A 72,089-nucleotide genomic window follows, 5' to 3' on the forward strand; every position below is an offset into this window, starting at 1 on the left:
GCGAGTCCATACTTGTAGCGTCATGTTCAAGTTTGTTCACTTTGCTCGTGAAAGGATGTTATTAAACTGGAAAGAGTGCAGAAGAAATTTACGAAGAATGTTGCCAAGACTCAATGGTCTGAGTTATAGTGAGAGGTTGAATAAGCTAGGAGTTTTTACTTTAGAATGTATGAGGCTGAGGGGGATCTGATAGTAGTGTATAAGGTCACGGGAGGCATGGATAGAGTCTTTTTTCCCCAGGATTGGACAGTCACGGACTAGAGGGCATAAATTTAAGGTCAGAGGGGAAAGAGTAAAAGGGAACTTGAGGGGCAATTTCTTTTACACACAGGGTGGTATGCATATGGGATGAGCTGACAGCAGAAGTAGTTGAGGCGGGTACATTCACAAAATTTAAAATACATTTGGACAAATACAGAGGTAGGAAAGGATTAGAAGGATACAGGGAAATGGGGTTAGTGTGAATGGACATTTTGTGCGGAATGGACCAGTTTGGGCTGAATGGCCTGTCTCCGTGCGGTAAGACTATATGGGTCTAACAACCATTGTTCTCCTACTGAATGTTATGTTGTTCTTTCCCAATTCACTGGAGTGAACTTGACCCTCTAACCTCTGGGCTTCCATGATGTTTGACCAGAATGTTCACACATTCCACATTGAATGCAGACGCCGTGTAAAATATAACATATTAATGTCACTATTCCTCCAAAGCTGCTTCAGAGCAAGGTTAGTAATTAGTCTTTCCGATCACACAATAGATAATAAACAATAGGTGCTGGAGTAGGCCATTCTGCCCTTCGAGCCTGCACCACCATTCAATATGATCATGGCTGATCATCCTTAATCAGTATCACACAACACCAAATCCGAAATAATCTGCTCTCTAGTTTGGTTCACAACATACTCTCCAACCTACCTGATATACACTCAAGGAATTTATTTTTCACAACATTAGCAGTCACTTAGTTAACTCAGTTTCGATGCAACTTGATACCACCCATTATTACTGCAGGATCCACGAGTATTTGTTACTCGTTCACAGGATGAGGGCTTAGCTCGATAACCAGCATTTACTGGCCATACCAGACGGCAGTTAAGAGTCAACAGCGTTGGCTTGGATCTGGAGTGACATACAGGCCAGACCAGATAAGAACAGCCGTTTCCTTCCCTAAAGGACATTAGTGAACCAGATGAGTTTTTCCAACAATCAGGAATGGATTCCTGATCATCATAAACCCTTGATCCCAGATACATATTGAATTCAAATTCCACAATCTGCCATGGCAGGATTTGAAACCATGTCCCCAGAACATTACCTGGATCTCTGGGTTAAGAGCCCAGCGATAATATCAGTATTGATAGCTTCCCTTTGAGTATAGTTGCATATATAATTTCCAGAGCATATGATGCAAAATATTTGCGTGACAGTTTTGGTTCAGATATATAACACAACAAGTTTGTTTCTCCTTGCTATTTGTAAGACCCACCCAAACTCATTCTGTGGAATCTGAGGGACAGAGCCTGTGTCGTTATTAGTGATAGACTTGGATAAGACATTTGGGGAGGCTCACCTCGATGCTGAGATGATCTGAAGACAGGTCCAGCAATATAGGACAAGCATCAATATCCATTCCGCTCTGTCAGGATAAGTGTCTCCGTATATTCTCACTGCTCCCTCACACTCACTGTATGTCTCTTATAACACCTACCCTCGACCAAGACTCACACTCCAAAAATGCTCAAGCACGACCACTCTCACTGTTGAATTCAGCACCTTCCCTCCCCCACATTTCCTGTCCCTGATGCAATAGCCCCACACACTAATAGCACTACATGGATACAACACTATGGACAGACTCCCTCCGGCTCCATGTCACACCTCACCTAGTCCAGCACTAACAGAAGGGCCATCCACTCCCACCCTCACTCATTCCCTCCCTTTCTCCCATTCCAGGAGAACCAGCCTGGAATAGGACAGAACGGGCCAAGCCGGGTGGGGGAGTGCCCGATATCCGTTCCCTCATACCCCTACCCTGATATGTGGGAGGAACCTGGAGAGAGCTGGAGAGGACCAGTAGGCCTTGGGTGGAGATTCGGAAACATCCACGTCCCACCAACCGAATAAGGAGCAGTGTTTAGTAAAGAGCAATTCTCAATTCAAACCTACTGTCAGTTCCAACCTCATCTCTCTCACTTGCAGATGAACAGATGCCCCATTGCACAGAGATGCAGGTATTGAAATACACAGACGTATTGGTAAATACCCCAATATACTAACATGCACAATGCATACAAGGAGATAAGCATGCACACACGGAGAAGCACACAAAGACATAAACAGTCACACACAAATGGACACAAACACAGACAGAAACACACAGGCTGATATAAAGACAGACAGACTTAGTCACACAAATAGAAAAGTAACAAGTCCATGGACAAACATACACTTAAGTACACATTAAGACACAGACATGAGTGCCATTAAGACACAAATAAATTAGTTTCTGATTTATAAGGAGATCAAGGATTCTGGGAGAAGGTAAGAGAATGATGTTGAGGAACATTATAGAAATGACTTTAAGGTATATCAGACTCGATAGGCCAAATGGTCTAATTCTGCTCCTTTTTTAATGCTCGTGTGGTGTTATGCTATTTGGTATTCTCTTCCTGAGACAGCAGCAGCAGCATATTTGATTGGAACCAGTCAGTGGTAATGTGGGAAAAGATTGGATGGCAGAATGGTAAATGTCTATTCCTAGTTATTGTACCACTATATCTGAAAAGGGGCAGTGATTTGATATCAGGTTGACACAGTTTTAAAAAAAATGTATCCCACAATGAAAGAAGGATGTCCCTTTCCGTTTACTGTTGTGCGATCTGTGGTGTCCTCATCCTCAGGGAGCAGTGAAGACTCGGTAAATTCAGGTATTTTAGTTTGAGCTTGACTGATCTTTGCTGGACAGGAGAGTCAAAGTTTATTGGGAACAGACAGGAGACGGATGGTCAGACACACTCGGATCAGCCATGACCATTCTGAATGGTGCCGCTAAACGGCCAACTGCTGCACCTTTCCAATGTGTTGTTCCCTCAATCCACGCTCCCGGCCGTTACAGAGATATACTGCTGTCCCTACCCCATGTGTTGTTCCCTCAATCCACCACTCGATGCAGTTACAGACATATACTGCTGTCCCTACCCCATGTGTTGTTCCCTCAATCCACCACTGAGTGCGATTACAGACTATTCCATTCAGCCTGACTGGATCGTTACAATTAGACGGGAGGAGACCATTCTGCCCCTCCAAAGAATTACACAGGAATATAGGATGAAGTAATTCAGCTCGTTGAGTACATTACACAGCCCAGGACGAGGCCATTCAACCCGCCTGAACTGCTGCACAGGAACAGAGATGCTGTCACTAACAGGAAGTAGATAGTAGTGATATATGATCTTTTTAAACAAAACTGTAACTAGTTTTGACTCAGCGATCACTGTAGGGTCATCAATGATCAATAATCTATGTAAAATATCTCGATGAAGGGACTGAATGGATCAAAGCTGAACTACCTCGTACACCAAAATGATCATTCAATAGATCTTCAAATGGAGGGAGTGAATCTGCATTTTGATGTAGACAGGGAAGGTTAGTGAGCGTACCCTCAGCAGAAATAATATATTGTGAGTTGTCTATTGCAGTCGGGAACAATTTAAATGGAGAGAGATTGCAGAACTCTGTGATGCAGATGTTTTTCATAATCTTGGTACATGAATCATATGAAGTCTGTCTGCAGATGCAGCAAGTGATTCAGAAGGTAAGTAGAATGATGCTGTTTGTGGCAACGGGTATTGGGTTTAATTAGGAATATTTCACTGTATCTGTACAGGGCATTGCTGAGACCACATCAGATACATTGGGTGCAGTTCTGATCCTCTAAACTAAAAAAAACGGATACAATTCCTTTCAAAGATGTTTAAAGATGCTTTCCTTTACTCATTCCTGAAATGAAGGTCTTTTGTTATCAGGGATTATCTGTTTAGATCTTAGATGAAAAATCTTACTGAACCATGATTTTCAGAGAAGTCTTTCAGCTGGCTACATATTTTCTCTTGTTAAGAAGACGAAAGCTAGATAATACCCTTTTGAATGAGATGCATTGGTATTAACACAAATATTATGAAGATACCGACCCATTTTAAAAAATTACTCAGATGCATATAAGCATCTCATCAAATCATAAAACGGGCACATTATTTTCTTTTGCTAATTAAAGGCACTGTGCACCAACAACAGCAATGATGCTGCATACAGCATACAGTCTATTATCATCCATTCCAGAGAATGTACATGGAGAGTGCACATGGTCCAGTTTGGTGTTCAGTTGATATTCTTGAATTTTTCCGCACAGAGACGGAGAAAAATATTACTTGCTTCAGAAGCCGCACCCAATTGGTCTCTCTCTCTCTCTCTCTCTTACTTTGTTCTGCCTGAAAACAAGGTGTAAGAGCACAAAAATCCTGAGTCATCTTTACCACTCGCGGAGGATTCCTGATGAGGATTCATAGGAATCTCTGTACAGCTCAAAACAAAGGGAATTCAGTCAAATCCAACTGTTCTGGGAAGAAATCCGCTTTCCCAGACATTTGTGTGAGCAGAATAAGTTCGAAGTCAGAAACATGTTTGGGACACTCTATCATTTTACCATTTGTTCACAGTTCAACTTTCTGTGTCTCTGATTTTTCCAGAAAATTACCCAGTCCGATACCTATATCATTGGACACAACACTCAACTGGTTACATTTAAAATTTGCTTTCACCAATAGAGGAGTGGGAAAAGACATGAGTGACCCTCCAACATTCGTCAGAACACGAACAAGAGATTCACAAAGGGTTGTTAAGGTGTGAATTCCCTTCCACAGAAGATTGTGATGCCTGGATATTTCCATTTGTTCAGAATTATCTATGTAAGACATTTGAAAGACAAATGAATGTAGGGAAATGGTACACTGATAGAAAAGTGCTACTGAGACCTTAATCAGATCATAGTGCATGGTAGAGCCATGACAAAGTGTCTGATGACCCACTCTTGCTCCACAGTCCCGGGTTACTATGGTGCATTCAGCCTCTCACAGCTCCTGCAAGGTGCAGATGGGGGCCACTTGCTCCAAATACCTGGTCCACAGTAACACAGGATCTCAAATAATCCCTCACAACTGTCACGCACAGATTGGAAAATGTTATTTGGAAATCCAGGTTGGTTTTGAAAGACGCCACTGGTCTGTTTACAGAGTGCTCCCTCACTGCAACTTGGGCTTCATTTATTGGTCTTGGTCTAGACCAGGATTCGTTATGAATAAAGCTCCATACCTCACTCACAAAAATGCTTTGCTAGCTCTGATTACAACATACAATAACAGTACATCCAGGAAAATTACAGATGTTTACTTTGAAATTACAGAAAATGAAAACATAAGGAACAGGAATAGGTAATTCGGACGATCAAGTCATTGTATACGATCATGGCTGATCTACTGTTAGCATTAACTCCTCCTTAATGCCCAGTTCTTCACAGTCCTCAGCTCTCTGACAGGTCAACGATTCATGTACTACCTCTATAAATACTTTCAGCGATGTAGCTCCCCTAACTCTCGAGTCCAGATAATTCCTGACATTGAGTACCCTCTGTGAGAGGAAAACACTCTGCACATACACCGTCACCTATTGATTTGAACAAGAGGTGAACACAGGGGCTCAAGAAAGAGTGAATGGCCTTGATATCAAGGCAGTAGTTGACTGAGGATGTCATCGGGACCACCTAGTTTTTTGAGCTTAATGAGAATCAGGTCTAACCTCCTCACTGGTTGGGGTCTTTCAGAGCACAAAGGAAGATGTTTGTGGTCAGTGGCCGACAATCCTCTCAGTCCCGGGACATCTCTTCAGGAGATCCTCAGATTAACTTTCTCAGCACAAACATCTTCAGCTCCTTCGTCATCGTCTATGTGCCCCCATTCCCGGCGCCCCCCATCTATCCCAAGATCAGAAGCGGAGTGATCACTGAAGATCACATAATATTCAGAACATTTTGTCCCCACTCAGCTCCTGAACCGGTCTGTGTCCATATTCAGCAAGACCCAAACAACATTCACGTTCATGCTGTTAAAGTGCCAGTAACTTTCATGTAACAGAAAGGCCAGGCACTGCACATTTCCACAATTAAAAGAGGAGCTCATTCAGCACCTCAAGCTGGTTACATCCGGATATGTGGAAACTATTCAGCCCATCGAAATGACTGATCAAGAAGAGGGACAGCCCATTCAATCCTCCTGCCTGTTCCACAGGAAGAGGAGGCATCTGGTCAGCACATTGAACTGTTAAACAGGAACAGGCAGAGTCCAGTAAGACCCCTAAACCTGTTCTATGGAACCAGGAGGAGACCATTCACCCCTCGAGACACTTACACAGGAATAGGAGGGTGTCATTGATGCTCCAACCTGGAAAACGAACGGAGCAGAGACTGCACTCATAGACTGCTCACAATGTTCCTCGTGGCTCCATTGCCTGTGGAACAAATGATTCTTTAACGTTTTTTGCCGGCAGTGAGGAAGGAAGCCAAATGTTTTGTGCCAAGCCTCAATGAGGCATCTTCCATCTCCAGGAAGACAGACCCATGTTCTCTGTGGGGATCAGAAGCTGGTGGGAATGGTTATCTGTTTTAGAATGAAGGTATTGTGGCTCCTGTCGCGATGGTGGATAACGTGAAGTATGATCACACACCAAATGCACTGTGTAAATGTTGGAAGAGTTTAGTTAAAGACTGGTTCTCTCTCTCTCAATCGAAATGGGGAGTAGCGTGGAGTGAGAGGAACGTTCTCAGAGTCTGTTAAGTCTTCCACAGTGTGGACCCACCAGTGCTTCAGGGTGGAGGAAATGCTGAAGGCCATCCTGCACTTGGGACAGCTGAAAGGCCTCTCCCCCAAGTGTGGGAAGGCCTTCAGCAATTCCTCCCTGCTGAAGCACTGGCGGGTCCACACTGGGAAGAGGCCCTTCAGCTACCTGAGTGCTGGAAGGCCTTCAACAATTCCTCCAACCTGCTGACCAACTGATGGGTCCAATCATGTAAACCAAGTTTAAAAAAACATGGACTTTATCACCGTATTAGTTCTGTTTATTGAACACAAAATACGGGGACAAAATGATTTTCCGTCCGTACTAAACTATGGGAAGTACGAAGAAATAAGATACACTCGTGATATTGAGCTACATAAATTGAAATGTGCATTAGAAAACCACGGAAGTGGTGTGCAATCTTTTTCAATCATTATTTGGCCCACAGCTGAGATGCTGATTTCCCCTCTGTCATTGATCCACCTCATTGAGATTCTCTGGCGCATTATCTCAGTATTGAGGGGGTTCTCAGTTCCTGCTGCTGTTCACCCAGTCTATTTAAATTAAATCACCTTCTCACTGTAGAAAAATAAAAAAATCACTTGGCCTTTTGGACTCTGTTTAACTGTCAGCAACTCAGCTCTGTGATATTATTGGCGATAAATGCTCTGGGACCACAGCCAGTATCCGCACAGTGCTCAAACGGTATGACAATAGATAAAGGCCTTGCAGTCCGTGAGAATTTCTAAATAAAACTTCCATTTTCTGTTCGTTCCTGTCTATCTCCCCTCATGCTGTCTTCTGATCTATCCAACTCACCCTCGTTTAACATCCCTGTTTCCAAATTGTGCTGTTGTACAGCTTGATGTTTTGGCCATTTTGGAGAAATGGATAGAGCAGGGACAGGACTGATCGTTGTAGGGTCCGGGGTTTAGATGCTACATTGAAAAAAAGGAAAGTACTAACAGTGGGGAGGGGGTGGTGGTTGGGGTGGGGGAGGTTAGCGTGGCATTGAAAATCAAAGACAGCATTACGTTGGTATAAAGGATGCTTGATAAGGACTCGTCTAGTGAGGTCGTATGGTAAGAGGTTAGAAACAAAAACGGAGAGGTCACTCTGCTGAAAGTTCTCTATTGCCATCTGAAATGTTCCAGAGATGTAGAGGAAAGGATTAAAAAGATGATACTGAATAGGAGCGAAAATAACAGAGCATTTGTTATGGAAGAATTTAACTTTCCAAATATTGATTCGAAATGGTACAGTAGAAATACTTTATATGGGTCAGTGTTTGTCCAATGTGTGCAGAATGGTTTCCTGACACATTATGTTGATAGGCCAACAAGGGCCGAGGCCAAATTGGCTTTGGTACTGAGTAATGAACCAGACCAGGTGTTAGATTTGGAGGTAGGTGAACACTTTGCTGATAGTGACTACAATTCAGTTATGTTTACCTTAGCGATGGAAAGGGACAGGTGTATACTGCAGGACAAGAGTTATAGCTGGGGGAAAGGTAATTATGATGCGATTAGGAAAGGTTTTAGGATGCATAGGATGGGGAAGGAAACTGCAGAGGATAGGTACAATTTAAGTGTGGAGCTTTTTCAAACAACAGCTACTGTGTGACCTTGATAATTTTATACCTGCCAGGAAAGGAGAAAATGGTTGAGTGAGGCTGCTGTGGTTTACTGAAGCAGTTGAATCTCTTGTCAAGAGGAAGAAGGTGGCTTATGTAAAGATGAAACATGAAGGCTCAGTTCAGATGCTTGAGAGTTACAAGTTAGCCTGGAAGGACTTTTTAAAAAAGCTAAGAATAGCCAGGATAGAGCATGACAAGTCTTTGGCAAGTAGGATCGTGGAAAACCCTCAAGCTTTCTATCAGCATGTCACGAATAAAAGAATCACCAAATGAAGATTAGTGACAATCAAACACAGTAGTGTTAAGTTGTGTGTGGAGTCTGAGGAGATAGGACAGGCTGTAAATTAATATTTGAATCAGGATTCACATTGGAAAAAGAAAATGCTGTCAAGGCCAATACTGAGAAACAGGCTATTAGTCTAGACGGGATTGAAGTTCGTAACGTCGAGATGTTAGCAGTTCTGGAGAGTGTGAAAATAGATATGTCCCCTGGGCCAGATGGGATTTATCCTAGGATTCTCTGAGAAGTTAGGGAGGAGTTTACGCAACCAACTGTTCGGATTTTTACATCGCCATTGTCTACAGGAAGAGTGCCAGAAGACTGGAGGACAGCAAATGTTGTCCCTTTGTTCAAGAAATGGAGAAGAGACAACCCTGGTAATTATATACCTGTCTTACTTTGGTTGTGGGTAAAGTGTTGGAAAGGATTATAAGAGATAGGATTTACTATCATCTGGAAAGGAAACATTTGATTCGGAATAGTCAACAAGGTTTTGTGAAGGGTATGTCATGCCTCACAAATCTTACCGAGTTCATTGAGAAGGTGACCAAACAGGTGGATAAGAGTAAAGTGAGGTATGTGAATTTCAGTGAAGCGTTTGATAAGGTCCCCCATGGTCGGCTATTGAAGAAAATATGGAGAGTGTGGTGTTTGAAAAGCAGAACAGATGAGGTAGCATCCAAGATGCATGCAAGTTGATGTTTCTCTTGTAAGCCCTTCATCGAGAATCAGTTTTATGGTCTGCAGCATCTGCAGTCTTCATTTTCTCCTCGCTCCTCGGATGTTGCCTGACCTGCTGTGCGTTTCCAGCGCCACACTCTCGACCCTGATCTCAAACATCTGCAGTCCTTACTATCTCCCAGAAAATATGGAGACGTGGAATTGTGGGTGATTTAGCGTTTGGATCACAAATCGGCTAGCTGAAAGCAGTCAGAAGGTGGTAGTTGATGGGGAATGTTCATCCTGGATTTCAGTCACTAGTGGTATACTGCAAGGATCTGCTTTAGAGTGACTGTTGTTTGTCCTTTTGAAAATGACCTAAATGAGGGTATAGAAGGATGAGTTAGTAAATTTACGGTTGTCAGTAAGGTCGGTGGATCTGTCGGCAGTGCTGAAGGATGTTGTGGGTACTGAGCTGTAATGTTCTATGTGCATGGACCTACAATGAGCTAAATAGCTTCCTTCTGTCATGTAACGATTCTGAGGTACTCTGGTCCACAATAAAAGCTTCAGGTGCCGGAGAGACAAGCTGGTCCAGTAAAGGACACACACTGCACAGTCATCCATCATCTCTTCCTGTTCTCTGATATACAGCGGCCTCAAAATATCAGTCCAAACAAAATAGATTGATTCAAATTCACGCAGTCAGGAGAACGTTAACTGGAGGGGATTACCGTCAGAGGATTCAATGAATAATAAGATTTCAGAATAACAATAAAAAGCAATATCACAGCAGCATAATAATTGGCAGCAGAGTAAAACCTGCAGTTCCAAATATGTCCAAGTACAGCATTGTGTTCAGTTTTGGTCACCTTGCTGTAGGAAGGATGGTATTAAACTTAAACTTTACAAGGATGTTGCCAGGACTCAAGGGTCTGAGTCATAGGGAGAGGTTGGATAAGCTGGAACATTCCTCTTTAGAGCGCAGGAGACTGAGGGGAGTGAAATGCGTCGAGAGTCTAGTCATGGCCCACATCAGTTCCAGTCTCCCAGCCTGCCTCGATCCCCTACAATTTTCCTACCAGTGGAATGGGTCCATAGCGGGTGCCATATCCCTGGAACATGTGGACAACAAGGGCACCCACATCAGATTCCTGATCATTGACTATAGGTTCACCTTCAACACCATTATTCCTTCAGACTGATCACAAAACTCCCTGACCTTAGTCTTGGCTCTGCCCTCTGAAATTGGATCCTCAGCTTTCTGACCCACAGTACACAATCAGTGAAAATAGGTAAGTGTTTCTCTTCCATGATAACATTCAACACTGAAATCCCAAAGGATGTGTCCTCAGCCCCCTACTATACCCCTGTACACCCACGACTGTGTTGCAAAATTTTGAACGAATGCCATCTACATGTTCACTGATGACACCATCATAGTAAAACAGGTATTTAATGATAACAAGTCAAAATACAGAACGGAAATAGAGGACTTGGTGAAGCCCTGCACTGAGACCATCCTCTCTTTCAACGTCGGCAGAACTAACCAACTGATCAATGACTTCAGAAAGAAATGAGGAGAACATGCCCCCATCTGCATCAATGGAACTGAAGTTGAAAGAGTGGAAAGCATTAAGTTGCTTGGAGTGAAGATAAACGACCTCCCATGTAGATGTGATAGCCGAGATGGCACAACAACGCCTCTTCTTTCTCTGGCTGCTCAGGACATTTGACATGTCCACAAGGACCCTCACCAATGTCTACAAATGCACCACTGACAGCAAACTATCTGGGTGCATAATGACCTGGTGTGGCCACAGACCTGCCCAGGACAGTAAGTGAAATGACAGAAGGTTGTGTGCACAGCCCATGCCATCACGGAAACCAACGTCCCATCCATTGTCTCCATTGACACAGCTCACTGCCGTAGAAAGGCTGACAACATTATCAAAGACCCATCGAACCCTGGATCTCCTGCAATCTCTTCCATCATGGAGACAATACAGAATCTTGAACACACAAACCAGCGGCTCATGAACAGCATCTTCCCAGCCCATTATTAAACTGAGGAATGGATTCTCTAACTTCAAATAATGCTGATCTTGCTCACATTGATGTTGCCTATAGCATACCCTTTCTGGTGTAGCCTGTATGTCTCAGTCTAAGTTTTTCCTTTACCCTATGATCTGTATGTCCTTGCTTATTATAGGAGCGAGATTCCCCAGCGAGGGTCAAAGACTCTGGAGGCAGACAGGACACAGGCACGGAATGGACATTAATTCAAGCAAAACCTGGTTAATGCTGGGAGAATAACAAAGGATCTTCCTCAAATCTGGCTTTGACATGAGAAGACAATCGTTTCCTTAATCTTTAGCTCAGATCAGATGGCAAATCAATGACACACTTCGAGTTTACAGTAAAAAGACAGTATTTTTATACGTTCTGTGTTGCAATGATCATACACAACTTTGTCAGTGTACACTCCACTCCCCTTCTGCAGAACCAATCTTGTAAAACAACTTATCATTGTTGGACACTCCCAGGGACAGCCCAAGTTTCTTATTTGTTTCGGATGTTTAACGATTGTTGTTATCTCTAGGCCTTGGGATCTTTCTATAATGCATTCCAAAGTTCGGGGCTCTGCTCTTTTCAGTCATATACCTCATTGTTTATCTTGAAGGATTGCATGAATTCTATTCTCCAATGGGCAGGCTATCTCTTATCAAATTCCGTGATCACATTTTACAGTAAAAAGCTGATTCTGATACAAAATACGTAATATTATTATTTCCACGGTTAACCTTTTTCTTCGCAAATTCGACAAGACAAGCCAGGCATCTCTTTAAGGTTTTATTATTATGTTGAAATCTGTGTCCATGATTATTTACCAAATATTTAACTAGAACTTATTACTATTGTAAACAGTTTCAAAGGCAAAGTTAGCTTCTGAAAGATAACTTGAGATGCTATTTTTGTGGATGAAAATAATCCTTACTGAGATCAGAATAAGTTACTTTTTGTAGTGATTCTTCAAAGTTTTTGTGCTACAATTTCATTTTTTCATCTGTGTTCTGTTACAAATCATCATTTTTTTTTTAAAAAAGAACCTTCTTTACCACTATATTGGCATGTTTCAGAATCTTGCGAATCAGATTATCCTTTCTTTTGCTTTGGAATAATTCCCTTTTAAAAGGCCCTTTTTTCACTGATGCTGAAGCAATCTATTTTAATTTCTGTCTATTTTGTGGCTCTTCAGAAACAGACAGCTGAAGTAGACTTTTAATTTTCGGCCACTCCATGTCTCTAAAAAAAGGCAGCTCCAACTCTCACTATGATCTGCCAGAACTGTGTATAAACAAAGAGTTTCACTCTACTTAGATACATGCGACAATGGATCCTATCAAATCAAATAAAACCAAATCACATGATCGAGAGAGAGAAATTGTCACAAGGTCAATACACCCCGATGAAACCTCTGCAGCCTGCCACATTCAGCCAAAAATCGTGATAGTCGATTAAACAACTAACTGTTAGAGAGGGCTCCACAATTATCCCCATTCTATCAATGGATCAGCTCTGCACATCAGTGTAAAAAACAAGGAAATAGTATCTGTACCATCCTCAGCCAGGGGTGTTGAGTCAATGATTCAATTCACCGTCATCATGATGCCCACAGGATCACAGATCAGTCTTCAACCAATTCAATTCGCTGCACGTGCCATGAAGAAAAAGCTGAACACAGTAGAGAGGCAAATGCAATGAGTCCTGACCCCATTCCTGCAATAGGACTGAAGACTTGTGCTGTACAACAAGCCGTGCCCCTGGGGAAGCGGTTTCCTTCCAGCTACAACTCTGACATCTCCCTAGCAATGTGGAAAATTACTCAGTGTCGGGGAATAATTACAATCTGGACAATTACAACCCTCTCAGTCTCATCATGATAGTCAAATTGGGAGTTCGTTTTGATAGAGCTGTCAAGCAGCACAGACATAAACTTGCTCAGTGTGGTTTCCGATCGGTCCCCATGTGGAGATGGTGTGTTTTGGAAAAGTCACTGGATGAATAATCCAGACCAGGCTAATGCTCTGGCAGCTGGTGGAAATTAAAAACAATTAATAAAATATCGAGATCTCAAATCTGGTGTCAGTAACAATGGCCTTGATGTCAATGTCGATTGTAAACACCAATTTCCTTCCCCAATGTACTTTCAGGAAGTGAATCTCCCGTGCTTTCCTGGTCTGGCCTAAAAGTGACTCCAGACACACAGACATGTGATGCACTCTTCAATGGTCTCTGAAAAGGCCAAGCAAGACACTCTATCGTATCAAACTGCTCTAAAGTCTAAAAGGATAAAACCTGACAGAACATCCAGCCCCCAACCTCGGTATGGAAAAGGGAACGGGAAAGACAGTCATGTTGAGCCAGCAGAGACGTCGTTCCAAACATCTGCGAACTTGTGACAACATTTACAGAGCTTTCCCACAAACCGCACAGAAACATCGGGAATGTAATAGGCCATTGAGCCTGCCCCATTCTAGTTAATGTCTGAACATCTCCTGAATGCACTTTCCCCACACACTTTACACACCCCGTAATGTGATTAACCTTGTGAAGCTATAAAATAGGAACTGCGGTCGTCCCCTTGGTCTGTCGAGTTTACTATCCAATTCAATATAATGATGGCTGACCCTTTATTTCTACACCATACTCCTGCTCTCTCCCCCATCCTTTGGTGTCTAGACATCCTTATTAGTCTTTAGTGCCTTGTCTTCCACAGCCTTATATGAGAGAGAATTCCCAGGTTCACCAGTCTCTGAGTGCAGACATTTATTCGTATCTAAATGCAATGTGACCCATCTGTATTTAATACTGTGGCCTCTTGTTTTAGACTTCCCGGCCAGGGGAATTATCATCACTGCTTCCAATCGACCTCACCCTGTCAGTGTTTTATATATCTCACTGAGATCTCCACTCATTTTCCTAAACCCCATGCGATACAGGCTCAGTCGCCCCAAACTCTGCTCCACAAAAAGTCTGTCATCCCAGAGATCAGTCTGGTCATCCTTCGCTGCACTCCCTCAATGTCAGGTTTGTCCTTTATTAGGTATGGAGACCAAACCTGCACACAACACTGCACAATGTTCAAGTTGAGGTCTCACCAAGGGCCTGTACAGCTGCACTGAGACACCCTTACCCCTGGACTCCAGTCCCTCTGAAATGATGGTCAACACCCATTTATCTTCCTGACTGCTTTCTGCTCCTGCAATATTGCTTTCAGTGACTGGTGTACAGGGAGATCCCAGATCCTTTTCAATGTTACAGCTCCCCACTTGGTGGGTCTGTGTAAACTGGTTTGTGTGCCAATGTATTCCCTGTATTGGCTTCTGTCTTCAGAACTCACTGCTCTGCATGGAACTCAGATGTCTGTCTAAACAATAACAGAAGAAAAGTACAGTTCCCTTCATAGATCGACATTTCTCAACCACTCCCTTTTCCAATGGTTGGCTGGAATTTTAGTGTTTCACAACAAAGTAGACAACATCACATCTATCCACACTGCTCTTCATCTGCCACATATTTAATCATTCACTCCGTTTGTTTCAATCTCCTTTAAGTTTTATTCACATCCTCCTCACTTTCAAAATCCTAGTTCCGTCAGCAGACTTGGAAACTTTGCATTTGATTCCCTCAACGAGATGTTTGAGATGTATTGTGAATATCTGGTGCCCCATCACCAATCATTACGATGCCTCATGAGCCTTCCAAACTGAAAACCATCCATTTATTCCTCCTCATTGTTTCCTGTCAACACTCCCATTTTAACACCATGTTCATATATTACCCCCTATCCCATGTGCTTTTACTTTGCACACTAGGCTTGGGACTCTATTAAAATTCTTGCTGAAAATCCAAGTTCAATGCCTCTATTGTATTTTCTTTAATTAATCTACCAGTGAGTTTCTCAAATGTTTCCCATTTCATCAAGCTGTGTTGTTTTTTTTTCTATGCCCATTATTTTCAGTTCCAATAATTTCTCCAAATTAGTTTATTTACTAGTTTCATTCCACATCATTTCCTCCTCAGACTCATGTTTTCTCCTATTGCTGGGAAGGCTTTGTTTATGTATTTTTCTGTGAAGGCAGAAGTGAAGTAGCTGTGTCATGTTTCTCTGTTCTCCATTCTCCATTCCCTGGTTTTACTCTGTAAGGAATCTGAAACTTTGACTAAAAAGAACAGCTGTTGTCTATTCACCCTGTCCATGCCCCTTGTAATCTTAAACCTGAATTAGTTACCCACTCAACTTCCTCTGCTCCTAAATAAATAATTCAAGCTTACCCAGCCTCTCTCCACAGCTCACATGGTCCATCCCAGGGAACATCCTGGTGAATCTCTTCTGCACCTCATCCAGTACAATCACATCCTTCCTGTAACGCAGCTCCTAGAACTGCACACAATATTTCATTTGGCCTTACCAAAGTGCTATGTAGAACTCGGATAATCTTTGGGTCAATGAATAAAGGCTTTATCTACAGTCATGCTGAACTCATCAATTATCATATCCAGTCACATTCAGGGATGTGTGGAGAAGCACGCTCTGAGCTTCCTAGTGTGATGCCATTCTTTGTTTCCTCCCCTGTCTGGTTCCTTCTTCCAAAGTGTATCACCTCATATTTATCAGGGTTACATTCCATTTGCCATTGTTCTGTCCATCTGACCATTCTATCTGTATATTCCTGTATCATAAGACCTCCCTCCTCACTGCCAACCACCCGGCCAATCTTTGTGTCAAACACAAACTTACTTATCACACTCCCCCTACCCACTTCACATTCACATCACTTATGAATACCACAAATAATACGGAACACAGCACTGATCTCTACCGGGTACACCGGGGAAATTGGGCTCCAGTCACATAAACAGCCTTCTACCATGAAGTTGAGTTTGGATACAACTTGCCAAGTCACTAATAGGCCCGACATGTTCCCTGGTTGTTCTGTTACACTTGATATACGTGAAGAATATCTGGGGATTCTCCTTAATCTTGCCCTGCCAACAGGCTTCCATGCCCCTGTGTTAGTCAGTCCCCTCCAAGGGAAGTATTTCCGCCTTATTATGGTCTTAAATGGCATATCCCTTATCCTGTCATCATTTGCCTTAAATATAGAGGAGACAGCTAGAGAAACATCCTGTTTATTTCCACCTCATCACATGAATCATAGATTTTTGAAATTTCACTGTGATCACCTCTCATTCTTTGAAACTGGAGAGGTCGCAGGACAAATCTCCCCATCAGAAAATCTTGTCATCTCAGGAATTAATCTGGAGAATGTCCATTGCACGTCCTCTGTGATCAGTGTAATCTTTCTTAGATTAGGTCACCGACACTGCACTCAATACCTCAGGTACACTCTCACCAACACTCTATGCAACTGCTTCATGATGTCTTTACCTCTATATTCCAATCCCTTTAAACAAACTCCAACCTAACTTTAACTTTCCAATTACATGTATTGCTCCAAATACCATTCACACTAATTGCATTTACAAACTCACTCTGTGAGTTATCGAGGCATAGAGATGTACAGCATGGAAACAGACCTTTCAGTCCAACCCGTCCATGTCTAGCAGATATCCCAACCCAATCTATTCCCACCTGCCCGCATCCGACCCATATCCCTCCAAACCCTTCCAATTCATGTAACCATCCAAATGTCTTTTAAATTAGATTAGATTAGATTAGATTACTTACAGTGTGGAAACAGGCCCTTCGGCCCAACAAGTCCACACTGCCCCACCGAAGCATAACCCACCCATACCCCTACATCTATATCTACCCCTTACCTAACACTACGGGCAATTTAGCGTGGCCAATTCACCTGTCCTGCACATCATTCGACTGTGGGAGGAAACCGGAGCACCCGGAGGAAACCCACGCAGACAGGGGGATGCTGCAATTGTACCAGCCTCCACCACATTATCTGGCAGCTCGTTCCATACACGTACCACCGTATGTGTGAAAAAGTTGCCCCTTAGGTCTCTTTCACGTTTTGATTTCTAAAAGTGTAGAAACAAGTCCACAGCGACCCACCAAAGCGCAAACCACCCAGATCCTTCCCCCTGCACCTAACAGTACAGGCAATTTAGCATAGCCAATTCACCTAGCCTGCACAAGTTTGGATTGTGGGAGGAAACCCATGCAGACATAGGGAGAATGTGCAAAGTCCACACAGCCTGAGGCGGGAATTGAACCTGAGTCTCATGGCATTGGGAGGTAGCATTGCTAACCACTGTGCCACCCAACATCCTTCACTTCTCAGCCTAAACCTATGCCCTTTAGTTCTGGACTCCCCGACACCAGGGAAAAGACTTTCTCTATTTATCCTCTCCATGCCCTTCACAATTTTGTACATCTCGAGAAGGTCACCCCTCAGCCTCCAACGCTCAAGGGAAAACAGCCCCAGCCTGTACAACCTCTCCTTATACCTCAAATTCTCCCACTCTGTCAACATCCTTGTAAATCTTTCCTGAACCCTTTCAATTTTCACAACATATTTCCGATAGGAAGGAGACCTGAATTCCATGCAATATTCCACCAGTGGCCTAACCAGTGTCCCGTACAACCGCAACATGACCTCCCAACTCCAATACTCAATACTCTGACCAATAAAGGAAAGCAAACCAAACACCACCTTAACAATCCTACCTACCGGCGACTCCACTTTCAAGGACCAATGAACGTGCACTCCAAGGTCTCTTTGTTCAGCAACACACCCATTGCCATTAAATGTCGAAGTCCTGCTAAAATTTGCTTTCCCAAAATGCAGCACCTCGCATTTATTTCAAATAAACTCCACCTGCCACTTCTCAGCCCATTGGCCCATCTGATCAAGATCCTGTTGTACTCTGAGGTAAACCTCTTCGCTGTCCACTACACCTCCAATTTTGTAGTCATCTGCAAACTTACTAACAATACCTCTTACGCTCACATCCAAATCATTTACGTAAATGATAAAAAATTGAGGAACCAGCACTGATCCTTGTGGTACTCCACTGGTCACAGGCCTCCAGTCTAAAAAACAACCCTCCACCTCCACCCTCTGTCTTCAACCTTTGAGCCAGTTCTGTATCCAAGTGGCTAGTTGTCCCTGTGTTCCGTGAGATCTAAACTTGCTAACCAGTCTTCCATGGAGAATCTTGTCGAACGCGTTACTGAAGTCCATATAGAACACATCTACTGCTCTGCCCTCTTCGTTACTTCTTCAAAAAACTCAATCAAGATCGTGAGATATGATTTCCCACGGTTAAAGCTATGTTGACTATCCCTAATCAGTCCTTGTCTTTCCAACTCCATGTGCATCCTGTCCTTCAGGATTCCCTTCAGCAACTTGCTCACCACTGACGTCAGGATCACTGGCCTATAGTTCCATGGTTTGTCTGTACCACCCTTCTTAAACAGTGGCACCACGTTTGCCAAACTCCAGTCTTCTGGCACCTCTCCTGTGACTATCAACGGTACAAATGTCTCAGCAAGAAGCCCAGCAATCACTTCTCTGGCTTCCCACAGAGATCTATGGTACACCTGTTCGGGTCCTGGGGATTTATCCACTTTTACACGTTTCAAGACATCCAGCACTTCCTCCTCTGGAATATGGACATTTTTCAACGTGTAACCATCTATTTCCTGACATTCTATACCTTCCATATCCGTTTCCACAGTAAATACTGATACAAAATACTCGTTTAGTATCTCCCCCATTTCCTGCAGCTCCATACAAGGGCTGCCTTGCTGATCTTTGAAGGGTTCTATTCTCTCCCTAGTTATGATTTTGTCCTTAATGTATTTGTAAAAACCCTTTGCAGTCTCCATAATTCTACTTGCTAAAGCTATCTCATGTCCCCTTTTTGCCCTCCTGATTTCCCTCTTAAGTATACCTTTACTGCCTTTATACTCTTTGAAGGATTCACTCGATCTATCCTGTCTATACCTGACACATGCTTCCTTCTTTTTATGAATCAAACCGTTTAGTTAGTCAGCAATCCCTATACTACCAGCCTTTCTTTTCATCCCAACAGGAATATACTTGCTTTGGATTCTTGTTATCTCGTTTCTGAAGGCTTCCCATTTTCCAGCCGTCCATTTACCTGTGAACATCTGCCCCCAATCAGGTTTTGAAAGTTCTTGCCAAATACTGTCAAAATTGGCCTTTCTCCAATTTATAACGTCAACTTTAAGATCTGGTCTATCCATTTCCATAATTATTTAAGATCTAATGGTATTATGGTAGCTGGCCCCAAAGTGCACCTCCACTGACACCTCAGTCACCTGCCCTGCCTTATTTCCCCAGAGTGGGTCAAGTTTTGCACCTTCTCTAGTAGGTTAATCCACATACTGAATCAGAAAATTTTCTTGTACACACTGAATAACTTCCTCTCCATCTAGACTCTTAACGCTCCGGCAGTCCCAGTCTATGTTTGGAAAGTTAAAATCTCCTACCATAATCACCCTACTTTCTTACAGATAGTTGAGATCTTCTCACAAGTTTGTTTCTCAATTTCCCTCTGACTATTAGGTAGTCTATAATACAATCCCAATAAGGCGATCATCCCGTTCTTATTTCTCGGTTCTACCCAAATAACTTCCCTCGATGTATTTCCAGGAATATCCTCCCTCAGTACCCCTGTAATGCTATCCCTAATCAAAAACTCCATTCCCCCTCCTGTCCTGCCTTCCTTTCTATCTTTCCTGTAGAATTTGTAACCTGGAACATTATCTGCCAGTCCTGCCGATCCCTGAGCCATGTTTCTGTAACTGCTATGATATCCCAGTCCCATATTCCTAACCATGCCCTGCGTTCATCTGCCTTCCCGATTCGGCCCCTTTGCATTGAAATAAATGCAGTTTACTTTATTAGTCCTACCTTGTCCCTGCCGGTCCTGACTGTTTGACTCGTTTCTGATCTCAGTTTACCAATCTCAGATTGATCTATTTCCTCACTATCTCCCTGCCCCCAGCTCCCCCCCCCCCCCCCCCCCCCGTCCAAACTAGTTTAAAACCTCCCGAGCAGCTGTGGCAAATCTTCCTGCCAGTATATTCGCCCCCTTCCAATTTAGGTGCAATCCGTCCTTCTGGTACAGGTTCCTTCTACCCCCAAAGAGATTCCAGTGATCCAAAAACGTGAATACTTCTCCCATACACCAGCTCCAAAGCCATGTATTCATCTGCTTTATCCCTCTATTCCTGTCCTCACTAGCTCATAGCGCCGGGAGTAATACAGATATTATTACTCTCAAGATCCTCTTTTATAAATTTCTGCCTATCACCCTGCAATCTCCGTCCTTAATCTCAAACGTTTTCCCTTCTTATGTCGTTGGTTCCAATTTGGACAATGACCTCTTGCTGGCCCCTCTCCCCATGAGAACATTCTGCATCCTTTCTGAGATATCCTTGATCCTGGCAGCAGGGAAGCAACACACTAATCTGCTTATTTCTCTGCTGGCCACAGAACCGTCTGTCTGTACCTCAGACTAGCGAGTCCCCTAAGACAATTGACTTCGTGGAATCCGGCGTATCCCCTGTTGCATTAGAGCCAGTCTCCATACCACAAACTTGCCTGTTTGTGCAACGTTCCCGTGTGAATCCATCACCCGCTACATTTTCCAAAATAGCATATTTGCTTAAAATGGGGAGAGCCACAGAAGACTCCTGCACTAGCTACTTAACTCTCTTGCCTTTTTTGGAGTTAACCCATCTATGTAACTCTATCTGAGACTGTCCCCCTTCCTATAACTGCCATCCATCACATACTGTTGCTGTTACCAATTCTGTATTGTCTTAAACTGTCTCTCCAACCAATCTATTCGATCTGATAGGACTCACAAGCAGAAGCATTTATTGCAGATATAATCTACAGTAACCTTTAAATCCGATAAATGCACTCCGATATCCAGCGATACATGAATTCAAACAGCAAAGGCAGTAACTCTGCAGGTACGCTGTCCTGTCAGTTTCTTCCCCTCACCATGTGCTTCCTTTGTCCGTTCTTTTCCCTGTTAAAACTTGCATAAAGGCTTCTGATCATTCAAATACACCATATCCCCTATACCACTACACCCCTCCTACACCCTTACAATTCTGCCATTTATATTCACACCAACAAATTCAATCCAACAGGCTCGTTGGCATAGAGACCACTGTCACACAGTTACTGTACTGCCCTTGCCATAAGTACATTCAGCGTCCTGACTGTAACCATATTGACATTCCCATCACTGTTTGGTGCCTACAAAAGAATTCCTGCTAATGGTTGCTGCTGCTTGGTTATTCTCAGCTCCACTTTTGATATTCAGATCTACATGACTGTCTCATTAATGCATTAACCTCATCCTTCCTTAGCAACTTGTTGGTTTGTTGCCTAGTCCGCATATTGGGATTAGATTGGGTTGGGATATCTGCTCAGCATGGATGGGTTGGACCGAAGGGTCGGTTTCCATGCTGCACATCTCTCTGACTCTATAACTCGATCCCAACAACCCTTCGTATTCCCTTCCCAGCGATGATCATTCTGCAGCTACATCTCCGTAACGACAGTTCCATCATATCTGTTCCCTGTCATTCCATCTGCCTTATTGTGAATACAGGGAGACATTCCTCAGTAGTGGGGGGTTGAACAGATGGGTAGAGGTTACAGAGATAGGGAGGCTTACAGGGACTCGAGGATGTTAGAGTAAAACAGAGTTACATCTGGTCAAGAATGTCAGTAGGACAAAGGAATTTACAGAGATCGAGGGAGCTGGATTAGATTCTGGAGATAGGGATAGGGATGGAGTTAGGAAGAGGCAGGCAGACTGAGAGGCATAGACAGGGGGCTGTTTCATCTAGGAGATTATTGTGCATACTAACAGAGATATGGAAGGTTGTTGTGATTGAAGACATTTACAGATATAAGAAGGCTTCTAGGCTCTGGAGGCTACATAGATAGGAAGGCAATGGAGAATGCCAGGTTGCTGGGATGGAGACAGTTACACAGATGGGGAGGGTTGCACAAACTGAAAGAGGTTCCTGTGGTCGGGAGGGGTATGGTGTCGGGAATGAGGATGAAATTTTACAAGATAAAGATCAAACAATTGGAGAAGGATAAGGAGTTTACAAATTTTTCACAGCGAAGGAAGGGTTGTCGGAGCTGGAGAAGATTACATAGGTAGGGACGGATGGAGAGGTTAAAGACAAATACATTGAGATGGAGGGTGGTATTGGTGGGAGGAGCTTACAGGGATAGACAGGACTGTCAGGGTTTACAGGGATGAAGGAATTTAGTACCTACTGGAGAAGGTTAGGGATTAGGGTGTTAGGGACTGGAGAACCTGACAGAGACAGAGACAGAGACAGAGAGAATGATGTGGACTAGAGGAGATTCCAAACAGAGGAAGGATTATCGGGACTGGAGGATGTTACAGAGATCACGAACACAGCATGGGCCAGGATTGATTCCTGCGATCCCCTGTGCTGTCGCATTGAGGACCAGTACAGAAGAGGTGAAAGCAGGACCCTCACAAGATGGTGAGAATGAAGTCTAGAATGTTGCTGTTCCTTGCCCAGCTCTGTATCTCTGTCCTGTCTTCCTGGTCTACCTCACCCTGTACTGTTTACTGTGAGTGATCTTACCAGCTGCAGGAATTACTGAAGGCTCCAGATCTCCCTCTCCATCCCTCTCTGGCTGACCAACCAGTTTCCATGAGGTGATGGATGAGAAAGGAGTTAGGAACATCCTGATTACCTGCATGAGACAGAAATAGACAGAATGGGAAATTAGACTGATGCAATGAGGAGAACACATGCAGAGTGGCACTGAGTCCAGCAGAGATCTCGACAATCCCAGTCTCCATCCCTTGTCTGTGCTGCTGCATCGCTCTGGAGTGGACAATTCTGTTGACTCAGGATCACAGACCATCTGTAAGAGGGAGAAATGCTGACAGAGGCAGTAAATAGACCGACACAGCGAGGGATACCACATGGAGAGATACTGAATGATATCACATTATTAAACACTGCATCAACAGGGAATTGTTTGAATTTGTAAAAAAGACACTGGGATAATTGTGAGGGGATTCAACCTTCCTATCTCATCATCTCTTTGGCAGTGGCTCACAGATGAGGCTGACTCTCTCCCACTCTCAGTGGGGGTGAGGGAGTCTGGAGTTGGCTGTACAGACCGATGTGGCCTTCCACAGACTCTGTTACACTTGAGGCAGAAGGTGGACATGGAAAGGGGGTGGGTGGGGCGTTGATATGACAGCGCTCTCCTTGTGCTGTTTTCTCCTGGATTCCCATTTTCCCCACAGAAAGTCTCGAGGTGCTCAACACCTTCCCAATGCTCCTTCCCCACTTCAGACGGTCTTGGCCGATTTGATTAAGAGATGAAAAAAAACGATCAATTCTGAAGTAACCAACATTTAGAAATGTGGAGGAGTGCAGTAGGAAGAGGAAACATTGTCAGTGTTTAATCAGAGTAGTGGAACAGGGAGGATTGAAGGTGCTGGAGGTGGTGAGAGTGTTACAGAGAGGGGCAAAGGCCTGAACAACATTACAAAGCCAGTACGGATTGCTGCAGCTAGAGCTGTTTGCAAAGGGAGGGATAGACATCTGCATTTTTCGTTGATTCATTCACGGCCTAAGGATGTCACCGGTTGGACCAGCATATATTGCCCTCCTGCTAATTGCCCAGAGGCAGCTCAGAGTCAGTCATATTGCTGTGGGACTGGAGTCACATGTGAGCCAGACCAGGTAAGAATGCCAGATATCCCTCTCTAATGGACATACGTGAACAAGTTGATTTTTCCCAGATAATCAACAATGCTTATACAGAGGCCTCACTAATGTCCTGTACAGATACACCATGACATCCCAACTCCTACTCTCAATGCTCTGCCCAATGAAGGGTAACCATCCCAAACGCCTGCTTCACCAGCCTGTCTACCCGTGACTCTACTTTCAAAAAACTGTGTACCTGCATCCCTGGGTCACTGATTGACAACAGTACAGGGCCCGAACATTAATTGTACAAGTCCAGCCTGGTCTGCTTTACCACAATACAACACCTTGCATTTCTCCACCTGTTATTCCTAACCTCACTGGTCCAGCAGTACTGTTGATCCCATTGTACTCTTCGATAACCCTCTTCACTGTCCACATTATCACCAATTTCAGTCTCACTCACAAACTTGCTAACCATGGCTCCATTATTATCATTCAAACTGTTTATATAAATGATGCACAACAGTGACCCAGCACCGAACCCCATGGCACACCGTTGGTCACAGGCCTGCAGTTTGAGCAGCAACCCTCTATGAACATGCTCTGTCTCCTACTTCAATCCTGTTTTGTATCCAGTTAGTGAACGCTCCCTGGTTATGTCTGATCTAAACTTACTAACCAGTCTGCCATGCAGAACCTTGTCAAAGGCCTTGATAAAGTTCATGTGGACATCGTGTACTGCTCTGCTTTGACCTCTCACTTGTCGACCTCAACACTCAGGTTTGAGGCGTGATTTCCCATGTACAAAGCCATGCTGATGATCGTTAATCTGTCCTTACCTTTCCAAATGTACGATGATCGTTTTCCTCAGAATCTCCTACAACAACTTACCACCCTGCCATCAGTCTCACTGGTCCGTAGTAGCTGTCGGTGATACAAATATCTCTGGAAGGAGTCCTGTAATTTCCTCCCTCGCTTCTCACAAGGCGCTGGGATACATCTGACCATGTCCCAAGGTTTTATCTAACTTATCGCATTTTAAGACATCCAGCACCTCCTGTTCTCCAATGTGCACTCTTTCAAGACATCACGATGTATTTTCCCAAGTTCCCGAGCTTCCATGTCTTTCACCACAGTAAATCCTAACACAAAATATCTGTTCAGTATCTCCCCCATCAGCAGTGATTCCACACAGACAGCCTCATTGACCTTTCAGGGGCCCTATTCTCTCACGAGCTAATTTTTAGCCCCTGTTGAAACTTGTCAAAATGCTTCTGAAATTTCAAATATCCCTCTACCGCAACTAGCCTCCCCCAACCTTATCTATTCTGCATTTATGGTCACACCAAATTATAGAATCCAACAGATTTAAAAATATTCACCTTTTATAAAATCATACATCTCCCATTGTTTCTAAGTATCTAGTTATCATTTATTATCATATCCTTGAAAACACATTCCAGCACGTTCCCGACTTACTGTCAGGCTAACACCGCTTGGTTCAGACTGACTGCACAAAGGATTTGGGGAATCCTTGTGAATCAATCTGAAACAGGTAGCTTCCAGGATCAGCAGGTAATCGAGAAGGCAAAGGGAATGGAGTCTAAGTATAGGGAGGTCTTGCTAAAATGATGCAAGGTACAAGTCAGACCACACCTAGATTATAATGAGCAGTATGCATGCCCTAAGGAAAGACATTCTTGTGTTGGAGGCAGGCCAGGGAAGGTTCACTCGGCTGATCCTGGCGATGGCGGGATTTTCTAATGAGAAGAGGTGGAGTAGATTGCCCTTGAACCCATTGGGGTTTTGAAGAATGGGAGAGAAATTGAATGAAACATCCAGGATTCTGAGGGGCTTTGACAGGGTGGATACCGTGAAGTTAGAAACTAGAACTCAGAGTTAGCCATATTGCAATGGGTCTGGAGTGTCATGTTAGCCAGGCCAGGTTAAAATGTCAGATGGTCTACACAAAAGGAGGTCCGTGAACCAGATGAGTTCTTCCCACTGATCAACAACGCTTTTATGGTAACCTGACCAATGTCTTGTACAGATACAACATGACATCCCAACTCCTATTCTCAATGCTCTCTCCAATGAAGGTAACCTCTCCAAATGCCTGCTTCACCAGCCTGTCTACCTGTGACACCACTTTCAAAGAACTGACTACCTGAGTCACTGACTGACAACATTCCCAGGGCCCGAACATTAACTGCACAAGTCCCACCCTGGTTTGTTTCACCAAAATGGAACACCTCACCTTTATCTAATTAAACTCCATCTGCTATTCTTCAGCCCACTATCCCAGCAGTACTGTTCAGCTTGTTAACCTTCATCACTGTTCAGTTTACCACCAATTTCAGTGTCACCCAAAAAACTTAACATATTTAACAATATTCCCATCCAACCCATTTATCCAAATGACAAACACCAGTGGGCCCACTCCACCGCTGGTCACATGTCTCCAGTCAGAAAAACAACATGTCTCCCATCACCCTCTGTCTCCTACCATCAAGCCCAATTTTCTGTCCAGTTGACTAGCTTCTCCTGAATGCCATATCCTTTTACACTGATCTGAGCTTATTACCCAGTTTAACACACGACATGTAGAACACAGCACAAGACCCTTCGGCCGTGATGACATGCCAATCTTTTATCCGACCAGAAGATCAAAAATAAATGTGGCAGATAGAGTTTAATTCAGATAAATGCGAAGTGCTGCATTTTGGGAAAGCAAATCTTAACAGGACTTATACACTTAATGGTAAGGTCCTAGGGAGTGTTGCTGAACCAAGAGACCTTGAGGTAAAAGTTCATAGCACCTTGAAAGTGGAGTCGCAGATAGATAGGATAGTGAAGAAGGTGTTTGGTATGCTTTCCTTTATTGGTCAGAGTATTGAGTACAGGAGTTGGGAGGTCATGTTGCGGCTGTACAGGACAATGGTTAGGCCACTGTTGGAATATTGCATGCAATTTTGATCTCCTTCCTATCGGAAATATGTTGGGAAACTTGAAAGGCTTCAGAAAAGATTTACAAGGATGCTGCCAGGGCTGGAGGATTTGAGCCACAGGGAGAGGCTGAACAGGCTGGGGCTGTTTTCCTGGAGTGTCGGAGGCTGACGGGTGACATTATAGAGGTTTACAAAAAAATAGAGGGACATGGATAGGGTAAATAGACAAAGTCTTTTCCCTGGGGTTGGGGTGTCCAGGACGAGAGGGCATAGGTTATGGATGAAAGGGGAAAGATATAAAAGAGACCTAAGGGGCAACTTTTTTCACACAGAGTGTGGTATGTGTATGGAATGAGCTGCCAGAGGAAGTGGTGGAGACTGGTATTATTGCAACATTTAAGAGGTATTTGGATGGGTATATGAAAAGTAGGGGTTTGGATGGATATGGACCGGGTGCTGGCAGGTGGGACTAGATTGGGTTGGGATATCTGGTCAGCATGGATGGGTTGAACTGAAGTGTCTGTTTCCATGTTGTACATCTCTAGGACTCTAACTTCCATACCCTTCATTTTATTATCATCCATGTGCCTATCCAGAAGAATATTAAATGTCCCTAATGCATCTAATTTTACCGCCACCGCTGGCAGTGCATTCCACTCAGCTACCACTCTGTATGTAACGAACCTACCTCTAAAATCTCCCCTAAACCATCCACTAATCACCCAAAAATTATACCCCATGGTAATAACTATTTATATGAGGGTAAAAAATATCTCTCTCTATTCACTCTGTCTATGACTCTCATCACCTTGTTCACCTCTGTCAAGTCACCCCTCATCCTTCTTCACTCCAATGAGAAAAGCCTTAGCTCCCTCAACCTCTCTTCATAAGACATGCCCTCCAGTCCAGGCAGCATCCTGTTAAATCTCCTCGTTACCCTCTCTAAAGCTTCCACATCCTTCCTGCAATGAAGGGACCAAATCTGAACACAATATTCCAAGTGGGGTCTAACCAGGGCTCTGTACAGCTGCAGCATAACCTCACAGCTTTCAAACTGAATCCCCAAACTAATGAAATCCCACACAATATATTGCTTCTTAACAAGCCAATCAGCTTGGGTGGCTACTTTGAGGAATCTATGGACTTGGAACCCAAGATCCCTCTGTTCCTCCACACTGCCAAAGATCCTGCCGTTAACTCTGTATTCTGCATTCAAATTCAATCTTCAAAGTGAATGACTTCACACTTTTCCCAGATTGAACTCCATCTGCCATTTCTCAGCCCAACTCTGCATCCTGTCAATGTTCCATTGCAACCTACAACAGCCCTCCACACTATCAACCACTCCACCAGCCTTTCTGTCATTGGGAAACTTACTAACGGACTCTTTCACTCACACATCCAAGTCATTCATAAACTCACAAAGAGCAGAGGTCCTGTAACCTCTCCCTGCAGAAAACCACTGGTCACTGAGGTCCAGGATGAATGCTTTCCATCTATCATCACCCTCTGTCTTCTGTGGGCCAGTAATCCTGTATCCAGACAGACAGGTTTCCCTGTACCCCATGCCTCTGCACTTTCTGAATGAGCCATAAAGATGTTTTGTCACATTCTCTAAAGATTCAATAAGATTTGTAAGGCATGACCTGCCCCTTACAAAACCATGCTGACTATCTCGAATCAAACTATGGTTTTCCAAGGAATAATAAATCCTGTCTCCCAGAGTCCTCTCCAATAATCTGCACACCACAGACATAAGACTGACAGGTGTTCAATTCCCAGGATTATCCCTATTCACTTTCCTGAACAAGGGAATAATATTTTCTGGCCTTCAATCATCTGGTCTGACTCCAGTGGACAGTGAGGGTGCAAAGGTCATCACCAGGTGCTCAGCAATCCACTCCCTCAGTTCCTGTAGTAACTTTCGACGCATCCAGTCTGGTTCAGTGACTTATGTATCCTTATCTTTTACAAAATTCTCAGCATATCCTCCTACGTAACATCCACCTGTTCACGTACATCAGCCTGTTTCACGCTGTCCTCACAAACGACAAGACCCTTCTCAGCAGTGAATACTGAGGCATAGTATTCATTAAGGACCTCCTCTACCTCCTGTGACTCCAGGCACAAGTTCCTTCCACTATCCCAGATTGGCCTTATCCTCACTCTGAACATCCTCTTGCTCCTCCCATAAGTGGAGAATGCCTCGCGGTTTTCCTTAATCCTTCCCAACAATGCTTTTTCATGCCCCCCTCTAGTTGCCCTAAGTCCATCTCTTGGTTCCTTCCTGGTACCTTCAGAGAATCCCGACTGTGTGGAAACGGGCCATTTGGCCCAACACCTCCATATCAACCCTCCAAACAGTATCCAACCCAGCCCCATTCCCCACCCTATTACTCTCCATTTGACCTGTCTAATGCCCCAAACCTACCCATCCCGAATCACTATGGGTAGTTTAGCATGGCTAAGCCACCACACTGGCACATCTTTGGGCTGTGGGGCGGAAACCGGAGCACCTGGAGGAAACCCACAGGGAGAATGCGCAAACACCCCACAGACAGTCACCTGAGGCTGGAATCGAAATGGAGTCCGTGGTGCTATGAGGTCGCAGTGCTAACCACAGAGACACCGTGCCACCCAATGTAACTCTCTGGAGCCCTGTCTGATCCTTGCTTCCTCGACCTTAAGTAAACTTCCTCCTTCCTCTTGACTAGATGCTAAAGTCCATGTGGACAACGTTGACTGCTCTGCGTTCATCTATCTTTGGCCACCTCCTCGAAGAGTCAATCCGGTTTGTGAAACGTGGTTTCCCACTCACAAAGTCATGCTGACCATCTCGAATCAGCCCTTGCCTTTGTAAATGTAAGGATCTCTTTTCTCTCAGAATCTCCTCCAACAACTTCCCCATCACTGGTCTCACGAGGCTGTAATTTCCTAGCTTTTCCCTGCCGTCCTTCAGTGATGGAACATCATTAGACAACCTCCAGACTTCCAACATCTCACTGTCCCTGTTGATAATATACATATCTCTGTAAGGGATCCTGCAATCTCTTCCCTAGCTTCCCACAATATTCTAGGATCGACCTAATGAGCTACTGAAGACTGATCGACCTTTATTTGTTGTAAGATTCCAGCACTTTCTCTTCTCTGGTGAGGATTCTTTCCAACACATCACGATTTATGTCCCCAACTTCCTGAGCTTCCATGTCTTTCTCCACAGTAAATACTGACAAGACTGTTTTGTCTAATATCTCACCCATCTCCTCTGGTTCCACACAAAGGTGACCTTATTGATCTTTAAGGGGCCCTATTCTCTCCCAAGTTACTCTTTCGCCCTTATTGAAACTTGCATAAAGGCTTCTGATAATTCAAATACACCATATCCCCTATACCAGTACACCCCTCCTACACCCTTACAATTCTGCCATTTATATTCACACCAACAAATTCAATCCAACAGGCTCGTTGCTGTATCAGTCGGCATGGAGACCACTGTCACACACAGTTACTGTACTGCCCTTGCCATAAGTACATTCAGTGTCCGGACTGTAACCATATTGACATTCCCATCACTGTTTGGTGCCTACAAACGAATTCCTGCTAACGGTTGCTGCTGTTTGTTTATTCTCAGCTCTACTTTTGATATTCAGATCCACATGACTGCCTCATTGATGCATTAAACTCATCCTTCCTTCACAACTTGTTGGCTTTTTGCCTAGTCTGCCTATTGGGACTAGATTGGGTTGGAATATCTGCTCAGCATAGATGGGTTGGACCGAAGGGTCGGTTTCCATGCTGCACATCTCTCCGACTCTATGACTCTATCGAAACAACCCTTCAGTATTCACTTCCCAGCGATGGACATTCTGCAGCTACATCTCCGGAATGACAGTTCCATCATATCTGTTCACTGTCATTCCATCTGCCTTATGACGAATACAGGGAGTCATTCCTCAGTACTGGGGGGTTGAACAGATGGGTAGAGGTTACAGAGATAGGGAGGCTTAGAATTAAACAGAGTTACATCTGGTAAAGAATGTCAATGGGACAAAGGTGTTTGGGGATTGGAGGAATTTACAGGGATAGAGGGAGCTGGATTAGATTCTGGAGATAGGGATAGGGATGGAGAAAGGAAGAGGCAGGCAGACTGAGAGGCACAGACAGGGGGCTGTTTCATCTAGGAGATTATTGTGTACACTAACAGAGATATGGAAGGTTGTCGTGACTGAAGACATTTACAGAAATAAGAAGGCTTCTAGACTCTGGAGGCTACATAGATAGGAAGGCAATGGAGAATGCCAGGTTGCTGGGTTGGAGACAGTTACACAAATGGGGAGGGTTGCACAAACTGAAAGAGGTTCCTGTGGTCGGGAGGGGTATGGTGTCGGGAATGAGGGTGAAATTTAACAAGATAAAGATCAAAGAATTGGAGAAGGCTAAGGAGATTACAAATTTTTCACAGCTAATGAAGGGTTGTCGGAGCTGGAGAAGATTACATAGGTCGGGACGGATGGAGAGGTTAAAGACAAATACATTGACACGGAGGGTGGTATTGGTGGGAGGAGCTTACAGGGATAGACAGGACTGTCAGGGTTTACAGGGATGAAGGAATTTAGTATCTACTGGAGAAGGTTAGGGATTAGGGTGTTAGGGACTGGAGAACCTGACAGAGACAGAGACAGAGACAGAGACAGAGAGAATGATGTGGACTAGAGGAGATTCCAGACAGAGGAAGGATTATCGGGACTGGAGAATATTACAGAGATCACTAACACAGCATTGGCCAGGATTGGTGCCTGCGATCCCTGTGCTGTCGCATTGAGGACCAGTAAGAAGAGGTGAAAGCAAGACCCTCACAAGATGGTGGGAATGAAGCCTAGAATGTTGCTGTTCCTTACCCAGTTCTGTATCTATGTCCGGTCTTCCAGGTCTGAATATAGAAGTCTACTACCTCCACCCTGTGCTGTTTACTGTGAGTGATCTTACCGGCTGCAGGGATTACTGAAGTCTCCAGATCTCCCTCTCCATCCCTCTCTGGCTGACCAACCAGTTTCCATGATGTGATGGATGAGACAGGAGTTAGGAACATTCTGAGGACCTGCATGAGACAGAAATAGACAGAATGGGAAATTAGACTGATGCAATGAGCATAACACATGCAGAGTGGCACAGAGTCCAGCAGAGATCTCGATAATCCCAGTCTCCATCCCTTGCCTGTGCTGCTGCATCGCTCTGGAATATACAATTCTGTTGACTCAGGATCTCAGAACATCTGTAAGAGGGAGAAATGCTGACAGAGGCAGTAAATAGACCGACACAGCGAGGGATACCACATGGAGAGATACTGAGTGATATCACATTATGAGACGCTGCATTAACAGGTAATTGTTTGAATTTGTAACAAAGGCACTGGGATAATTGTGAGGGGATTCAACCTTCCTATCTCATCATCTCTTTGGCGGTGGCTCACAGATGAGGCTGACTCTCTCCCACTCTCAGTGGTGGTGGGGGAGTCTGGAGTTGGCTGTACAGACCGATGTGGCCTTCCACAGACTCTGTTACACTTGAGGCAGAAGGTGGACATGGAAAGGGGGTGGGTGGGGCGTTGATATGACAGCGCTCTCCTTGTGCTGTTTTCTCCTGGATTCCCATTTTCCCCACAGAAAGTCTCGAGGTGCTCGACACCTTCCCAATGCTCCTTCCCCACTTCAGACGGTCTTGGCCGATTTGATTAAGAGATGAAAAAAAAACGATCAATTCTGAAGTAACCAACATTTAGAAATGTGGAGGAGTGCACTAGGAAGAGGAAATATTGTCAGTGTTTAATCAGAGTAGTGGAACAGGGAGAATTGAAGGTGCTGGAGTTGGTGAGGGTGTTACAGAGAGGGGCAAAGTCTTGAACAACATTACAAAGCCAGTACGGATTGCTGCAGCTAGAGCTGGTTGCAAAGGTAGGGATGGACATATGTATTCTCATTGATTCATTCACGGCCTAAGGATGTCACCGGTTGGACCAGCATCCATTGCCCTCCTGCTAATTGCCCAGAGGCAGCTCAGAGCCACCATATTGCTGTGGGACTGGAGTCACATATGAGCCAGACCAGGTAAGAATGCCAGATGTCCCTCTCTAATGGACATACGTGAACAAGTTGATTTTTCCCAGATAATCAACAATGCTTATACAGAGGCCTCACTAATGTCCTGTACAGATACACCATGACATCCCAACTCCTACTCTCAATGCTCTGCCCAATGAAGGGTAACCATCCCAAACGCCTGCGTCACCAGCCTGTCTACCCGTGACTCTACTTTCAAAAAACTGTGTACCTGCATCCCTGGGTCACTGATTGACAACAGTACAGGGCCCGAACATTAATTGTACAAGTCCAGCCTGGTCTGCTTCACCACAATACAACACCTTGCATTTCTCCACCTGTTATTCCTAACCTCACTGGTCCAGCAGTACTGTTGATCCCATTGTACTCTTCGATAACCCACTTCACTGTCCATTTTATCACAAATTTCAGTCTCACACAAACTTGCTAACCATGGCTCCTGTATTATCATCCAAACTGTTTATGTAAATGATGCACAACAGTGACCCAGCACCGAACCCCATGGCACACCATTGGCCACAGACCTGCAGTTTGAGCAGAAACCCTCTATAAAAATGCTCTGTCTCCGACCGTCAATCTGTTTTGTATCCAGTTAGTGAACGCTCCCTGGTTATGTCTGATCTAAACTTACTAACCAGTCTGCCATGCAGAACCTTGTCAAAGGCCTTGATAAAGTTCATGTGGACATCGTGTACTGCTCTGCTTTGATCTCTCACTTGTCTACCTCCACACACAGGTTTGAGGCATGATTTCCCGTGTACAAAGCCATGCTGATGATCGTTAATCTGTCCTTACCTTTCCAAATGCACGATGATCGTTTCTCTCAGAATCTCCTACAACAACTTACCACCCTGCCATCAGTCTCACTGGTCCGTAGTAGCTGTCAATGATACAAATATCTCTGGAAGGGGTCCTGTAATTTCCTCCCTCGCTTCTCACAAGGCGCTGGGATACATCTGATCATGTCCCAAGGTTTTATCTAACTTATTGCATTTTAAGACATCCAGCACCTCCTGTTCTCCAATGTGAACTCTTTTCAAGACATCACGATGTATTTTCCCAAGTTCCCGAGCTTCCATGTCTTTCACCACAGTAAATCCTAACACAAAATATTTGTTCAATATCTCCATCATCAGCAGTGATTCCAAACAGACAGCCTCATTGACCTTTCAGGGGCCCTATTCTCTCACGAGCTAATTCTTTGTCCTTGTTGAAACTTGTCAGAATGCTTCTGAAATTTCAAATATCCCTCTACCGCAACTAGCCTCCCCCACCCTTATCTATTCTGCCATTTACGGTCACACCAAAATATAGAATCCAACAGATTTAAAAATATTCCCCTTTTATAAAATCATACATCCTACATTGTTTCTAAGTATCTAGTTCTCATTTATTGTCATATTCTTTATAGCACATTCCAGCACGTTCCCGACTTACTGTCAGGCTAACACCGTTTGGTTTCAGACTGACTGCACAAAGGATTTTGGGAATCCTTGTGAAACAGGTAGCTTACAGGATCAGCAGGTAATAGAGAAGGCAAATCAGATGCTGCCATTTATTACAAAGGGAATGGAGTCTAAAGATAGGGAGGTCTTGTTAAAACGATGCAAGGTACAAGTCAGACCACACCTAGATTATATTGAACAGTACGTGTGCCCTAAGGAAAGACATTCTTGTGTTGGAGGCAGGCCAGGGAAGGTTCGCTCGGCTGATCCTGGAGATGGCGGGATTTTCCAATGAGAAGAGGTGGAGTAGATTGCCCTTGAACCTATTGGGGTTTTGAAGAATGGGAGAGAAATTGAATGAAACATCCAGGATTCGCAGGGGCTTTGACAAGTTAGATGTCGTTAAGTTAGAAAATCGAGCAGTACAGCAGAGTAATAGGCCCTTCGGCCCACCATGGCTGTGCTGACCATGATGCTATTCTCAACTAATCCCATCTGCCTGCACATGGGCGATATCCCTCTATTCTCTGTCTGTTCATGTTTCTGTCTAAATGCCCTTCAAATGTTTGCTCTTGTTGCCACCTCTCCCACCCTCTCGGTAAAGACAACTGGCCTCATTCATCTCACTTTAAACTTCTCACTCTCACCTTAAACTGAGGCACCCGAGTATTTGATATTTCTACATTGGAAGGAGGATTCCAACTATCCACATTATTGAAGCCTCTCCTCATGCTATATACCTGTACCAGGTCACCCCTCAGTCTCCGATATTCTCGCAAAACAATCCAACTTCGTCCATCCTCCTTACAGTCAACACATTCTCATCCAGGCAACATTCTGCCAACCCTCTGTTACACTTTCCCCAAAACCTCCACATCCTTCCTGTGGTGTGTCGATGAGAATGACACGCAACCTTCCAAACATGGTCAAATGAAGTTTCATTCAGTCACAACATCTGTACTCAATACTGTGCCCAATGAAGATAAGCATACCATACTCCCCCTCGACCACCACATCCTGTTGTGTTGTTATTTTTAGAGAGCTATGGATTTGCTTCCAATGTCTCTCTGTTTATCAATGTTTCCAGCTAGTCAATTAGTGTACTTCTCTATTCCATTTGACTTCATAAATGCATCACTTCACACTTGTCCTGATGAAATTCGATTTGCGATTTCTCTGCACAGCATTCCAGCTGATCTACATAGTGCTGCAACCTTTAACACTCTTCCTCACTATCCACAATTCCCCGAACTATCCCTAATCATTACATGCCTTTCCAAATGTCATCTGCAAAATTACCACTCAAACTGCTGACCTTTTCATCTGACTCACAGATATAAATTACACACAGACATCGCAGCACTGATCCTTGTGAAACAGCATTGGCCACAGACGTCCAATCAGAAATTGACCACTCCACATGCCTCTGTCTACTATCACCAAGAAAATATTGTATCCAACTTACCAACGAGCATGGATTGTGATTTGATCTTCCAGATCCCCCTTGCTATTTGGAAGCTGTCCATTCAAAACGACTCTATATTTTGATTCCCAGATTAAATTGGCTGTCTCACGAATGCACTGACTGCGTCCTTTCTTCACACCAGAACGGGACCCTTGTTTGGTTTTTTGCTGATCCTGCCTAAATCCCTACAACCCCTCAATAATCACATTGCTGTCATGATCATTCTGCAGCTACACCACCACAATAACAGTTCGATCATATCTGTTCCCTTCGGTTAATGCTGTCATTCCATCTGCCTTGTTGCAAATGCATGGCGCGTGTCACTGAGAGAGGGCCTTTGAGGGATGGTCAGAGGGCACAGAGTGGGAGAGATGTTTGGGGGAGTGACAATGTTGCAGGGTTAAACAAAGTTACAGTTGCTACAGAATGTTCGCAGGAGAAAACATTTTATTGTTTGGAGGAAGTTAGAGAGAAAAAGCGTCTTTGATTAGATTCCAGAGATAGGAATGTGTATAGGGTTGTGGATCGTTATATGGATTATGTTGATCAGGGCGTAGAAACATTCACAGGATTCCAGGATGTCGTATATTTAACAAGAGTTGTGGGATCTGGAGAATATCACAGCGATAGGGAGGATGGTATGGACTGGAGAGTATTACAGGGAAAGGGAGGGTGGTATGGACTGGAGAATGTTCCAAGCACATGGAAGATGATATAAGCTGGAGAATGCTGCAGCAATAGAGAGGAGTATATGGACTGGAGGATGTTGTACAGGGATGAAGTTGTAGACTGGATACAGTTAGAAGGAGAGATGAATTTATGCACTGGAAGGTATGTCATAGAGAGTGAGTGGTGTGCATGCTGCAAGATACGACAGGGATAGGGAAGCTTGTTGGGACTGGAGGAGAGAGTGATAGAGAGTCTTGTGAGAGACCAGGTTCACTTATGAGCATAGGATGTGCTACAGTGAGCAGACCCTTTTGCAGATATAAATGAGGATACAATGACCACAAAACAGTCACACCTATATATCGGTATATCGGAACTGAAGGAATTGAAGAGATTACACAGGCTAGGAGTGTTGTATGCAGTGGAGGAGATTAACCTGATAGGAAAGCTTTTAGAGACTTAACAATGTTAGGAAATAATGGGGGTTGCAATGGTGAGAGCAGGTTTCAACAATTCGGAGGATATAGACCTAAAGGAGCTTTGACAGATAGCGATGGAACAGTAAAGGGAATTGTAGTGGCTTCCCTTTCATAAGCAATCCATAAGCACTTAAAATATCCTGTTTGACATGTGCATTATCTCTCCACCATTCATCAGACAGCACTGCAAATACTTCACTGGCTCTGCCTACCAGCTTATACTGAACTACCATTACCCAGAAGACCTCGGGCCACTCTACCTGTCTATGAAATCTTACAAATGAAATCCAGAGTTCCTTGACAGTAGAGTCACAGGTAGTTAGGATAGCGAAGAAGGCGCTTGGTATACACTCCTTTATTGGTCAGAGTATTGAGTACAGGAGTTGGGAGGTCATGTTGCGACTGTACAAGACAGTGGTTCGGCCACTTTTGGAATGCTGCATGCAACTCTGTTCTACTTCCGAATGAAGGATTTTGTGAAACTTGAAAGGGTCCAGGATGTTGCCAGGGATGAGCTATAGGGAGAGTTTGAACAGGTGATGTTGTTTTTCCTGGAGAGTCAGAGGCTGAGGGTGACCTCGTAGAGGTTTATAAAATCAAGAGGGGCATGGATAGGGTAAATAGACAAAGGCTTTCTCCTGGGGTATGCGAATCCAGAATTATAGGGTGGGTTTAGGGTGAGAGTAGAAAGATATAAAAGATAAAAAGAGGCAACTTTTTCTCGCAGAGGATAGTACATATATGGAATGAGCTGCCAGAATAAGTGGTGGAAGCTCGTACAACTGCAACAGTTAAAAGGCACCTGGATGGGTATCTGAATAGGAAGGGTTTAGAGGGAGAGGGGCCGGGTGCTCGCAGATGGGACTAGATTGGGTTGGGATATCTGATCTGCAGGATGGGACCATGAATGGGTTGTGGAACCTGGAGGATGTTATGATTTGAACCACAGGTAATGTTTGATTGGATCTTTCAGCCAATTTTACAGATGGTACAATTGCAACATTTAAGAAGCATTTGGATGGATATATGAATAGAAAGGGTTTGGAGGCATATAGGCCAGGTACTGGCAGGTGGGACTAGATTGGGGTGGAATATCCTGTCGGCATGGCTGGGTTGGAATGAAGGGCCTGTTTCCATGCTGTACATCTCTATGACTGTAAGATCGGCTGAATGGTCCAATCAAAAATTACCTGTGGTTCAAATCATAATATCCTCCAGGTTCCACAAGCCATCCCCTGTCCCATCCTGCAGGTTCAATGAATCCCGGAACCTCTAACCTTCTGCAAGTCCCACGTCCCTTCCGACATTTGTAGCATCCTCCAGGTTCTGCAGCCCTTCATAGCTCGGAACATGGCCCAGACTCTCCAATTCCTCCTTCCTCTGCAATGTTCCCGAGAAGAGCACTGGAGGATGGTGGGGGTTACAGAGATATGGAGGGACATCAGGACGGGAGGATTTTGCGGACATTAGGAATATATGGACTTGAGGAGGTTTCACAGTTTATGAGTGTTGTAGGGACCGGAGGAACTTACAAAGATAGGGATAGTTTTAGATTGGAGGATTCTGCAGAAAAACTTTACGTGGTTAAATACAGGATTCTTAGCAGCGTGCAGGAACAAAGGGATCCTGTGTCCCTCAGGTTCCCACCCAAGTTGACAGGCTGTTAAGAAGGCGGATGGTGTGTTGCCTTTCATTAGCAGGGGGATTGAATTTAAGAGATGTGAGATTTTGCTGCAGCTCTACAGAACCCCAGTTAGACCACACTTCGAATATTGTGAACAGTTCTGTTCACTTCATTATAGGAAGGACGTGGAAGCTTTAAAGACAGTGCAGAGGAGATTGAGCAGGATGCTGCCTGGACTGGAGGGCATGCCCATCGAAGGTAGGTTGTGGAAGCGAGGGCTTTTCTGATCACAGCGAAGGAGGAAGAATGGTGACTTGTTAGAGGTGTACAAGGGAATGAGAGGCATAGATAGAGTGGATAACCAGAGACTACTTCCCATGGCAAAATGGCTATCACAAGGGGACATAAGTTTAAGGTAATTGGCAGAAGGTTTAGCTTAGATATCAGAGGGATATGGGCCAGGTGCTGGCTGGTAGGACTAGATTGGGTTGGGATATCCTGTCGGCATGGATGGGACTGGTACGTTATTTACACAGAGTGTGGTGGGTGCGTGGAATGGACTGCCAGCCATGGTAATAGATTCAGACACATTACAGACATCGAAGCAACTCTTGGATAGGCACATCAATGATAGTAAAATGTAAGGTATGTAGGTTCGTTTCATCTTCAGAGTAGGATAAAAGGCCAGCACAATATTGAGGGCGGAAGGGCTTGTACTGGAATGTGCTATTCCATGTTCTAAATAGCAAGGGTTATGATGGCAGCAAGAGGTTTCGGGGAGTGGGAGAGGATGTAATCTGAATGAAGTGACACAAATAGGAGTCGTTGCTCAGGTTGTATGAGGTAACAGAGACAGCAATGGTCTGATCTGGAGCAGATGACCAGACTGGGAGAATTGTGGGGACTGGAGGTGCTTTCACAGGGAGGGAGGAGCATAGAGCCACAGGAGGTTACAGAAATGTGGAGAGCTGTCGGGCCTACAGGAGTTCATGGAGATGGGGAGGTTGGGAGGAATGGAGCAGTTTACAGGGATAAGGATGTTGGTAGGATGGGGTGTTTTACACAGACAGGAATGTTTCAGGTGAATGGAGCTGAGTACAGAGATAAAGTGGGTTGTACAGATTGGAAAAACAAATAGACGTATGGAGGGTAGTCGTGACTGAAGATGTTTATAGACACAGGAAGGCTTAGGTTCTGCAGGTTATTTAGATAAAGGGGGTGTGGAATCAGACAGATTCTCCAAGTGATAAAAACAGCAATTTTGGTTGGAGACAGTTTCACAGATTAGGGAGCATTAGTAACCTCCTCCAGTTTGGTCAGAGTGGGGAAGGGTTGTAGGGGAGGGTGATGTTTACACATGGAAGAGCTGGAGAAGATTGTGGAAATGAGTAGATGGATGGAGACACTGGAGGAGCTTACATTGACAGGGTGGGTGGTGGCAATGAAAAGATATCACACAGATAGTGGGTCTTGTAGGAATTGTACTGAAAGAGTCACAGGCATTGGAATGACCTCTGCAGATTGGGAGTATTACAGGGACTGAGAGGATTGTAGGGTCTCCACAGATTGATCGTGTCTTTAAGAATATGTAGATATGGAAATCTTAAACCCAATGTATGCAGTCTTCATTTCAAGACCAGAGCCTTATTATCCCTCATCAGCCAAGGATCCCTAACCCTGCCAGCTTTTGCCTTTATCCCAATGGGGCATACTGGTCCTGGATTCTTGAGATCACACTTTGAAAAGCCTCCCATTTGCCAGTTGTTCCTTTTCCTTCAAACAGACTCACCCAATCGATTAGAATCATCATATGGAGGTGCCGGTGTTGGACTGGGGATGTACAAAGTTAAAAATCACCCGACACTCGGTTCCAGTCCAACCGGTTTATTTGAAAGCACTAACTTTCAGAGCACCTGCTTCTTCATCAGGTGGTTGTGGAGCACAATCCTAAGGTACAGAATTTATAGCAACGGGATGGCAGTGTCATGGAATATAATATCAAACAAATTTAGTTTAAGCCTTTCATCTGTTACAGTGATCACCAGCGCTTCCAAAGCGAGTTGGATTTTAGCTGGGCATTGTGCAATTTTAAATTCACAGCATTGACGCTGGCCAGATCCTGCAGAATGGCCCCAAACCTGGCCCTGTTCCAGTATTCCTCTTCAATCTGTGGACCTGCTGATCTTTCTCCATAATTATGTTAAAACAAAGACAGTTGTGGACACTGGACCCAAAGTGCTCTCTGAATGACACTTCAGTCACTTGCCCGACCTCGTTTTCTGAGGGAGGTCCAGTGTTGCACCTGCCTGAGTAGAGTAGGGCCCTCTGCATATTGATTTAGGAACCTCCCTTGGACACATGTGAAAAATTGCCCTCTGTCCAGGTCTTTTTATACTCTAGGTGGCCCAGTCAATACAGGGAATATTAAAATCTCCAGCCTGCACTCCTCTATTATTCCTATAGTTATCTACAATCTCTCTACACAGCTGCTCCTCTGGTATCTGTTGGGTCTACAAAAATATACAATACAGTCCCAACAAAGTGACCACCCCCTTCTTATTTCTAACTTCTAACCATGTGGAATTTTAAATGAATATATGTTTCATAAATTGGAAATAACAATCCATAAATACGTATTGATAAAAATCCAAACACTTGACCTTCAGAGAAAGACAACAGTTCACTCTCATGTGGTCTGCACGACATACCCACAGCAAAGTGTTTGCCTCTCAATGACCCTGTGAAATGGGCGAGCCAGCTGCTTAGCTCAAGGGTAGCAAGGGATGGGCAATAAAGGCTAGTCAGCCAGAGACACCCACATCCCATACCTGATTTTAAAAAAAAATCCATCCAGATTGGTCCCAGCACAGTTCCAGTGGAACAATGTCCTGGCCAATCACGTTGGTAGATTTACGGACAGGGCTTTAACCTGACAGAGAGGATGCAGGGACAGGCTTCAGGTGAAAGGAAGTTTCCAAATACAAAGAGAAAAGGTGAAGCATCAGAGCAGCGTGGGAATGTGACTGAAGACAACAGAAAGGAACAGGATGGGACAAAGTTTAACTAAAACTGTAGATCAGCAAATCCATTTGTGACAGGGAATTGTAGGAACGAGTAAATTATGTTTTTTTTCTTAATGGACAAAGTCTCTGCAACAAGGGAGATGGATTTGTGACACAGAGATAAAAGGGATTTAGACACCAGAGAGATGTGGTTACAGGGCGAACAAAAGGTGGAACGTAAATATTCAATGGTTCACAACCTTGTGCAAATTCAGGCAAAATGGACAACGCTAACAATAATGGGTAAGAAAGGCATTACAGAGAAAGCATTTGGCATCAGATCATGAAGTAGAGTCAGTCTGAATGTAAATTCTGGTTCCTACTTGCCAAGGACACAAGCAGCAGAACAGTTTTAGACCACCCACCGAACAGCATTTCACGGCTCGTCACTACAATAAATAGGAATTCATTGGAATGTTTAATACAGACATGGTGAACATTTAGTGAAACGTCAATATTCACAAAGTCCGGGACAATCACACTGACAACATTGATATTGGAAGAGGAGTTCAGAGGATTTTTTTCAGTGTTTCTTAGAATAACACATTGTGCAACTGGCGAGGGACGTAACTGTCTCAGAGAGACTGTTGTGTGATAAAACTTAGTAAATGAGTAATGTCACCTGGAGAGATCCTCTGGGAAACTGTGATAAAGTGCAGTTTAAAGAAATATAAAGTTTTAAAGTGAATCACAGAAAGGACAAGCTACAACTAGAAACAAAAATAGCCAGTGACATGAGTTTGAGAGGAGAACTGACCAAGATAAACAGGCTAAACAGACTGAAACATGTGCCTGTAAATGAACAGTGGAAAACTTTTGAAGGAACAGTGTAAAATACTCAACAAAAGGACATTCCACTGAAACAGACAAAAACTCAGCAAGAAATCCCCACCGGTCCCTCACTCAGAACAAAATGGATCATATTCGATTATGAGGCTGAGAAGATCACCACAAAGTACTTAAAATCCTGAAGTGAGAGAGAGTTTTAGACGAAGTTTTAAAGGGATTGCAATGGGTCTGCTCGCAGGAGGGGGGCAATGGGAAGGGGAATCATTGTCAAGGTTTATTGACACGATACGAACATGGAGAGGAGAACATGCTGGAGGTGGTGAGAGTGGTCGGGGTCTGTTACAGAGAGTGGTCGGGGTCTGAACGGTGTTACAAAGCCAGCACGGATTGCTGCAGCTGGAGGGGTTTGCAGAGGTAGGGAGGGTATATGTATTTTTATTTATTCATTCATGGGATGTGGGTGTCACTGCCTAGACCAGCATTCTATGACCCCACTGCTAATTACCCAGAGATTGTTGGGGCCCTGGTGGATAAATATAATACTTTGCTGGCCACAGGTGAAGTGCTGAATGACTGGAGGATCGCTAATGTGGTTCCGTTGTTCAAAAAGGGCAGCAGGGATAGGCCAGGTAATTACAGAGCAGATAGTCTGACAGCAGGGGGAGGAACATTATTGGAAACTACTGTGAGGATGAATCAACACTTGCAAAGGTAAGGATCAACTCGGTTTAGTCATCACGGATTTGGTAGAGGAAGATACTGTCTGAGGAATTCAGTTCAGTTTTTTTGAAATGATGCTTAAGTATATTGATGAAGGCAGTGCAGATGATGTGGTTTACATGGACTTGAATAAGTCCTTAAACAAGATCCAACATGGAAGGCTGGTCCAAAAGGACTGAGTTCCAAGGCAAGTTGGCAAATTGGATGCAAAATTGGTGGATAGAATATTTTCACCACCGGGTGTACCACAGAGATCTGTGCAGGAACCATTGAACATTAATAACACGGATGTGAAAGCAGAAGGTATCATCAGTCGGTTTGCAGATGACATGAAAGGTGAGGGTGTTGTTCACAGTGAGGAGGATGGTCTCCGTCTGCAGTCCGATGTCGATCGGATGATAATCTAAGCAGAGTTTAGTTCTGATCGAAGTGAGGTAATACTCTGTGGGAGGTACGATAAGAGAAGTACAGACATAATAAACGGTAGGTCCTTGCGGAGTACTGAGGAATACAGGGACCTAGGTGGACAAGTCCATATATCCCTGAAGGTGTCAGCACAGGGTGACAGGGCGGGGAAAGGCATCTCAACTGGGAGCGGGAGAGGGACCCATATCCTGGTGGGGTGAATTGCTCGAGATGCTTGAGAGGATATAACCTAGTGTGGCAGGGTGTTGGACCTTAAATAAACGTAAGGTCAGAAAGAAGATTGAGGCTGGTACACGAGTTAAAGACAGCAATTTCAGCAGACAAGGCAGGCAAGAACATAGCAGGGAATGGGGGAAAACTGATCATTAAACAGCATTTATTTCAATACAAGGGGCTAGACAGCTAAGGAAGATGAACTCAGGGCATGGATTGGAACATGGGACTGGGATATTATAGTTATTACAGAAACACAGCTGAGGGAGGGACATGACTGGCAGTTCATTGTTTCAAGGTAGAGATGCTACAAGAAGGGGAGGCAAGAGAGGACGTGTGGTGGTGGGGTTTGATTGCATTAATCATCACAGCAGTACTTAGGGAGGATATTCCTGTGGGATCGCCCAGTGAAGCTATGTTAGTGGAACAGAGAAATAAGAATGGGTCATTACTTTGATACGATCGGACTGCTGACCCCGAATAATCTGTGGCAGACTGAGGAATAAATATGTCGGGACATCTTAAATAACAAGCATAATAATAGGGCTGTTATGGTATGGCTTTAGAACTTTCCAAACCTAGACTGGGACTGCCAGTGTTCAGCGTTTGCAAGGGAGGAATTTGGTAATTTTGTTCCAGAAAACTGCCAATCAATATGTAAATAGCCTGAAAAGAGAAAGGGGCAAAACCTGACCTCCACTTGGGAATCAAGGTCGGGAAAGGGACTGAGATATTAGTGGGAAAGCATTTTGCCAAAGTGACCACAGTTCTAGTAGTGTGAAAACAGCTTTGGAAAAGGACAGGCCTGGTCCACAAGTGCAAGTTATAAAATGGGGCCCGACCAATCTTGATCGTATTAGCCAGGAACTTTCAAAATGTGATTGCGGAAGGGAATTATTTACAGGAAAAGGGAAGTTTGGCAAGTGAGAATATTTTAAAAGTGAGATAAACTGATCGATCAGCGCCAGCATTTTCCTGTTTGTGTGCAGGTCAATGCTGACAGCATTCGGAAACACTGGCTGGAAATTGAGGGTCTGGTCAAGGAAATGGGGGCAACATGTCAGTATAGCCATCTGGATCAAAGGAATCCCTGAGGATATACAGGGGCTGTTGGAATACACTCTGGGTGGAAAACAGGAATGGAGAAAGGCTAAATGAAATAGCCTCAGCAGAGAAGGAAAGGGTAATCCAAAAGTGATTGTATCAGTGTATTAAGAGTGCATAAGTAACTCAGGACAAAATAGTGTCAATTAAAGATCAATGAGGCAATCGAAGTGTGGAATTGCAGGATATTTGCTAAGATCCTTAACATTTTTTTCACTCCAGAACTTACTGTGGAGAAAGACCGGGGAATTCAGGGAACAACAGTAATACATTCGACCACAATTGGAGTTCTCTGCAATTCCAGTCTCTCTGCTACAGGAAGGATGTTGCGAAACTTGAAAGGGCTCAGAAAAGATTAACAAGATATTGCCCGGGTTGTTGCTGAATAAGCTGGGGTTACTGTCACTGGAGAATCGGAGACAGAGGGATGACCTTACAGAGGTCCCGATATGAACATGAGCGGCATGGATAGGGTAAGCATTCAAGGCCTTTTCCCAGAAGTTGGGGGAGTCCAAAAATAGAGGGCATAGGTTTAAGGTTAGAGGTGAATGGTTTCCAGAGGGACTGAAGGGACAGCTTCTTCACACACATGGTGATGGGTGTATGGAATGAGCTGAAAGAGAAAGTAACGGAGACCGATACAATTACAACATTTAAAAGGGTGTAGTAAGGGTGTCGACGTATGTGGGCCAAATGCTGGAAAAGGGAATGGATTTATTTATATCTTCTGGGAAGCCTGGATGAGTTGGGGACCGAAGGGTCTGTTTCTATGCTGTATATCTCTATGACTTAAAAAGAGTGCATGTTATAGAAGAGGTGGTGCTGGAGGTTTTAAAACACAAAGCTGTGGCAAGTCCCAGAACCTGATTAAGTGTATCACAGGACACTGTGGGATGCTAGGGAAGAAATTGTGGAGCCCCTAGCAAAGGTATGTGTACTACTGACAGCCCTGTGTGATGGGCTGGCAGGCTGGAGGGTGGCATCATGGACAGTGAAGGAGGTTTTCTGAGATTACAAAGGCATCTTGATGAAGGGAGTGAATGGGCTGAAAAAAATGGAATTCAATCTGAATAATTACGAGATAATGCATTTTGTAAAACAAACAAGGAGAGAGCTTATACAATTAATGTTAGAGCTTCCGTTAATGTTTTAGAGCAGAGGGTCCTCCAGGTTCAGGTACATAATCCTTGAAGCTTACATCACAGGATGGATAAGACAGTGTTTGGCATGCCTGACTATGGCTCAGTCCATTGACTGGAGGATTTGGGACGTCATATTGAGATTGTACAGACATTTGTGAGGCCTGTTCTGCAATACTCTGTCCAGTTCTGGTCGCCCAGTTAACAGGGAGGATATTATTAAGCTGCAGGGCATTCAGAAGAGATTTCCCAGGATATTGATTGAGATTTGATTACTTTACAGTGCAGAAACAGGCCCTTCGGCCCAACAAGTCCACACCGACCCGCCGAAGCGCAACCCACCCATACCCCCACATTTACCCCTTACCTAACACTACGACAATTTAGCATGGCCTATTCACCTGACTTGCACGTCTTTGGACTGTGGAAACCCACGCTGACACGGGGAGAATGTGCAAACTCCACACAGTTAGTCGCCAGAGGCGGGAATTGAACCTGGGACTCTGGCGCTGTGAGGCAGCATTGCTAACCACTGTGCCACTGTGCCACCGTGCCGTCCACTACCATGCTGGGTATGGAAGGCTTGAGTTCTGAAAAATGGCTGGATAGGCTGAGTCTTTTTTCACTGGAGCCTGGAGGTTGAGACATGATGCTATAAAGGTTTATGAAAAAAAATGATTTATAGATCAATTTTATGGTAGTTGCCTTTTCCTCAGGATGGGGGAGTCTCAAGAGGAGGGGCCACATTTTTAAGGTTAGAGGAGAGAGATGTTCAAAAAAAGATATGGGGCAATTTGCTACACAGAGGGTGGTTTGAGTGTGGAATGGACTTCCTGAGAAAGGGGTTGATGTGGGTACAATTACAACATTTAAAAGATATTTGGATAAACAGGTGAATAGGGAAGGGTTGGAGTGATATGGACCAGCAACAGGCAGCTGGGAAGAGTTTAGTTTTAGATTATGGTGGGTATCACCTGAAGGGACAGTTTCCATCCTGTATGGCTCTATGACAAGAATATGGTTTTATTCCATTATTGAAGAAAGGATCAGGGCTGGGCCCACTGATGTGCATCATCTACATAAACAATTTGGGTGAAAATATCGGAGTGATTGTGCGAAAGTCTGTTGATGATCAAATGAATGGTGTCGTGGGCAGTGAATACGGTTATCAAAGGGGATCTTGACCAACTGGGCCAGTGGACCAAGGAATGAAAGATGGAGTTTAATTCAGGTGTTGGATTTTGTTAAGACAAACCAGGGAGGACTAACACAGTTAATGGAAGGGCTCTGGGCAGGGTTGTTGAACAGAGAGAGAGAGAGACCAGGGGGTGCAAGTTACATTGTTCCTCGGAAGTGGCATCACAGGTGGACAGGTTGGGGAAAGTGGCATTTGGCACATTTGCCATCATTGGCCAACACTTTGTTCCATACGTTGGAGATATTTGTAACATTGCCCTAAATATTTCCATTGGGCAGAGGAGGGCACGGGGTGACCCTAAGAATGGTGAATAACCAAAGGTAGGTGAGTCCAAACCTAGAGGGTATAAACAGGAGGTGAGAGAGAGAAAGGATTTAAAGAGGAAGCTGAGGGGGATCATTATCCACAGAGGATGGTGCATAGACGGAACAGACTGCCTCAGGCACATGGGAGAAAAAAGAACAATTACAGCATGGAAAAGACATTTGGGCAGGTACATGGAGAGGAGAAGGTTTGAAGAGATAAGGGCCAAATGCAGGCAAATGAGACTCATTCAGTTTTGGTAATATGGGCAGCATTGAGGAATTGGACCACAGGTTCTGTTTCCGTGCTGTATTACTCTGTATCCAGTTAAAGAGGATTAGTGTACCAAAATAAGGCATGTTGTAGACACTGAAACAGGTTACAGCGATAGAGATGGTAGTCTGGAATGCAGTACGTCTCAAGTACATAGAGCGACTATCGGGAATGGAGCAGGTTACAGGGACAACGACTGTTATGGGAGTTAAAAATTACTGAAGGCACTGGTGCATAAGCCATGCCATAGATACAGTGTTGCAGAGTAGTGAGTGTTAGTACAGTGTTGGAGGGAGAATACAGAACAGAAAGATCCCAGGTAGCGTTCCCAACCTCTCGTCGGAAGCCGGCTTTAATGTCTGTTGTCCTGATGCTCACTAAGACAGTGCAGGCCTGGATTAATAACTCTGAACTCCCGATGCTTTCTCAGTGCAACATAAGTTAAAGTAGATGTGGTGATTGAGCATGGGGTGTGTCCATACTGTGTTCCCCATCCAGCACTTATCTATATCATGTCTTGTCAGCGATGTTTGGAGCCCTCTCATTGCTCTCTGCTCTGTACACTATGAGTGATCTTACCTCACTCCAGGATTTATTGAAGGCTCCAGATCTCCCTTCCCTTTGTCTCTCTGGCTGACCAACCATCTTCAATGAGGTGATGGATGAGACACACAGCAGTTGGGAAGTCTATTGAGTAAGCAACTTCCTGAGTACCTACAGGAGACAGGGAAATAGACAGAATGGGAAATTAGACTGATGCAGTGACGAGTACACAAGGAGAATGGAAATGAGCCCCACAGATATCTGGAAAATCCCAAACTCCATCCCTGGCCTGCACTGTTGCGTCTCTCTGGAGTGGAGAATTCTGTTGGCCCAGGATCTGGAGTAGCTGCAAGAGTGAGAGACACTGACAGAGGCAGCAATTAGACCCACACAGTGAGGGATACCACATGGAGAGAGACAGTGATATCACCGGAGTGCTGGAAGACTTCAGGATCACACTATCATGTTGGAAGAACGGGTTTAGCTTCATGTGTCAGTGCTCAGGGATGAGCAACCACTGAGCAGGTGAAGTGATGGCCTAATAACATTATTGTTAGCGCATTTGTCCAAAACCTCAGTTAGTGCTCAGGGGAGGCAGTTTTGAATCTCCTCATAAGATATGGTGGAATTTAAAATCAATAATTTTAAAAATATCAATTAACAATCCATAAACAAATATGAAACCATTGTTGATGTACAAAAAACACAATCCCTTAGATTCCCTACAGTGTGGAAACAGCCTTTCGACCCAAGAGTAACCCACTCAGACCCATCACCCTCGACCTAATACACCTAACATTAGGGGCAATGTAGCATGGCCAATTCGCCCGACCTGCGCATCTTGGGACCGTGGAAGCAAACCGGAGCATCCGGAGGCAATTCACGCAGACATGCGGAGAAGGTGCAAACTCCACAAAGTCGCCCGGGGCTGGAATTGAACCTGGGACGCTGGTGCGGTGAGGCAGAAGCGCTAATCACTGAGCCACCGTGCCGCGCACTTGCCCTTTCGACAACGAAATCTGATCATCCTCACTTGGTCTGCACTACATACCCACAGCAAAGTGTTTGCCTCTCAATTGCCTTTTGAAATGGCCGAGCAAGCTATTCAGCTCATGGGCAGCTAGGGATAGGCAATGAAGGCTGGTTAGCCAGAGACACCCACATCCCCTACCTGATTTATAAAAAAATCCATTAGGATGGTCCTACTGGAACTGTGCTCGGGCCTGTGACCTAACCAATCATGTCTATACGTTTATGGATAGGGCTTTAAACTGACAGAGAGGATGCTGGGACAGGGTCCAGGTGAAAGGAGCTTTCCAAATACAAAGAGAAAAGGTGTAGTAATGGAGCAACATGAGAATGTGGCTGAAGGCAATCAGAAAGGAACAGGATGGGACAGAGTTTAACTAAAACTGTACATCAGTGAATAGGTTTGTGACAGGAAATTGTGGGAAAGAGGAAATTATGATTTTTTTTGAATGGACGAAGTCTTATCAATAAGGTAGATGGATTTCTGACACTGAGATAAAAAAAGATTTAGACACCAGAGAGACGTGGTTACAGGGCGAACAAAAGGTGGGCATAAATATTCAATGGATCACAACCTTGCAGAAACTGAGGCAAACTGAGGCTAACAATAATGGGTAAGAAAGGCATCACAGAGAAAGCATTTGGTCTCAGATCATGAAGTAGAGTCAGTCTGAATGTAAATTCTGGCTACTACTTTCCAAGGACACAAGCAGCGAACAGTTTTAATTCACCGAACAGCATTCCATTGCTCATCACTGCATTACACAGGAACTCATTGGAATTTTTAAACAAACACATTGTGATAATTTTCGGCAACTTCAATATTCACAATATCTGGGACAGTCACACTGACAACAGTGATATTGGAAGAGGACTTCAGAGAACTTTCAGTGTTGCTTTGAATAAATTGTGCAACTGGCGAGGGACATAACTATCTCAGAGCGACCATTGTGTGATGAAACTGAGTGAATGAGTCATGTCACCTGGAGAGATCCTCTGGGATATTGTGAGAAAGTGCAGTTTAAAATAATATAAAGTTTTAAAGTGAATCACAGAAAGGACAAGCTACAACTAGAAACAAAAATAACCAATAACATGAGTTTGAGAGGGGAACTGACCAAGGTAAACAGGCTATACAGACTGAAATATGTGCCTGTCAATGAACAGTGGAAAACATTTGAAGGAGCAGTGTAAAACATCAACAAAAGGACATTCCATTGAAACAGCCAAATCCTCAGCAAGAAATCCCCATCGATCCCTCACTCAAGTAAAAAGGATCATATTAGATTATCGGGCTTAGAGGATCACCAAAAAGTACTTAAAATCCTGAAGTGAGAGAATGTTTTAGGAGTAAGTTTTAAAGGGATTGCAAAGGGTCTGCTCACAGGAGGAGGTCAGATGGAAGAGGGAATAATTGTCAAGGTTTTATGTCACAAAAGGAACCGGAAGAGCTGAAGGTGCTGGAGGTGGTGAGAGTGTTACAGAGAGGGGTCAGGGACTGAACGGTGTTACAAAGCAGGTATGGATTGCTGTCGCTGGAGCTGTTTGCAGAGGTAGGGAGGGACATAGGTATTTTTTTTATTCATTCATGGGATGAGGGTGTCACTGCTAATTACCCTGAGTATAGTACAGAGTCTACCATATTGCTGTGGGTCTGGTGTCACGTCCAGGACAGACCAGGTTAGAATGTCAGATGTTCTTCTCTCAAGGACGTAAGTGAACCAGATGAGTACTTCCTAGTGTTTAACAATGCTTTTATGGTGGCCTCACCAATGTCCTGTACAGCTACAACATGACGTCCCAACTTTTACTCTCAATGCTCTGCCCAATGAAGGTAACCATCCCAAACACCTGCTTCATCAACCTGTCTGCCGGTGACACCACTTACAAAGAACTGTCTACCTGCATGCCTGGGTCTCTGTCTGACAACACTACACAGGGCCCAAACATTAACTGTACAAGTCCCACCCTGGTTTGTTTCTCTAAAATGGAACACCTCACCTTTATCTAATTAAACTCCATCTGCTATTCTTCAGCCCACTATCTCAGCAGTACTGTCCATCCTGTTGTATCACAGATACCCTTCTTCACTGTCCACTTTGCCACATATTTCAGTTTCAACCAAGAAGCTTACTTCCCACAAAACCAATATTCCCATCCAAACCATTTATCAAAATGACAAACACCAGGAGACCGACTCCACCGCTGGTCACATGTCTCCAGTCAGAAAGGCAACATGTCTCCCACCACCCTCTGTCTCCTACCATCCAGCCCAATTTTGTATCCAGTTGACTAGCTCCTCCTGAATGCCATATCCTTCTACATTGATCTGAACATATTACCCAGTTTACCATACGGATCGTAGAACACAGAACAGTACAGCACAAGACCATTCGGCGACGATGGCATGCACATCTTTTACCCGACTGTCAGATCAAACTAACCGACATACCCTTCATTTTGCTATCATCCATGTGCCTATCCAAGAGTCTGTTAAAATGTCCCGTTCCACCCACCTATCATTCTCTGTGTAAAGGACCTACATCTGAATTCTCCCCTTACCCAACCTCCAATCACCCTCAAATTATGCCCCTGGTACCATGTATGCCATGGAACAAAGAGGTCTCTCACTACTCAATCTATCTGTGCCTCACACCATCTTGTTCACCTCTTCCAAGTCACAGCGCACTCTTCTTCACTCCAATGAGAAAAGCCTTAGTTTCCTCAACCTTTCTTCATAAGACATGTTCTCCAGTCCAGGCAGAATCCTGGTAAATCTCCTCTTTACCCTCTCTAAAGCTTCCATATCCTTCCTGAAATGAAGGGACGAAATCTGAACACAATATTCCAAATGGATCTAAACAGGGCTGTATAGAGCTGTAGCATAACCTCACGCTTTAAAACTCAATTCCGCAGCTAACGAAAGCGAATACAACATATTCCTTCTATCCAACATTATCAGCTTGGGTGGAAAATTAAAAAAGTCTCAGGTCATGAAATCCAAGATCCATCTGTTCCTCCACACTATCCAGTATTCTGCCTTTATCCCTGTATTCTGCATTCAAGTCTCACCTTCCAAAATGAATCACTTCACACTTTTCCTGATTTAACTCCATCTACCACTTCTCAGCCCAGCTCTACATCCAGTCAATGTCCCGTTGCAACCTACAACAGATCTCCACACTCTTCACTACTCCACCAACCTTCGTGTCATTGGCAAACTTACTAACCCACTCTTCCACTCACACATCCAAGTCATTCATAAAATCACAACGAGCAGAAGTCCTGTAACCTCTCCCTGCAGAAACCCACTGGTCACTGAGCTCCAGGCTGAATGATTTCCATCTGTCATCACCCTCTATCTTCTATGGGCCAGGAATTCTATATCCAGACAGGCAGGTTTCCCTGTATCCCATGCTCTGTACTTTCTCAATGAGCCATAAATGTGTTTTGTCACATTCTCAAAGGATTCAATAAGATTTGTGAGTCATGACCTGTCCCTTACAAAGCCATGCTGACTTCCTCTAATCAAACTATGGTTTTCCAAGGAATCACAAATCCTGTCTCTCAGAGTCCTCTCCAATAATCTGCACATCACAGACAGAAGACTGACAGGTCTGTGATTCCCAGGATTATCTCTATTCCCTTTCTTGAACAACACATGGCTGATTCACCAAACCTGCACATCTTTGGGCTGTGGGTGGAAACCTAAGCACCTATTGGAAACTCACACAGACATGGAGAGAAGTGCAAACTCCACACAGACAGTCGCCTGGGGCTGGAATCAAAATCACGTCCCTGGTGCTGTGAGGTAGCAGTGCTAACCACTGAGCCACCGTGCTGCCCCATGTAACTCTCTAGAGCCCTGCTTCTGATCCTTGGTTCCTCAACCTTCGGTTAGCTTCCTTCTTCCTCTTGACTAGATGTTCTACTTCACTTGGAACCTTGTCAAATGCTTTACTAAATCTCATGTAGACAACGGTGACTGCTCTGCCTTCGTCTATCTCTTGGCCAACTCCTCGAAGAATCAATCCAGTGTGTGAAACACGGTTTCCCACTCACAAAGCAATGCTGACTATCTCTAATCAGCCCTTGCCTTTCCAAATATATGTAGCTCCTTTCTCTCAGAATCTCCTCCAACAACTTCCCCAACACTGGGCTCACGGGACTGTAATTTCCTTGCTTTTCCCTGCAACCCTTAAGTGATGGAATAACATTAGCCACCTTCCAGTCTTCCGGTAACTCATTGTGTCTGTGGATAATATAAATATCTCTGTTAGGGACACCGCAACCTCTTCCCTAGCTTCCCACAATATTCTAGGATAGACATAATGAGCTACTGAGGATTGATCGACCTTTGTTTGTTTTAAGACTCCAACACTTTCTCTTCTCTGGTGAGGATTCTTTCCAAGACATCACTATTTATTTCCCCAGGTTCCCGAGCTTCCATGTCTTTCTCCACAGTAACTTCTGACAACACTATCTTGTCCAATATCTCACCCACCTCCTGATAGTTAAGGTGCCCTATTCTCTACCAAGTTACTCCTTAGCCCTTATTGAAACTTGTGTAAAGGCTTCTGATAATTCAAATACACCGTATCCCCGGTACAGCCACTCCTTCACCCTTATCTACTCTGCCATTTATACTCACACCAATAAAAATACAATCCAACAGGCTCAAAAACACATTGTCTTTTTATTAAATGTGTTTCTAAGGGTCCAGTTATTGTATATTGACATATCATTTCAAACATATTTCAGCTCCTGACCTACTGTCAGGCTGACACTGTTTGGTTTCAGACTGGCAGCAGAAATGGTTATGGGAGTTCTTGTTTCTCAGTCTGAAAAAGGTAGCTTACAGGTTCAACAGGTAGTAGAGGCTTTGGAATTAAGGAGGGAATGATGTGGGGACTGTATGAGATTATGGACACAGAGAGTGCAGTGGTGACTGAAGGACGTTATGGAGATAGGGAGTGCTGTGGGGCCTGAAAGGGGCCAAAGAGATCTGCAGGGCTGTTGGGTCTGAAGGAGGTTGCACAGATCAGGAGGATCATGGGGATTGAAGGAGGTTACTCTGAACGGGAGGGTCATTGGGTCAGGATGAGATTATGGAGATAGGGAGGGTCGTGGGGCCTTTTGGAGGTTATGGAGTTAGGGAGGTTTGTGGGGAATGATTCAGGTTACATGGATAGGAAGAGTCGTGGGGACTGAAGGAGTTTATGGAGACAGGGAGGGCTGTGGGGACTGAAGGAGGTTATATAGATAGTAAGTTTATAGAGATGCACAGTGACTACTGGCATTTAGTGATGCAGCGGGCTGTAGTTACTGGGACGGGGGGGGGGGGGGGGGGGCTGTCTTACAGTGATAGGGAGGGTTGTGGAAGATGGAACAGCTTGACAGATATAGGGCGGGTTTTAGGAATGGGAGGACTTTCCAGGGATTTTGAGGAATGCAGGGATGGGACGTGGTAACAATCACAGGGAAGATTTTGGGAACTTGTTCTGAGATGGGGACAACTGAGAACAGAAGTGAGCCAAACAGTAAGGACAGGCAGGGACAAGGTAGGATTAATCAATTAAACTGCATTTATTTCAATGCAAGGGGCCTAACAGGGAAGGCAGCTTAACTCAGGGCATGGTTAGGAACATGGGACTGGGATCGCATTGCAATTGCAGAAACATGGCTCAGGGATGGGAAAGACTGGCAGCTTAATGTTCCAGGATACAAATGCTACAGGAAGGATAGAAAGGGAGGCAAGAGAGGAGGGGGAGTGGTATTTTTGATTAGGGATAGCATTACAGCTGAGCTGAGGGAGGATATTCCCAGAAATACATCCAGGGAAGTTATTTGGGTGGAACTGAGAAATAAAAAGGGATGATCACCTTATTAGGATTGTATTACAGACCCTCCAACAGTCAAAGGGAAATTGCCAAACAAACTTCTAAGGAGATCTCAGCTATCTGTAAGAATAATAGGGTAGGTATGGGAGGGGATTTTAACTTTCCAAACATCGGCTGGGACTGCCATAGTGTTAAAAGTTTAGATGGAGAGGATTTTTTTTAAGTGTGTAGAAGATAATTTTCTGATTCAGTATATGGATGTACCTACTAGAAAAGGTGCAAAACTTGACCTACTCTTGGCAAATAAGGCAGGGCAGGTGACTGAGGGGTCAGTGGGTGAGCACGTTGGGGCCAGCGACCATAATTCTATTTGTTTTAAAATAGTGATGGAAAAGGATAGACCAGATCTAAAAGTTGATGTTCTAAATTGGAGAAAGGCCCATTTTGATGGTATGAAGCAAGAACTTTTGAAAGCCGATTGGCGGCAGATGTTCGAAGGTAAAGGGACGGCTGGAGAATGGGAAGCCTTCAGAAATAAGATAACAAGAGTCCAGAGAAAGTATATTCCTGTCAGGGTGAAAGGGAAGACTGGTAAGTAGAGAGAATCCTGGATGACTAAAGAAATTGAGTGTTTGGTTCAGAAAAAGAAGGAAGCATATGTCAGGTATAGATAGGATAGATCAAGTGAATCCTTAGAAGAGTATAAAGGAAGTAGGAGTATACTTAAGAGGGAAATCAGGAGGGCAAATGCGGACATGAGATAGGTCTGACAAATAGAATTAAGGAGAATGCAAAGGGTTTTTAAAAAATATATTAAGAAAAAAAGGGTAACTAGGGAGAGAATAGGGCCGCACAAAGATTAGCAAGGCGGCCTTTTTGTGCAGCCACAGAAAATGGGGGAGATACTAAATGAATATTTTGCATCAGTATTTATTGTGGAAAAGCATATGGAAGATATAGACTGTAGAGAAAGAGATGGTGACATCTTGCAAAACGTCCAGATTACAGAGGAGGAAGTGCTGGATGTCTTGAAATGGTTAAAGGTGAACAAATCCCCAGGAACTGATCAGGTGGACCCGAGAACTCTGTGGGAAGCTAGAGAAGTGATTGCTGGGCCTCTTGCTAAGATATTTGTATCATCAATAGTCACAGGTGAGGTGCCAGAAGACTGGAGGTTGGCAAAAGTGGTGCCACTGTTTAAGAAGGGTGGTAAAGACAAGCCAGGGAACGACAGACCAGTGAGCCTGACCTCGGCGGTGGGCAAGTTGTTGGAGGGAATCCTGAGGGACAGGATATACACGTATTTGGAAAGGCAAGGACTGATTAGGGGTAGTCAACAAGGCTTTGTGTGTGGGAAATCATGTCTCATAAACTTGATTGAGTTTTTTGAAGAAGTAAAAAAAAGATTGAGGAGGGCAGAGTGATAGATGTAATCTATATGGACTTCAGTAAGGCGTTCCACAAGGTTCCCCATGGGAGACTGATTAGCAAGGTTAGAACTCATGGAATACAGGGAGATCTAGCCATTTGGATACAGAACTGGCTCAAAGGTAAAAGACAGAGGGTGGTGGTGGAGGGTTGTTTTTCAGACTGGAGGCATGTGACCAGTGGAGTGCCACAAGGATCGTTGCTGGGTCCTCTACTTTTTGTCATTTACATAAATGATTCGGATGTAAGCAGAAGAGGTACAGTTAGTAAGTTTGCAGATGACACCAAAATTGGAGGACAGCGAAGAATGTTACCTCAGATTACAACAGGATCTGAACCAGCTGAGCCAATGGGCTGAGAGCTCGCAGATGGAGTTAAGTTCAGATATATGCAAGGTGCTGCATTTTAGGAAAGCAAATCTTAGCAGGACTTATACACTTAATGGTAAGTTCCTCGGGTGTGTGGCTGAACAAAGATACCTTGGAGTGTGGGTTCATAGTTCCTTGAATGAGGAGTCACAGGTAGTCAGGATAGTGAAGGCGGCATTTGGTATGCTTTCCTTTATTGGTCAGAGTGTTGAGTGCAGGAGTTGGGAGGTCATGTTGCGCTGAACAGGACATTGATTCGGCCACTGTTGGAATATTGCATGCAATTTTGGTAGACTTCCTATCGGAAAGGTTTGTAAAACTTGAAATGGTTCAGAAAAGATTTACAAGGATGTTGCCAGGGTTTGAGGATATGAGCTACAGGGAGAGGCTGAACAGGCTGGGGCTATTTTCACTGGAGCGTCGGAGGCTGAGGGGTGACCTTACAGAGGTTTACAAAATTATGAGGGGTATGGATAGGATAAATAGACAAAGTCTTTTCCCTTGGGGTCAGGGAGTCCAGAAATAGAGGGCATAGGTTTATGTTGAGAGGGGAAAGATATAAAAGAGACCCAAGGGGCAACTTTTACACAGAGGGTGGTTCCTGTATGGAATGAGCTGCCAGAGGATGTGGAGGAGGCTAGTACAATTACAGCATTTAAGAGGCATTTGGATGGGTATATGAATAGGAAGGATTTGAAGGGATTTGGGCCAGGCGCTGGCAGGTGGGACGAGACTGAATTTGGACATCTGGTCGGCATGGACGGGTTGGACCGAAGGGCGAGTTTCCAAATTGTACATCTTTATGACTCTATCATTCATAGAGGTTTTAGAAATAAACTGTGTGGTCACGTCTGGAGGAGGTTAAAGGTATAAAGGTTTTTACCGAAGGAAATTCCATCAATCGGGACCAGCAGAGTTTACAGAGACTGAGTGCGTTTTAGAGACAGGAAGAGTTCATAGTCATCATTAGAAATGCAGAAACTAATTTATGAGAGAAGCAGGGTCACTCTGCTTTGTGCCCAGACACAAGGAGGAGTCTAACGGCTGGAGGAGGTTACTAAGGTACAGAGCTTTTTTGTTGTCGTGACGGGAATGTTACAGAGATCATGAAGGTAGTAGGAGTTCAAAGAAGTCACAAAGACAGGGAGGTTTTTCAGGTCTGGAAAGGACTACACTGACCAGGATGGCTTAAGGAACTGAAGAGTTGTTTTTCTTCAGTTAAGGAGAGATGTGACAGAACCCGGCACTAAAGGCAAAGGCAAAAACTTGGAGAGTTGTACTGGTCGGAGGAGCTTACAGGGATAGGCAGGATTGTTGGGGCTGATAGAGATAGGGGAAGTGGTATTTATGAAACAGACAGTGGAGAAACTGACAGACATAGGGAGGGTTCTGTGGAACAGTTGAATTTACAGACAAGATGGTGATAATGAAGCCTGAGAATTTTCTCATGTTCCTTGCCCAGCATTGTTCCTACATCATGCCCTCAGGGTCTGAATTAAAGCCCATGAACTCCTCCCTGTGCTGTTTACTGTGAGTGATCTTACCGGCTGCAGGATTTACTGAAGGCTCCAGATTTCACTCTCCATCTCTCTCTGGCTGAGCAACTGTCTTCAATGTGGTGATGTACGAGACAGGAATTGGGAATTTTGCTGAGTCAGGGACATCAGGAATACCTACAGGAGACAGAATGGTAAATTACACTGCTGCAATGAAGGGTACACATGGAGAATGGCACTGAGTCCCACAGAGATCTGGAAATTCCCAGTCTCCATCCATGGCCTGTGCAGTTGCTTCCCTCTGGAGTGGAGAATGCTGTTGGCTCAGGATCTGGAGGAGCTGCAAGAGTGAGAGACACTGACAGAGGCAGCAATTAGACCCTCACAGTGAGGGATAACACATGGAGAGAGACAGTGATATCAACAGAGTGCAGGAATGTATCAGGATCACACAATGGTATCATCAGAAGTGGTTCTGACCAGTGAGCACTGCTACCAGTACTCAGGGAGGACTGAGCTATTTTATTGAGATAGGTTCCTCTGGTACCAGGATTATGCAGTGTGATATAAATGGACACAGATGAGGAGGGGGACAGGTCTGAGGTGAATGGAAATTCCCAAGTCCAAAGAGAAAGGTTGAAATATTGGAACACCATGGAGATATGAATGAAGACCAAAAGAAACAGTAAGGGACTGAGTTTAATTAAAAATGACATTGTCAAACAGATTTGTGACAGGAAATTATTGGTTAAAATAAAGTAAATGCCATTTCCGCCCCTCACAATTCCTCATACACCACAAGTGACATCACTTCCACCCCTCACATCATCGCTGATGTCACACACACAGTGACTTCTACGCCCCCCGATCCCCCCCCCCCCCCCCCACTGCCATGTTTGCCACCACTTCGGCCCCCACCAACGCCACTCATCTGCATTCTGCTGACACCCCCCCCCCCCCAGGTCCCACGTCACTATTCCTGCCCCCAGAACCCTGAGGGGAACCCCACCCCTGCTCATGACTCCACCCCCATTCCCCCTAACACCACACCCACTCCAGTTACAGGCTCAGTTCCCTCCCCCAGCTCCACACCTACGCCTGGTCCCAGCTCCCAGTCCTGCCGAGTTTTCACCATTCCCCCGGACCTCCCCCTCACTGAGGATGAATGATCAGTCCTCAGCAAAGGCCTCACCTCTATCCCCCTCCATCCACACATCAATGAATTTAATACACGCCGTGACATCGAACACTTCTTCCACCACCTCCACCTCAGAGCTTACTTTTACAATGAAGACTCCCGCCTATTTTCTGAGGACCCCTTTGCCGCCTCCAATACACTCCATCCACCTGGACACCCCGCGCTGGCCTATTACCTGCCTTCGATTTCTTCATTTCCAACTTCCTCCGAGACATTAACTGCCTCAACCTATCTCCCCCCTCCCCCACTCCAAACTCTCACCCTCACAACGTACAGCCGTCCACTTCCTCTGCTCCAATACCAACCTCACCATCAAACCAGCAGATAAAGGGGGTGCACTGGTAGTCTGGTGCACTGACCTCTACACCGCTGAAGCCATGATGCCAACTCAAAGACACCTCCTCCTACCACCCCCTCTACCATGACCCACCTCCCATCACCAAACCGTCATCTCCCAGAGCATACAGAACCTCATCACCTCAGGAGGAGATCTCCCACCCACAGCTTCCACCCTCATTGTCCGGGATCCCCCACTGTCCGGTTCTACAAGTCTAACCACCCCAACTGCCCTATTGTCTCAGCATGCTCCTACCTCACCGAACTCATGTCTCCCTACCTTGACATTGTCCTGTCCCCCCTAGTCCAGGAACTACACACATTCGTTTGAGACACCACTCACACCCTACCCCTCCTCTAAGACTTCCATTTCCCTGGCCCACCAACGCCTCACCTTCACCATGAATATCCAATCCCTCTACACCTCCATCCACCATGACCAGGACCTCGAAGCCCTCTGTTTCTTCATCTCCCGACGTCCACAACAGTACCATTCCACCGAGACTCTCATTCGGTTGGCTGAACTTGTCCTCACCCTTAACAATTTTTCCTTTGAATCCTCCCACTTCCTCCAGACCAAAGGGGTAGCCATTAGCACCCGTATGGGCCCCAGCTCTGCCTGTCTCTTTGTTGGCTACGGAGAACAGTCCATCTTCTGTAATTACACCGGCACCACTCCCCACCTCTTCCTCCGCTACATTGATGACTGCATTGGCGCCACCTCGTGCTCCCGTGAGGAGTTTGAGCAATTCATCAACTTCACCAACATATTCCACCCTGACCTTAAATTTACCTGGACCATCTCTGACACCTCCCTTCCCTTCCTGGACCTCTCCATCCCCATTAATGACGACCGACTTGACACTGACATTTTTTACAAACCCACTGACTCCCATAGCTACCTGGATTACACCTCTTCCCACCCTATCTCCTGCAAAAATGCCATCCCGTATTCCCAACTCCTCCACCTTTGCCGTATCTGCTCCCAGGAGGATCAGTTCCACCACAGAACACACCAGGTGGCCTCCTTCTTTAGAGACTGCAATTTCCCTTCCCACGTGGTTAAAGATGCCCTCCAACGCATCTCGTCCACATCCCGCACCTCCGCCCTCAGACCCCACCCCTCCAACCATAACAAGGACAGAACGCCCCTGGTGCTCACCTTCCACCCTACCAACCTTCGCATCAACCAAATTATCCGCTGCCATTTCCTCCACCTCCAAACGGACCCCACCACCAGGGATATATTTCCCTCCCCACCCCTCTCCACTATCCGCAAAGACCATTCCCTCCGTGACTACCTAGTCAGTTCCATGCCCCCCGAAAAACCCACCCTCCCATCCTGGCACCTTCTCCTGCCACCGCAGGAATTGCAAAACCTGCGCCCACACCTCTCCCCTCACCACCATCCAAGGCCCCAAAGGAGCCTTCCACATCCAAAGTTTTACCTGCACATCCACCAATATCATTTATTGTATCCGTTGCTCCCGATGCGGTCTCCTCTACATTGGGGAGATTGGACACCTCCTAGCAGAACACTTTAGGGAATATCTCGGGTACACCCGCACCAATCAACCCCACCGCCCTGTGACCCAACATTTCAACGTCCCCTCCCACTCTGCCGAGGACATGCAGGTCCTGGGCCTCCTTCACCGCCACTTCCTCACCACCCGATGCCTGGAGGAAGAACGCCTCACCTTCCGCCTCGGAACACTTCAACCCCAGGGAATCAATGTGGACTTCACCAGTTTCCTCATTTCCCCTTCCCCCATCTCACCCCACCTCCAGCCTTCCAGCTCAGCACCGCCCTCATGACCTGTCCTAATGGCCTATCTCCCTTCCCACCGATCCACTCCACCCTCCTCTCTGACCTATCACCCCCATCCCCACCCCCATTCACCCATTGTACTCTTTGCTACCTTCCCCCATCCTCCACTCTGACCTATCACCCCCATCCCCACCCCCATTCACCTATTGGACTCTATGCTACTTTCTCCCCATCCCCACCCCTCTCTCATTTATCTCCCCACTCTGCAGGCTCCCTGCCTCTGTTCCTGATGAAGGGCTTTTGCCCGAAATGTCGATTTTCCTGCTCCTCAGATGCTGCCTGACCTGCTGTGCTTTTCCAGCACCACTGTAATCTAGACTCTGGTTTCCAGCATCTGCAGTCCTTGTTTTTACCTTATTGGAGGAGGAGACTACCGAGAAAGGCATATTGTAGACACTGAACCAAGTTACAGGGATAGGGATGGTAGTCTGGAATGCAGTACATTTCAAATATGTGGAGGGACTATCGGGAAGGGAGGAGGTTACAGCGATAGGATCTGTTATAGGAATTAAAAATTATTGATGACACTGGACCACAAGACATGCCGTAGATAGACTGTTGCAGAGTAGTGAGTTTTAATATAACAGAACTTACATTGGTGTGGTGATTGAGCCTGGGGTGTGTGTGTATACTGTGCTCCCCTCCAGCACTGTATCTGTGTCATGTTGTGTTAACAGATGTTTGGAGCCCTCTCATTGCTCTTTGCTCTGTGCACTGTGGGTGACCTTACCTCACTACAGGATTTATTGAAGGCTCCAGATCTCCTTTCCCTTTGTCTCTCTCTGGCAGACCAACTGCGTTCAATGTGATGATGCACGATCCACCCCGCAGCTGTGAAGACTATTGAGTCAGGACTTTCCTGAGTATCTACAGGAGACAGAGAAATAGACAGAATGGGAAATTAAACAGATGCAGTGAGGGTTACACATGGAGAATGGCACTGAGTTCCACAGAGATCTGGAAAATGGAGCGATATTAAGTGATAGTCCCAGATTGCTGGAAGATGTCAGGATCACACAATTGTGTGGGAAGAATGGGTTTAGCTTCATGATGCACTGGTATCAGTGCTCAGGGATGAGCACCCAGTGAGCAGGTGAAGTAATGGCCTAGTGGTATTATTGCGAGAGAATGTATCCAAAACCTCAGCTCATGTTCAGGGCAGACAGGATTGAATCCCGCCATCTGAAAAGGAGACATTTGAAATCAATAATTTTAAAAATAATAATTAACAATCCACAAAGAAGTATGAAACCATTACTGATGTACAACAAATCCAAACACTTGTCCTTTAGAGAAGGACATCTGCCCATCCTCACGTGGTCTGCACGACATCCCCACAGCAAAGGGTTTGCCTCTCAATTACCCTCTGAAATGGCCGAGCAAGTTACTCAGTTCAAGGGCAGCTAGGGCTGGGCAAGAAAGGCTGGTCAGCCAGAGACTCACACATCCCATACCTGATTTTAAAAACATCTATTAGGATGGTTCCCCTGGAACTGTGCTGGGACCAGTGTCCTGGCCAATCATGTCGGTAGGTTTATGGACAGGGCATTAAACTGACAGAGAGGATGCAGGTGAAAGGAGCTTTTCAAATCCAAAGGGAAAAGGTGAAGCAATGGAACAGCATGGGAATGTGGCTGAAGACAAGCAGAAAGGAACAGGATGGGACAGAGTTTAACTAAAATTGTACATCAGAAAATAGACTTGTGACAGAAAATTGTGGAAGAGAGTATATTATGTTTTTGAACGGACAAAGTTGCTGCAATAAGGTCGATGGATTTGTGACACAGAGATAAAAGAGATTTAGACACCAGGGAGACATGGATACAGGGTGAACAAAAATATTCAGTGGTTCGTAATCATGTGCAAACTCAGGCAAAAGGGGCAACGCTAACAATAATGGATACCAAAGGCATTACAGAGAAAGCATTTGGCCTCAGATCATGAAGTCGAGTCAGTCTGAATGTAAATTCTGGCTACTACTTGCCAAGGACACAAGCAGCAGAACAGTTTTAGCCACCAAACAGCGCTTCATTGCTCATCACTGCATTAAACAGGAACTCATTGGAATTTTTTAACAAAGGCATTGTGATAATTTTGGAAAACGTCAATATTTGTATAATCTGGGACAATCACACGGTCAACATTGATATTGGAAGGAGTTCGGAATTTTTTTTTTCAGTGTTTCTTTGAAAAACACATTGTGCAACTGTTAAGGGACATAACTATCGCAGAGCGACCGTGTAATGAAACTTAGTGAATGAGTCATGTCACCAGGAGAGATCCTTCAGGAAATTGTGATAAAGTGCAGTTTAATTAAATATAAAGTTTTAAAGTGAATCACAGAAAGGACAAGCTACAACTAGAAACAAAAATAGCCAATGACATGAGTTTGAGAGGAGAACTGACCAAGGTAAATAGGCTAAACAGACTGGAATATGTGTCTGTAAATGGACAATGGAAATCATTTGAAGGGACAATGCAAAATATTCAACAAAAGGACGTTCGAATGAAACAGTAAAAACCTCAGCAAGAAATTCCCACTGATCCCTCACTCAGATCAAAAGGAATCATACTAGATTATGAGGCTGAGAAGATCACCAAAAAGTACTTAAAATCCTGAAGTGAGAGTGTATTTTAGGAGTAAATGTAAATGGATTGGAATGGGTCTGCTCGCAGGAGGAGGGCTGTGGGAAGGGGAGCCGCGGTCAGGGTTCATTGACACAATAGGAACAGGGAGAGGTGAAGGTGCTGGAGGTGGTGAGAGTGTTACAGAGAGGGGTCAGGGTGTTACAAAGCCAGTACGGATTGCTGCAGCTGGAGGGGTTTGCAGAGGGACGGAGGGACATGGGTATTTTTATATATTCATTCATGGGATGTGGGTGTCACGGCCTGGAACAACGTTCTTTGACCCCTCTGCTAATTACCCAGAGGGCAGCTCAGAGTCAGCCATATTGCTGTGGGTCTGGAGTCACATGTCGGCCAGACCAGGTTAGAATATTTGATGTCTTTCCCTAAAGGGGGTTTGTGAACTAGATCAGTTCTTCCCACTGATCAACAATGTTTTAATGGTGGCCCCACCAATGTCTTTTACAGCCACAACATGACATCCTTCTCCTATTCTTAATGCTCTCCCCAAAGAAGGTAACCATCCCAAACGCCTGCTTCACCAGCCTGTCTACCTGGGACACCACTTACAAAGAACTGTCTACCTGCATCCTTGGGTCTCTGACTGACAACACTACCCAGGGCCCAAACATTAACTGTACAGGTCCCACCCTGGTTTGTTTCACCAAAATGGAACACCTCACATTTATCTAATTAAACTCCATCTGCTATTCTTCAGCCCACTATCCCAGCAGTACTGTTCATCCTGTTGTATCATAGATAACCTTCTTCGCTGTCCACTTTCCCACCAATTTCAGTGTCACCCAAAACAATTACTTACCAGGAAACCAATATTCCCATCCTCAAAGAATTCAATCAGGTTTGTGAGGCATGACCTGACCCCTCACAAACCCATACTGACTGTGGCTAATTTAACTATGGTTTTCCAAGTAGTCATAAATCCTGTGATGCTGTGACTCTTACACACACAGCGAGGGAGGGACTTGCTGAGACACACAGCGAGGGAGGGATATGCGCACATACAGCGAGGGAGGGACACACACACACACAAACGCAGAGCGAGTTGACACACACACACAGCGAGGGAGGGATATGCACATAGACAGCAAGGGAGGGACACGCACACACACTGAGAATTAGGAACAAGCAGAAACACGGCGAGTGGGAGGGCATGTGCACAGAAATTGAGAGGGTGCACGCACACACAGCGAGAGGGGACACGCACAGGCACAGCGAGGGAGGGACACGCGCACACACAAAGAAAGGGGGGATATGCACTCACACTGCGAGGGGGATATACATAAAGAGCAAGGGAGGGACACACACACAGCGAGGGAGTGACACGGACACATAGCAAGAGGGACACACATACACAGAAAGCGAGGAAGGGACACACACACTCACTCACACAGCGTGGGAGGGACATAAAGGCACAGTGAGGAAGTGACACGCATATATACACACACACACACACACACACACACACAGAGCAAGGGAGGAACACTCACATACACTGCAAGGGGGACACACACACAGCGAGGGTGGGACACGTGCATGCACAAGCACACAAACACAGGCACACACCGTGAGAATGGGACACACACACACACACAGCGAGGGGGGACACGCACACTCACAGCGAGGGAGGGAGACTCACATACAAAGCGAGACAGAGAGACATCCACACAACGCGAGGGAGTGACACACACGCAACCAGCGAGTGAGGGACACGCAGCGAAGGGACACATACACAAACACGTACTGTGAGGGTGTGACACATACAAACACACACACACAGCAAGGGAGGGACTTGCTGAAATATGCAGAGAGGGAGGAACACGCACACACACAGCGAAGGATGGACACGCAAACACACAACGAGGGAGGGACACATACACACAGCAAGGGAGGGACACGCACACACAACGAGGGAGGGACACGCACACACAGCAAGGGAGGGACACGCACACACAGCGATGGAGGGACACACATAAACAGCGATGGAGGGACACACACAAACACCGAGGGAGGGACACACACGCACACAGTGAAGGGGACACGAACGCAGTGAGGGAGACACGCACACAGCGAGGGAGGGTCACGCACACACACAGCGAGGGAGGGACACGCACACACAGCGAGGGAGGGACACGCACAAACACAGAGAGGGAGGGACACGCACAAACACAGAGAGGGAGGGACACGCACACACACAGCGAGGGACGGACACGCGCACACACAACAAAGGATGGCCACACTCACACAGCAAAGGATGGACATGCAAATACACAGCGAGGGAGGGACACACACACACAACGAGGGAGGGACACACACACACAGCGAGGGAGGGACACACTCACACACAGCGAGGGAGGGACACACACACACACAACGAGGGAGGGACACACACAAACAGCGAGGGAGGGACACACACGCACACAGTGAGGGGGACACAAACGCAGTGAGGGAGACACGCACACAGCGAGGGAGGGACACACACACCCACACACACACACACACAGAGTGAGGGACATGCACACACAGAGAGGGAGGGACACGCACACACAGCGAGGGAGGGACACGCACGTACACCACAAGGGAGGGACACGCACGCACACAGTGAGGGGGACACACACACAGCAAGGGATGGACACACACACACAGCGAGGGAGGAATCACACTCACACACAGCGAGGGAAGGACATGCACACACAGCGAGGGAGGGACACGCACACACAGCAAGGGAGGAATCACACTCACACACAGCGAGGGAAGGACACACACAGCGAGGGAAGGACACACACAGCGAGGGAAGGACACACACAGCGAGGGAAGGACACACACAGCGAGGGAGGGACACGCACAGCGAGGGAGGGACACGCACAGCGAGGGAGGGACACGCACGCACACAGTGCAAGACACACGCACACAGCGAGGGAGGGATACACACACACACAACGATGAGGGACACGCATACACAGCGAGGGAGGGACACAGGTAGGGAGGGACACGCGCACACAGCGAGGAAGGAATCACACTCACACACAGCGAGGGAAGTACACACACACACAGCGAGGGAGGGACTCCCACAGCGAGGGAGGGACACACATACAAACAGCCAGGGAGGGACACACACGCACACAGCGACGGAGGGACACGCGCACACAGCGAGGAAGGAATCACACTCACACACAGCGAGGGAAGTACACGCACACACAGCAAGGGAGGGACACACATACAAACAGCAAGGGAGGGACACACACACAGCAAGGGAAGGACACGCTCACACACAGCGAGCGAAGGACACACGCACACAGCAAGGGAGGGATACGCTCACACACAGTGAGGGAGGAACACGCACACACTGTAGAGTGAGAGACATGCACTCCCACAGCGAGGGAGGGACACGCACACACACACACAGAGCGAGGGAGGGACCCTCACATACACAGCGAGGGACGGACAGGCACACACACACCGCAAGTGGGGAACACGCACGCACACAGTGAGGGGGACACACACACAGCGAGGGAGGGACACACAGACACAGCGAGGGAGGGACACGTACAGTGAGGGGGACACACACACGGTGAGGGAGGGACACGCTCATACACAGCGAGGGAGGGAAACACACACACAGCGAGGGAGGGACGCGCACACACAGAGCGAGGGAGGGACACACACACACACACACACACCCCGAGGGAGGGACACGCACACACACCACAAGTGGGGGACACGCATACACTGCAAGGGAGGGACACACACACACAGGGAGAGAGGGACACACACACACAGCAAGGGAGGGACACACACGCACTGCGAGGGAGGGACACGCACGCACACAGTGAGGGAGGGACACGAACGCACACACTGAGGGAGGGACACACACACAGCGAGGGAGGGACGCGCACACACACAGCGAGGGAGGGACACGCACACACACACACACAGAGCAAGGGAGGGACACGCACACACACACATAGCGAGGGAGGGACACGCACACCCACTGCAAGGGAAGGACACGCACACCCACAGTGGGGAAGGAACACGCACACATACAGCGAGAGAGAGAGACACACACACACACAGCGAGAGAGAGACACACACAGTGAGGGGGACACGCACACAGCGAGGGAGGGAAACACACGAAGCGAGGGAGGGACACACACACAGCGAGGGAGGGACACACACACAGCAAGGGAAGGAGACGCTCACACACAGCGAGAGAGGGACACACACACACAAAGCGAGGGAGGGACACACACGCACACAGTGAGGGGGACATGCACACAGCGAGAGAGGGACACACACACACACACACAGTGAGGGAGGGACACACACACAGCGAGGGAGGGACACACACACACAGCGAGGGTGGGACAAGCACACACACAGCGAGGGAGGGACACACACAAACACACGAGGAGGGACACGCACACACAGTGAGGGAGGGACGCGCCAACACAGTGAGGGAGGGACACACTCACACAGCGAGGGTGGGACACATGCACACAGCGAGGGAGGGATACACACACACAGCGAGGGAGGGATACACACACACAGCGAGGGAGGGACACACACACAGCGAGGGAGGGACACACACAGACAGCGAGGGAGGGACACACACACACAGCGAGGGAGGGACACACACAGACAGCGAGGGAGGGACACACACACACACACACACACACACACAGCGAGGGAGGGACACGCACACACAGCGAGGGAGGGACACGCACACACAGCGAGGGAGGGACACACACAAACACACGAGGAGGGACGCGCCAACACAGTGAGGGAGGGACGCGCACACACAGCGAGGGGGGGACGCGCACACACAGCGAGGGAGGGACACGCACACACACAGCGAGGGAGGGGCACACACACAGCGAGGGACAGACACACACACAGACGAGGGATGGACACACACACGAGGGAGGGACGCACACACGAGGGAGGGAAGGACACACTCACACAGCGAGGGAGGGACAGACTCACACAACAAGGGAGGGACACGTGCACACAGCAAGGGAGGGGCACGTGCACACAGCGAAGGAGGGACACGCGCGCACAGCGAGGGAGGGACACGCGCGCACAGCGAGGGAGGGACACGTGCACACAGCGAGGGAGGGACACGCGCGCACAGCGAGGTAGGGACACGCGCGCACAGCGAGGGAGGGACACGCGCGCACAGCGAGGGAGGGACACATACACACATAGCGAGGGAGGGACACGCACACCCACTGCAAGGGAAGGACACGCACACCCACAGCGAGGGAGGGACAAGCACACACACAGTGAGGAAGGAACACACACACATACAGCGAGAGAGAGACACACACAAACACACACAGCGAGAGAGGGACACACACAGCGAGGGGGACACGCACACAGCGAGGGAGGGAAACACACAAAGCGAGGGAGGGACACACACACACAGTGAGGGAGTGACACACACACAGCGAGGGAGGGACACACACACACACACACAGCGACGGAGGGACACACACACACACCTCCGAGGGAGCGACTCGCACACATACACAGCGAGGGAGGGACACACACACAAACGCACACACACATCAAGGGAGGGAGACGCACACACAGCGCAAGTGGGAGACAACGCACACACTGCAAGGGAGGGACACACGCTCACAGCGAGGGAGGGACACGCACACACAGCGAGGGAGGGACACGCACACACAGCGAGGGAGGGACACGCACGCAGACGGCGAGGGAGGGACACGCACACACACAGTGAGGGAGGGACACGCACACACACAGCGAGGGAGTGGAACATACACACAGCGAGGGAGGGACACACACACACACACACACACACACACACACACACACACACAAAACGAGGAGGGACACACTCACACAGCGAGGGAGGGACGCGCGCACACAACGAGGGAGGGACACGCGCACACAGCGAGTGAGGGGAACGCACACAGTGACGGAGGGACACACACACTCACACACAAAGGGAGGGACAGACACACAGTGAGGGGGACACGCCCACAGCGAGGGAGGGGCACACGCAAACAGTGAGGGAGCGACGCGCTCACACACAGTGAGTGACGGACACGTACATACACAGTGATGGAGACACACACACACAGCGAGGGAGGGACACACACGCACTGCGAGGGAGGGACACGCACGCACATAGTGATGGAGGGACGCGCACACACACAGCAAGGGAGGGACACGCACCACGCGCACACACACACACACACAGAGCAAGGGAGGGACACGCACACCCACAGCGAGGGAGGGACAAGCACACACACAGTGAGGAAGGAACACGCACACATACAGCGAGAGAGAGACACACACACACACACACAGCGAGAGAGGGACACACACAGTGAGGGGGACACGCACACAGCGAGGGAGGGAAACACACAAAGCGAGGGAGGGACACACACACAGCGAGGGAGGGACAAACACACAGCAAGGGAGGGACACACGCACACAGTGAGGGGGACATGCACACAGCGAGGGAGGAACACACACACAGCGAGGGAGGGACACACACACAGCGAGGGAGGGACACACAAACAGAGAGGGAGGGTCACACACAAACAGTGAGGGAGGGACGCGCCAACACAGTGAGGGAGGGACGCTGCACACACACCGAGAGAGGGACGCGCACACACAGCGAGGGAGGGACGCGCACACACAGCGAGGGAGGGACACACACACAGCGAGGGAGGGACACACACACAGCGAGGGAGGGACACACAAACAGAGAGGGAGGGTCACACACAAACAGTGAGGGAGGGACGCGCCAACACAGTGAGGGAGGGACGCGCACACACACCGAGAGAGGGACGCGCACACACAGCGAGGGAGGGACGCGCACACACAGCGAGGGAGGGACACACACACACACAGACAGCGAGGGAGGGACACACACACACGCACACACACAGAGCGAGGGAGGGACACACACACACGCACACACACAGAGCGAGGGAGGGACACACACACACACACACAGCGAGGGAGGGACACACACACACAGCGACGGAGGGGGACACACACACACACACACCCTCGAGGGAGCGACTCGCACACACACACACACACACACAGCGAGGGAGGGACACACACACACAGCGAGGGAGGGACACACACACAAACGCACACACATCAAGGGAGGGAGACGCACACACAGCGCAAGTGGGAGACAA

The sequence above is a fragment of the Chiloscyllium punctatum genome, unplaced genomic scaffold (assembly GCF_047496795.1).
Source record: "Chiloscyllium punctatum isolate Juve2018m unplaced genomic scaffold, sChiPun1.3 scaffold_225, whole genome shotgun sequence".
Lineage (NCBI taxonomy): Eukaryota > Metazoa > Chordata > Chondrichthyes > Orectolobiformes > Hemiscylliidae > Chiloscyllium > Chiloscyllium punctatum.